At 36.5% G+C, this 72,089-nt stretch overlaps 1 long non-coding RNA gene across 2 annotated transcripts; it reads left to right on the forward strand.

The window, feature by feature from the left end:
- Nucleotides 1-13,832: 13,832 nt before the first annotated feature.
- Nucleotides 13,833-48,732, forward strand: LOC129927802 (uncharacterized). Of its 2 annotated transcripts, XR_008779484.1 has the most exons (8): nt 13,836-14,257; nt 14,361-14,436; nt 14,610-14,737; nt 14,840-14,934; nt 15,161-15,357; nt 16,879-17,007; nt 18,132-18,307; nt 48,711-48,732. It is a non-coding gene; the product is annotated as an uncharacterized LOC129927802 (long non-coding RNA). The 2 variants fall into 2 exon arrangements; XR_008779483.1 differs by lacking the exon at nt 48,711-48,732 and having other exon boundaries at nt 13,833-14,257; nt 18,132-18,647.
- Nucleotides 48,733-72,089: the final 23,357 nt, after the last annotated feature.

Consider the following 72,089-nt stretch of genomic DNA (forward strand, 5'->3'; position numbering starts at 1 on the left):
GTGTATGTGTTTTTCGTGTGTGAATGTTGTTCGTATGTGCATCTATATTGTGCATCTATATTGTGCATCTATATTGCTATTGTATAGTATTTACGTTGAGGTTGTCAATTGTAGTCAAATCGAATTTCCATTTGATTGGATCAATAAAAGTTATCTTATCTTATCTTATTATTATTATTAGCTATGGTGGCCCACGCTGCAGAAGTGACGATACAGTTTGGAAATAAGCAGACTATGGCAGTGTGTAACACTGAGTGCTGCCTGGTCGTGCGGTTTGCGCGCTGGACTGTCGCTCAGATTTATCGATGGTCCCGGGTTCAAACCCTGCCCGCTCCCATCCCCCGTCGTCCTGCGGGAGGTTTGGACTAGGAAGTAATTATCTTCAACTCTGAAGGAACATCAGAAACATGTAAAACATTTTACAAACAAACATTCTACAAACTTCCTAAAGGTCGCAAGATCCAGATTTTTTTCTTCAGGGTTAATTTTTGGGCAAAGCTGCAAGGCAGCAGTGGTTTGAATGAAGTACTTGCGTCCAATTCCATTGCCATTTCAGGCAATGACAACCTTACGGGAAATAGCGGCGGCGACAATAACAAGCATTACGACAACAACAACGTTACGGCAATAGCAACATTACGACAATAACAACGTTACGACATTAACAACATTACGACAACAACAACGTTACGACAATAGCAACATTACGACAACAACAACATTACGACAATAGCAACATTACGACAATAACAACGTTACGACATTAACAACATTACGACAACAACAACGTTACGACAATAGCAACATTACGGTACTCAATGTGCGGCGTCTTAAAAATTTTGAACTATGTCTATGTGTCAAGAAATTGTCGCAAAGTAGAAACTTCCCAGATACGGACTCTCTTACCTCCCTTGATGGTTAGAGAGTAGTGTCTCAAAGAAGGGCATTAAAAAGTTGTAATCTCAATGAAAGGACTATGTATCTATCTCTCTCTCTATATATATATTAAACCAAACTGCTGCACGTTTAAAAAAATAGTTTAAAGTGAAAAAAATAACAAACAAAAAACGGAGCATGCAAAATACCTTAAGCAATGGAGACAAGAGAAAAATTGTCCATCTAAAATGTATTAATTATTAAAAGCAAATAAATCGCTCTGTAAGCTGTATAAAGTATCTATTATCTATTGCAAAAAAAAAAGATTTACATTGCATTAAGACTTTTTGTTTTGACGTAATCTCAATTACATTCATCAGTCAATTATTAAATCATTTTATAGCAGGCTCCCAGAGAATACAACATTTGGAGGATTTACAGCAAGTGTGTATACACTGAATACAAACAGCCTCATCCCTAAATCAGGGGTGGCCAACCTATGACACATGCGCCAAAAGTGACGCGTTGTTCCCCCTGAGAAAAGAAAAACAAGACAAGGCAGGTCAGGTCGTAAAAATTTATATTAGCCGAGTTCTAGAAACAAATAAATGTAAATCAGGAATTTGACTCTCTAGCTATTACGACATTATTATTGTACTGACTAACCCAAAAGGCCAGAACACGATTGGTTGGTTTATTTTTAGTATCGGATATTTCCGTGTCTATGTAACACATTGTCTTTTCATTACTCTTGGACGAATCTGCTGACATTTGACGTGTTGCCCAGTTAAGCTTTGTTATAGAATGATAATTTGAGCATATTTGTAGAACTTATTGGGCGTGAGTCACTCCACGGAAAAAAACAGAGGGTCAGTGTGCTAATGGATCGGGTCAATTGCGAGAAAATGTTTAGGGCACATGAAAAGCATTAACACTTCTTTGTGTCGTCACTCAAGGAACTTCTCGGTGGCATGTGTCTTTGTGTCTTGTGTCTTTGTGTCTTGTGTCTTGTGACTTTTTGTTTCTGTGTCTTGTATCTTTGTGTCGTCACTCAAGGAACTTCTCTGTATCTTGTGTCTTTGTATATTTTGTCGTCACTCAAGGAACTTCTCAATGTCTTTGTGTCTTTTGTCGTTGTGTTTTTGTGTCGTTACTTGAGGAACTTCTCAATGTCTTTGTGTCTTTGTGTAATTGTGTCCTGTGTCTTTGTGTCTTGGTTTCATCATTCAAGGAACTTCTCGGTGTCTTTTGTCGTTGTGTTTTAGTGTCGTCACTTGAGGAACTTCTCAATGTCTTTGTGTAATTGTGTCCTGTGTCTTTGTGTCTTGGTTTCATCATTCAAGGAACTTTTCGGTGTCTTGTGTCATTATGTCTTTTAGTCTTTGTGTCCTTGTGTTTTTGTCGTCACTCAAGGAACTTCTCGATGTCTTTGTGTCTTGTGTCTTTGTGTCGTCACTCAAGGAACTTCTCGATGTCTTTGTGTCTTGTGTCTTTGTGTCGTCACTCAAGGAACTTCTCGATGTCTTTGTGTCTTGTGTCCTTGTGTCGTAATTCAAGGGACTTCTCGGTGTCTTGTGTCTTAGTGTCGTCACTCAAGGAACTTCTCGATGTCTTTGTGTCTTGTGTCTTTGTGTCGTCACTCAAGGAACTTCTCGGTGTCTTTGTGTCTTGTGTCTTTGTGTCGTCACTCAAGGAACTTCTCGATGTCTTTGTGTCTTGTGTCTTTGTGTCGTCACTCAAGGAACTTCTCGGTGTCTTTGTGTCCTGTGTCTTTGTATCGTTATTTATTAAGGAACTTCTCGGTGTCTTGTGTCTGTTCACTTTTGTAGAATGTTGATGCTGTTGTTGTGTATAAATGAAAGTAGAGTGCTTATAATCACAAAACTTCCAATAAGCATCAAACAAAGCAGACTTAGTCTTAGTCTTCTGAACTATCATAGCATTATACACCAAGAACAAATTGTACAGGTGCTCTTTCTTCCCTAATGCCTTTATTGCGTAATTTGGGAACCTTGTTTAAAAGCACCGCAACATTTACATCCACAACTGGTTCACTATTAGCATCTAGCAGACTTTTCACTGTATTTTTCACCTCAGAAAACAACGGGCAATCTAGAAACAAATGTTCCTCGTTCACTTCTATTAACCTGTTACATATTTAAATTATAAATTATAGTTTTTATATATAGCGCCACTTTCATGCTTATAGAATGCTCAGAGCGCTACTGTCTCCAATCTCATTTGTGTGTGTCTGTGTGTTTGTGTGTGGGGGGGGGGATCTGGGACAAGGTTTTTCGTTCTGCTTTTAGGCGTTTAGTAACCATGAATTTCGGGCCCCTTTTAGAGGTAGCCAAGTGTCACGAGTCGAGTCTGTGACCTATTTCGACCAGTTTCTAGAAGCTCGAGGTCAAGCCAGTGCTGTCCAGCGTAAACAAGTTAATTTTAGATATCCAATCAAAGAAAAGGGTTAAGGGGAAAAAAAAGCACGCGTCAGCTTCTAGAAGGTCAAAGTTACTAAAATAATTATCCGAGAAGGTTCCATGATTCTGGAACGTACGATCAAAGAAAGTATAAATTAGGGGAAAGTCAGTTAGACGGGGTCCTCGCATAGTAGTAGTTCTTGTAAAGGTTTAGTTAAGTTTTGTGATATTAGCCGGTCCATTTAATGAAAGTTTAGTTGAAGTTGAAGTTATACTAAGTGAAGTTTTATGTATCTTTAAGTTTTATTTAAGAAGTATGAAGTCAAGTTGTTATTGAATTGAGAAGTTAATTTGATGTGAAAGTTGCTGAAGTATTATTAAAGAAGTTTTAAGAAAGTACAGAGAGATGTTTCTTTCTTCATTTCATTGAATTGTCAAGTTTGATCATATAATCCCCGGCAAGTGTGATCGTCACACCAAGTTCAAGCGTATTATACTATAACACAGTGATGCCCAACCTAACTCTATCTGCGGGCCAATTTAATTTCCAACACTAGTATCGCGGGCCACATGATGAAAAAGATACAAAAACTTAATGAAATTGACCTGAAACTATTTTATTTCAAACCCGAGGATCTAGTACTTACATTGAATTATTGGGAGATTTGAGCTTTCTCTTTACACTTCAAAAAAAATGGCGTAAGTTCTGTTTATATTTTGTTGTTCTTGTTATTTAAAAACAGCCTCAGACTTTCTTTATAGAAACAAACACGTTCTCTAGCAATGGTATCATGCTCTACAAAAAATAAAGAACCGTTCACTTTTCCTAGTAGATTCCATAGTCCTATTTCATGAAAGCACAAATGTTAAATGTCTTGGTAGTAACCCATTAGAAAAATGTGAGGTCTCTAACGTAGGTAAAGATACATTATGAACATTTTTTGGGGCGGTGGGAGGGGGAATTTTCTATCTTTTGTGCCGACGTTGCGGCGGGCCGGATGGAAGCGCGTCGCGGGCCGGATCTGGCCCGAGGGCCGTATTTTGGGCATCACTGCTATAACAGATGAGAAATTCGTTAAGTTGGTAGTAGTACTAATGGGTGTCATGCCAAAAATGAGCTTTTAAGCCTTGGGCGCAGTGTGCTTATTATGAAGATTTATAAACGAATGCCTAAACTCTGTTATCACTCTTGCCTGCCCTGATTCGAATGGTTTGAATGAGGATAATTAATCCTCATTAACATTTAGTTTGAAAACCTAAAGATCCTTATAATCCACAAATATAAATTTGAATAGTTTAAAATTCTCAAATGTTTGTTATAAAATTGGTTGGATCCAGATTGGTTAGTTCTAAATTAAGAATAAACTTGCAACTCTTGTCTATCTGTTGGAAAGTATGTACTCTTTATTCTCCCACACCCATTCTCGGATCAAGTTGAATTTCGCACAATTATTCATTGGCATAGACCAGGGGTCGTCAACCGCGGGGACCGGAAGTGCCAAAAAAATAGAATTTACAAAATGGCCAGGGGGATCTTGAATTAACTCGGTGTCATTGAACCAGTATCTGGAAATTTAGGCACAGGATACTTTTTGACAAGGCGGAAAATTAGGCACTCTTTAATTAGCGACCTTAATTTTGAAAGTAGTTTTAAAATGTTAACGTATATTTCATCCTTAGGCTATGGGCTATCGGTGACGTTATGAAAAAAATAGCAACTATAACGATTCTTACTGAATTTTCATGATATAAAAGAAAACCTGACAAAACGAGGGGAAAAAAATGACAATCGTGAGAATGTGAGGAAAAAATGACTCCGGATTAATAGTCATTATAAAATATAGACCTCACAGGATTCAGGGGAGGGGAGGTAGAGTTCTCTTCTCATTGCTTCACCTCCTTCGCCCTTCCCCCTCTACGCACTCCCACCAAAGGGAGAGGATTTGTCGCGGGTAGATGTTGAACTAGGTCGTGAAAATGACGTAATGAGTCTCAAGGCTACACACTGGAGTACAGGGCAGGGTACAGCTTTGTACATCGCTGCTAAAATGAAAGTCTGGAGAAAATTGTCTTCTTATAGTGGGAATAGAAATGAGCAGGAGGGATTTGCGCGCGTTACTTAAGGGAATTAAATATGTTGATAAACTAAAGTAGTATTCATATTTTATAATAGCATTAATATCTATTATCAACACTCCTTCTTTTATATTGTTAATGGGTAAACTCTTTAGAAAGATCTATTGTGTGAGTGTATAGGTGTGTTACGTCCTTCAAATGTGGTCATTAACTTTTATTGAATATAGATATAAATTTATGTAATATAATATTTATATAAACTGCAATGGAAATCGCAAAACGGCTAGAAATAACGATAAAATATAATGTTTTGAAAATTTAAAAAAAAAGTTTATGGAAAAGACAGATGAGTTAAACATTTAAATATCATTTTCTTTTCTGGAATATAGGTCTCTTATAGATACTTATTCTGCTTATAGAAGATTGTTGACGTTCCAATTTAACCCCGCCTTCTCTACCATAAACCAAATATATTTACTACAATTTTCGAGAAGGTATGATTCCTTTTGTGTACAGTACCATATGCAATTTTTTTCCCTTCAGAATGAAAAAAAAAAGAAAAAAGACAAAAAAAAGGTTTCATACACACATTATTAAACACACACACACACATATATGATTAAAAAAACAACAACAAAAAAAACACTCATTTCCCTAACTTTCAACACTGCCCAATGAAATTTATCTACGTTTATTTCCCTTATATGTATTATTATTTTTATTACTGTTACTATTATTATGATGGTTTTAACAGAAATGTGTCTACCAAAGTTTTTGGAAGGCCTCTAAAATACAATCCCCAGACTTCCATTTGAACACCTTTGTGTTTCCATGCCCTTTAGTCCAGTGTGTAGCCTTCAGAGTCACTACGTAACTTTTACGACCAAGTTTACACCTACCTGCGAGAAATCCTCTCCTTTAAGTGAGAGTGTGTTCGCCCCCCCCCCCCCCGCCCATCCCATTTTAAAAGTACGACCCCTCCCTTTCCCACAAGCAGAAGGCGATCGCGATTATTATATTTATCGCCAACACTCACCGACATAATAAAAAATATTTTATGATGCTTTTTAATCCTAAGTATTTACATTAGTAACTAAATATTTACACAAATTGCATAATCATCAATTAAAAAAAAAAACTTACCAGTCAACCTTATAGGGGTTGGTGATGGAGGGAAGCAATGAGCGGAGAATCATCTCTACCTCCCCTCCCCTGAATCCTGTGATTTCTATATTATATAATTTATTATAACGTCACCGATAGCCCATAGCCTAAGGATAAAATATAGGTTAACATTTTAAAAATTATTTTCAAAATAAAGATCGCTTATTAAAAAGTGCCTAATTTCCGGTGCCTAATTTTCTGCCTTGTCAAAAAGTGCCTAAATTTCCGGGTGCCTAAATATCCGTAAATACGCGGTGCCTAAATTTCCTAAATTCCATTAAATCAGCTGTCTGTGCACCGTGTGTCGTGGCGCCTTTATAGACCTCCACCTATCCCTTGGTCTGTTAGCCCGTCGGGGCACCACTCATGATCGGTCAACCGTCTTCCTGCATCCCCCTCTGTTCTTTGCTTTGAATAAAATCTCTTCCAAAAACAGGCACGTCCATTCTTTATGTTGTTTTCTAATCGCTGTCTCTGCCTCTTCTGTTTTCCTTTGTACTGTTCTCTGAAGGAAACACTTTGCAAGTAGGCCTACTGTGTAGATCAGCCGTTCTCAGCCTTTTAAGTTCGGCGACCCCTTTTTACAATCCCCCACTCAGCCGCGACCCCCCCCCCACACACACACACATACAGCAATACACAATACAGAATAGGCAATAACAATCCATATTTTCGATGGTCTTAGGCGACCCCTGGCAAATGGTCAATCGACCCCCAAGGGGATCGCGACCCACAGGTTGAAAACCCTTGGTGTAGATGGTGGTATTGCCATATACATTTTTTTTTACAATGGTCAGCAAGGCTTCATTAACCTATTATAATGTCTTGAATTACTTCCCTTATTTCCGACCCAATGTTGACATGATTTTGACGAGAAACTCGTGCGCTAATGGACACGCGATGGCTGTGTTGAAGCACGGAGATGCTATTGGGCTGTATGACACGCTGCGTGGTCGACTGCAGACTCTTGGTACTAGATTGACACATGATAGGCCTATGCGTAGGACGTAATTATCTTACTTTTTGAAATAACGTTTGTAATATATAAGAAGTTAAGTGTACGCAACAAGATCCACTTTATATACAATCTTATAATGGCAAGCGAGGAAGATCGTTTTATGTGTTAAGTTATGGACCTAGATTTAGTCTAGAATCTAGACTTGGGGGGGGGGGGGGGGGGATATTATAGATCTAATTGTTAAATCAATAGGCTACATGTTAGAATTTTAGATTTTGAGTTTGTCATCACCAGAAAATATTTCATTTTTTTTTTTTTTTACAATTTATTGTAGTAGCGGTATCGTAATATTATTGGGTTGGAAAGTATATTCAATGTCTCTTGCAAAGCAACACCAAGCATGCAACGAGATCTCCAACCATCAATAACCTTGACCTTGTGCCAGTACAAGCAGGGAAATAAAAAAAAGGTCACCAGACGTCTGCCCATCCATGTAGACAACTCCTGTTACCTGTCAAGTTTGAGTGTCGTCGCTAAGGGTGGGGGAGTTAGAATATCCAATCAGGTACAAGATAACAAGTTTATAATAAATGTCTTTAAAAAGATAAAAATAATAATCGGCACACAATTTATAGCTGTGTACCAATCAATGGTTTGGAACTCACTCCCGGTAGTCGCGAGATTGTACTTTAAATCCTAATTATTTCAAATAAAAATGTCTCCAGGGCTACTAACTCTGATCAAACTTCAATTTTGTATTGTTTATATTTCTCTCTATTTGATGACGAGTTTGCCGACCATTGGTTAGTAGGATGTGTGTATGTGTATTGAGGGGTCACGGGTCAGAAGCGATCTATTGTTTCATAGCAACTAAACGTCAGTGTGTACAACTAGGCGTAGGTCTATCTAGTTCCGGATGTAACAAATGCACATGTCTCGGATAAAATGGACCAATCCCGTTGCCTATTAGATCTAATCTCGACCAAGCTTTGACACAGAAGCTTATTGGTCTCTTGCGCTCGAAGTGAACAAAGCTCACTGTGATGAGTGTGTTGCCAGCATTCAAATGGTAGACTCCTATCTATTATCTATCTCGTAAATGTCCCTTGTGTCTCATCTTCGGTTCCAGGTCTGTTTCAGTTTGCAGTGTCTTTGAACTAGTCTAGATCTGATTTAAATTTAGTAATACCATCTTATTATCTAGTCAATATTTATTTGCTTTGGCAACTAGATCTAACTCATACTCTGATCTTTATCATTTATGTCTTTATTATGGCATGGTGGTAATTCTGTCAAAAGATTAAAAAACTTGTACTACACTTGTAGATCTTATAACTTGATAAATTAATGTCTAGACAGTCTAGATTTAGAATCTAGATCTAGATTACTAGATGTAAGTCTACGATGTACAGCCAGTATATGCTATAATAGTAGGCCTATACCAAGATACTATAGACTATTTACTCTATAACTATAGGCCTTTACCCTTTTTAAAGTAAATTTGCTTACCTCACGATAACCAGCTCATCTGTATCTATTAATCTAGAGGAGGCTCTTATAGTTTGAACACCCCATCGGATTCTCCTTTCTAAATGGGTCGCTTTTTTTTGTTTGTAACTCATTTGTTTTTATGTTTGGAGCTAAAATCGACGATTCGGGACTGAGCATGTCCAATTTTAGATAAGTTCTGGTAATTTTGTTCCGTTTTTCCAAAGCAGATGGCAGTTATTTAGATTGTCGGTAACCATGTATGTTAAGCTGTTGTTTTAACCTCCCCCGGCAATTCATACCCATATAAGGGATGAAGGCTATATCATGAACCTGTTTGATCGTAGGCTGATGGGCATATCAAAATAAGCTTCCAAACATCTTTAGAAAGACATTCCAATCACATTTATACCGTTAGCTGTTAAATAAAATTAAAAAAGGGGGTGTCCAAACAAATAATAATGAATTCAGCTCATTCTCCTTTTTGAACACAGCAAAATCGTATTAAGAAATATTATTGGGATTAATAAATCTATGATTTTTTCAATGAATAAACATGACCTAGATAGAGATATCTAGAATATATAACTTATGAATGAAAGAAAAAGTGTGGGCTGCTAATTTGAAGCCAGAGACCATGCCCACTGCATGTGATCACGCAAGATAAGCTGGCGGTAAGGAGAGGTATACACTCAGCGAGTAGTGTCACAAACTATCCAACAGGCAGTGGAGGGAAGGGGGAGAGAGTCATGAAAAGAATTATAAGCATCTATGGGAGGGAGGGGATGTTAAGGTGTCACAAAACGAACATCCAAATTATGAAAACAAGAAGAGGGTCCTTGGATGGGAGTTAAAAGAAAGACAGAGAGAAAATACAAGTAGCTAGTAGAAAATATAATGTTTATTAAATTAAAATAATTAATTTATAGCTCTATAATCTATATAAATTTATTTCTGTCTGTTTCTACACATAGATTATATAGGTATTTAAATAAATAAACTATACACGATATATATATATATATATAATATATATATATATATATTTATAATATATATATATATATATATATATATATATATATATTTATATATATATATATATATATATATATATATATATATATATATATATATATATATATATATAAAGAGAGAAATAGAGAGAGTATATGAGGAAATAGACTATAAATACATATTGCAAAATTGAATCTACTTCTTTTACTACAATCTAAATAATTTTTAAGTAACACCGATATAATTTATTAGCAATTACATAGTGGTGTTCAACACCGTGCTCACTGTTCAACTAAAGGAGAAAGCCCAAAAACTGCGTTCAAAATAGGAGCATGAAGTGACCTAATTTATTTTAAAATAAAATCTTGACTATGGGTGGTAATACAAAGGAACACAGCTATTTTTATAGTCCTTTAGTTGCAGAATAAGAATCTGCTTTCAGTTTTTTTGTAAGTTAAACCTTCACGAAATAAAAAAATAAAATAAAAAATTGACCTAGTTCCCGAAAGTCGGTGTTCAGTTATAAGAATCTACCATAGAATCTAGAGGTCTAGATAGATCTAATTTAGATTGAGATTCTAGTGCTCTATAAGCCTAGATCTACATATTACTATATTATGTCTAGGCTAAAGATCTATATAATAATAATATATATATAAAATTCTAGATCTAGTAAACATCTAACTACTGACACTACTGTTGTGTTATTGTTACCTGTATCAAGTGTATCCTAGGCCTAGTTCTACTTTGTATTATCAATATCATATTTGCGAAAAGAAAATGCTGCCTTAATAACATAGCTAGTTACTTAGTTTAGATTTTAAGTCTTAAGTTGTTAATTTGTGTCGAAATATGCATTGACAACTTGGTCTGCATAGTCATGTGAAATACTGCAGGCCTACTCATCCATAATCTTTGTATTAAAGATGGTGTCACTCATCCATAATCTTTGTATTAAAGATGGTGTCACTCATCCATAATCTTTGTATTAAAGATGGAGTCACTCATCCATAATCTTTGTATTAAAGATGGTGTCACTCATCCATAATCTTTATATTAAAGACTGTGTGCTTATCCATAACCTTCAGTCCTTTGTATTAAAGATGATGCCTTGTTATGCTAGAAATATAACTTAGATCTAGTGTTTAAAAAAAATTATTATATTTTAAACAGGAGTTTTGTAATAAATAGTTTTTAACTTTGCAAATTTTTTTTTTCAGATTAAACACAGACTTCTTCTTTATAATATAAAATGGGAACAATAACGAACATCATACAGATTGCTAGAAATTATTACCTCTAAGAAGCAGACAATAAATAAAAACGCTAAAAAATTGGTGTATCAAGGATGCCGGCATTCTTTAAGGCAAGTAGTCATTGACAAAGGTAGAATTTAACAATTTTGAATTTAATGTCATTGTGTCATAAAATTTTCTTAATAAGCAAGGGCAAGCTATTAAACCACTGATCTAGCAAAGCAAGTATCTGTAAGTTTCATACTTTTTTTGTGTGTTGCTTTATCTTTTGTGTTATTGCATGCAAATTGAGCATGTTTTTAATTGAAATTATTTAAAGAATAATTATGTTAATTAATACCTCATTTTGCTTCATATAGTTTTTATAGATCTAGTTTTAATAGTTAAGATGAAATTTTATCTTCAAAAAAACTTAACAACTCTGATTTCATTGACCAATGTTTTATATATTCCTTATCATAATTAAATTTTGTAACATTTTCAGATCAATGTCTAGTTAAACCATCACTTGTGAGGAACTGGTCAGACGTTGAAACATGTGTAAAGTGTTATGCTACAAAGTGTTAATTTAAGGCAAGTAATCTATTCAATGTGATTTAGGCATTTTTTATTTAATTTCATTCTTTCATTTGAAGTATGCTAATTAAGAACAGGAAAGCTGTGGAACTACTGATCTAGTAAGTTTTTTTTTTAATGTTTCAGTTATATTCTGTTGTTTTTTTTTTGCATGCAATTGGAGAATATATTTTCAATGTTTATATAACATTTAAAGAATAAGTTTCTGATTTTATAGAACATTTTGTAATTAAATTTATGCATAACAATGGTTGAATTTCATAATGCTTGATGTGCATCTCGAAATAATGAATTCAACCTTTTTTTGTTAGCAGCCAAAGTTTCAACACAAGCTTCATATCACATTAAAAATGTTCAGAACAAGATTGTGTACAGCCTTGTGAATGAAGTGAAGGAAAGTTGACAGATTGTGTGTGGTGCCCCAACAGTCCAACAAAGGAACAGGTGAGGGTGTTGTGATGGAAAGTAGTGAAGATAAGATGTTTTTTTTTCCACAGACATTGCTTCAAATGCTATAATTTATGTAATTAAGATTTAAGTTTCTTTTGATGCTTGCTTAATAAAGAATAGGCAGGCAATTGGTATATATAGATATTGAGCAGCACAGTAAGTAAGCTCTCAATAGTATAGTTTTTTTTGACTTTGTATTGTTACTGCATGCTAATTAAACCTGTTTTTAATATTAACATAACACTTTGTATTTTTTTTTCTGTTATCTTAGTTTTTGGAAACTAGTTTTAAAGATATGAATATTAGAAAAGCCTCATGATTGATGTATTATTTATAAGATGAGGTAAACTAAGGTTTAGCCTTACTAATTTGGTAATAAAGTCAATATCTTCAAAATAAACTCTTTTTCTTTGAAGTCATAACATCCATATTCTCATATTTTATAAAATTTTCAGTTCCAAATGCAGTTTACAGCCAAGTGATCTAGATTATGAGAACTATGACTAAGAGACATCTGAGAAATAAAAAGCACATATCAAATTGTAGCAAGCTTGTACCAAATTTTTCTTAAGGCAAGTGGTCCTTTCCAATGTTACATTTAACTACTTTAAATTTAATTCATTTCTTTTCATGTATGTTAAATAAGAACCAGTTTCTTACTACAGATCTATCAAAGCAAGTATATTTATTTCTTTGTATTTGTATATTTTAATTGCATTTTTTTTTTTTTTGCTTTTTTTATTGCATGCTAATTGAAAATGTTTTAAATATTTTCCTAACAATTTAAGAATACATGTTTTCTGTTATCTCTTAGCCTTATGGTAATTAGTTTCAAATGTATACATAACAACTTCAATAACTTTAATAAATTTTCTTCACTTTATATTTAGAGAGCCTGATCCAAATGGGGATTATCTCATTATGAAGTTTAGTCAAAATCTCACTTAACTAAGACTTGTATTTGACTTATCAGCCTGTACACATTTTATTACAACTTTCAGGTTAAGATGCTGAGTAGAGCTTAGTTCTCCTCAGATGTAGGTAATGAAAAGAACTGCAAGTTATGGGGAACAGGAAAAATCAGTGCAGCAAGCATATCCAAAAGTTTTTTTAGTCATGCCAATTCCATTCTTGTGGTTCTCTAGCCATCAAGAATTCTGGACCTGTTTAAACATACTTTTCCATTCATCTGTCTATTGAGCTTATAAGGCAAGTAGTTGATCTAAATGTTTTACCTTTTTTTTTTTTAAAAAATAAAATGTCATTGTTTTATTTTTTATGTATACTAAAGCAACTGGCAAATTATGAATATTCTAATTTTTAAATGCTAAATGATGGAAATAATTTTTATTATGTAAAAAATTTTGAAACTATAAAACTACAGATATTGCCTTACAAGTATAGTGGATACTTTTAAGCGATTTTTTTATTAGATGCCATTTATTTGTTTAAATGCTCAGCTACTTGATATCTGGTTGAATTCAAATGATAATAATTGCATCTTAATGTGTAATTATTTATTTAGCATGTAGTTGTTTTTTTTAAATCAGTTCAAGATGTTGAGTATTGATTACTAATCAACTACTAGCCTGGAGGATAAAAGCCAAAGCTGTAAACAGACAGGTCAGGTAAATATATGAATGAAGAAATTGAAACTAGAAGTAAACATCATGGGAAGCCTAATTGTAGGGCAAGTATTTTTCCTTCATATCTTATTTAACATAGTCAAACTATGCAATACTTATAGGCTTAACTATTGTTTTCATAGAAACAATGTTATTTTAAATATCATGAGATAGTGTATTTAAGAGATATTCTAATTCAAGTTTCCATATTTAATCAGCTTAACAAATGCACATTCTCTGCTGCCAACAGTGCCAATTTGTCATCCAAGCAACAAATATTCCTTGGTAATCTGCTATCAGATGACAGTTTTCTCTTTGGCATTTTTATGAATTAAAGCTTTCAAGGCCAAAGTAAGACTTAATTTTTTCTTTTCTTTAACTGCTAATTCTAAAATAATTTATCATTGCATGTTAAAAATAACTTGTTATACATTTTTCTGTGTTTTTGGTCAAGCTTCAGATTTGCTTAGCATATTCCTGTTTGATGGTTTGTCTGGTTCATCTCTTAACACTATCAAGATGGCTACACTGTGAGTACAAAGTTTTAATTTCATTCAAAACAAACATTTTACAAAAAAGATAATGGAAGGCACATGAAATATATTATTTTGACTATTATTATATCACAATGTTCTTTTAATATCATGAGAGAGTGTATTTTAAGAGATATTCTTATTCAGTATATGATGTTTCCATATTTCAGAAGTTTAACAAGCAAACTTTCTGTTGCCAACTACCAATTTGTCATTCTATCCAAGCAACTAATATTCCTTGGTAATCTATCAGATGATTACAGTTTTCTCTTTGGCATTTTTATGAATTAAAACCAAAGTAAGACATTTTTTTTTCTTCAACAGTTAATTCTGAAACAATTTATTAATATTAATATTTTTTAAACATTATTCTCAACCATTTTTCTATGTTTTGGTCAAGCCTTAGATTTGGTTAGCATAACCCTGAACTGCTTATCAACAAATGTCTGATGGTCTGTCTGGTTCATTTCTCAACACTATGAAGATGGCTACACGGTGAGTACAAAGTTTTATTTTCATTCACCACACAATTTTACAAAAGAAGAAAATATTAAAAGCTATAGGTATTAAGTTTGTTAGACAACTTTCTTAGTTATTTGATGCATTACTTAGCCTTGGACAGTGCATCATCATAACTAATATAATGTTAAAAGGCATTTATAATATTAATGTAAAATTTAGGTCAATCAAATAAGATTATGTGATCACAAACTGTTTTCAGGGTATCAGCTATCAGCAGGCACCCCTATGATATACAAGTCTTCATTGCCAAGTCACTCTGCCAAACAGTGTGTATACCTTTCTTGCATAGGTAGTGACCCACTTTACTGTACTTCAATGTCAGGAGTCTGGATATGTCTGGCCAAGGAGATCAAATTTGTGTCCAAGGTTACTTAGGTAATTCTCTAAGAACAATAGGTGAGTTGAATTCTAGTGTACCAATCAAATATCTTAAAGCAAAGTAAAAAAAAATTGTTAATTTTAAAAGCATATAAAAATCTGTTATAAAAACATAAAATGTTAGTTTTAGAGTACTAGTTTTAGAGTACTCGTTTCAGACCAAGTGATCATGGGTCAGATAGTGTCAAGCTCAACTGTTTCTATGGCCATTGGTTAACCATGGGTTGTTTGGCCAGCAAATTTTCAAACATTGCTCTAGTTTAGGTTTATAAGCTACATGTTTTCTTCTAAAGTTAACAAATTAGGACCAAAATATGAACTTTTAATAAGGTGGTGTAGTTGCAACCACACAAGAGCTGCTTCACATTTACTGTTTGAATGGTGCATACATTTTTATAATAACTTACCTTCTGATTTGTAAGGTTGATATTTTATTATATATATATATATATTATATAAAGCAGAATGTTTGGCGTATGTATGTATGTATGTTCCAGTATAGAAATAAAAACTTGATAAAACTTGGCAGAAATGTTCCTTGGGTACCAACTTAGACCGTAGTGTATGTATTGTGGCCCTAAAACAAACTTAAGACCATCAAAAAAAAAAAAAAAAAAGACCAGCTCTATTACAGCTATAGTATTTTATGGATCTAGGCGATGTTTACAATGTTGACATGAGAAAAGATCGAAAGGATTTAGATCTAGATCTAATTTTTAGAACTAAACTTTGCACTTATTTTTTTTTTTTGACACATGAAAATACAAAATATAGTTTATTTATTTCATTATTTAATAAAATTAACCTTCAAATTTGTGTTACAAAATCATTTTTACATTAGTTCGTTATAGTCTATGCTTAGGTCTAAAACTCTTATTGAACTCTAAGATGATAAAACTTTTTTTTGCAAAGATAGTTTTATGCTTTAACACATGAACATACTAATTATAGTCCATTCATTTCATATTTTAATCAAAGTAACATTTAAATTTTTTTAATACATTCGTTCGCTGTTCGCTAAAGCTGCGTAGCCGTGTTGAGATAGGCCTATATTCATTCATGAAAAAAGTTCACGCATGCGCAGCACAGAATGAACTCTATAAAAGCCAATTTTTAACTCTAGATTAGTCTAGATCTAGATCTATGTCTACCTCAAGATCTACTTTATACTTTAACACATGAACATACAAAATTAAGTCTATTCATTTCAAATTTTAATCAAATATATGTAGGCCTACAAGCAAATGTTTTAATTTGAAAAAATGGATTTAAGTAGATTAGCTATTTTGATTTGATGGCTTCATTCATACTATTTTTACATTTACACATTCGCTTTATTTATTACATTATTATTTCGTTTAAATGTTTTAAAAACACTTTATCGACAGTAATAAGCAAATAAAGACCCGCGGGTCGCGGGTAAAATATATCTAGTATATATATATATTAATACACTTGGGCAAGGGCTATTACTGTTTCCTTTTTTTTTTCTTTCAATTTGTAAATTTGCTTCAACATTCAAGTTTTTTTTTTTTAAAGACAGACTCTACATGCTACTGATCTGGAGGTTAGTGGCTCAATCATTGTGCACTGATTCTTCACTGATGCCTTGATTCCCCACTGTCAACTTTATTGTCATAAAGTTTATCTAGTGATCTACATATCAAGGTAATAAATATTTTTTTACACTATAACCCAAGAGCTTTTGCTTTAAGATGCATTGTTTTTACAATAGGAGCCTAATTCTGATGTATTTTTTTAGGACCCTAGCAATAGTTTCTTAAACTTTCAGACAATAAGAGCTAGTTTAGAACCAAAACACAAAACTGAAGCCAGATCTGTATAGTCTTTTGTTTTTCTAAAAGTATTTTAAATAAAAGTCTAGATAGGGTAGCTTATAAGGCCTACTTGTGAAATTAGATATTTTTAAAATGTGTACTTATACGTTTGATATTTGAAGTATTTTAAAACTAGCTATATTTTTCTATTTATGTAATTTATTTATTTTGTTTGTATTATTTACTTATTTATTTATTTATTTAATTATTATTTTAAAAACAAATTAGTTACCTCCCTTTGTTTAATTGGATAGCATTTCAAAACCTAAAAGATGGAGCTGTTGGGTTAAAAACACAAATTAATGAACTCACATTAGACTGCATTACTTCCTAAAAATTTAAAATAAGCAATTTGCTTCATTCTTCGTGGCACATTTATGTATATAGCCAAATGAAAAGTTGAATGTGATTTTCTTATTTAAAAAAATGTTCCCCTTTCAGACCTTGCGATCTATAGGAAGGATGATGTAAAGGTCATGTTTTGTGGCCCACAGTTAACCAGGGTGTCATGTGGCCAGCTCAACAACCAACCGCCTTAACTTTCCCCAACTAATGTCAGGTACCCATTAGAGTTGGGTAGAATCTTGACGTACCCAAAGGTCCCAAAATTTAAAATATCAGGATTCAAACCTGGGACTTCAACTTTATAAGCTAAGTGTGTTACCGCTCAGCCACTATACCTCCTATCAAAGAGAGATACATAAAAAAATTGACATTAAAATACCATGAAGTCTCATAAACCTTTTCTATTTTTCCATCACACAGTGAGATAGTATGACTATTATTTGAAAACAAAATGACCATCACTAAAAAACATTCTTTTTAAACATTAGGTCTGAGACAGAAAAAGCTCTTCTTGAATGAAAAGAAATTTTATCAATATTGCATTTAAAGGTTATGCATTTAAATGTGATGTATTTGTTAAACAGTGCATTTTTCTTAACTCACTTATAGACTAAATGGTCAATTAAACATGAGGTCAAGGAAAAAGGATGAACATTTCAAGGCTACAGAAGGAACATTAAACGTCTCTCTCACTGTGAAAAGATTCTACCGATCTACAAATGATCAACATGTTTTATCTTAAGTTCGTCTGCCATTTCTTCAAATGGAGCCATATTAAGAATAAGGTAAGAAATATTCTTATACTTCACAGCATTTATTTTTTTGTAAAGTGATGATCCTGCATTAGTTGTATGTTGTTTGTGTATGTTACTTTAAATATCCTGCATTAGTTTTATGTTGTATGTGCATGATAATTTAAATATCCTGCATTAGTTGTATGTTGTATGTGCATGATACTTTAAATATCCTGCATTAGTTGTATATGTATGCATGGTTCCTGTATTTGTTTTGTATATTATGATGTCAGTAATTACTTCACAAACACTTCACACACAACTTGTAAGTTCACCTGTCTAGTTAAAGAAATCTGTATTGTATTTGTTTTAGTAGTGTCTAGTTATGAAAGTAAACTAACTGAATTTTCATTTGTTAAACTTAGTGATATACCATTTTAATTTCAGTTAAAATATGTGGATGTCCCTATTAAATTTTTCAGAAAAACTGCATTGCTCTGAAATTATTCCAACTGTATAAATGTAAATATATTTCAACAAATAATGGAATTGGATTCTTTGTCATTTGGATTAATTCAATAGTAATGTATTCTAAATATGGAATTCAAACACAAAAATGAAAAGTTGTGAATCACCATCAACTTTCACTTTGCCACTTGGAGATTGGGATGATTCAATTTACTGGAGATTGGGATGATTCAAGTTACTATTGTAGCAACTATGTGTTAATGTGCATGGTCTTAACACCCCAGTACTTAATTGGACAAAAAAAAAAGGATCTCCAATTCACAGTGATATGATGTACTATTGCATAAACAAGTTGACTTGACTTCATGTAGATCTTTAACTAAATAAACTTTTTCAATTCTTCAGTGTGTGATAGTGTGACAAAAAACATTTATGGTTTCTTGTGATTATGTGCAATATAATGACATATTAAGTTGACTTGAATACTGTTTCATTTCTAAGGTGTGGAAAAATGTGCATTATATTTTCATGTTGGGAGTTAATGTGAAAACAGAAATCTACTATTTTATGTGATATGATATACAATTGCATGCAAAAAATCCTAACCCTAACCCATTCAATGAACAATCAGTATGAACGTTTCCACCAAAGGAAATGTTGCCGCTCATGATGCATCTATTTATTTGGCTCCAGATATTCAACTGATGCACATTCGCAAAACAAATGTAAAAAAAAAAGATTTAATCCATTACATGTATATAATTGTGCAGGAACATTTGGGATTGTCATTTGTATCACACTCATATCTCATTCATTGAGACTCTACACTTAATCTGGTGATCTAAATGTATTTGCAATTCACAGTGAAATCATTCTTTAAGTGCTTAAAAAAGAAATTCATACGGATGTATAACTGTGTTAGACGTCTTCATTTATATTCCAATTGAACGTTTGTAACAATAAATATAACAAAAAATGTGTGATAATTAGCAGGTCTTTGACCTCTGCACTTAATGTGGTGATCAAAATGTATTTGCAATTGCCAGTGAAATCATTCTTTGAGTGCTTAAAAAAGAAATTCATACGGATGTATAACTGTGTTAGACGTCTTCATTTATATTCCAATTGAACGTTTGTAACAATAAATATAACAAAAAATGTGTGATAATTAGCAGGTCTTTGACCTCTGCACTTAATGTGGTGATCAAAATGTATTTGCAATTGCCAGTGAAATCATTCTTTGAGTGCTTAAAAAAATTCATACGGATGTATAACTGTGTTAGACGTCTTCATTTATATTCCGATTGAACATTTGTAACAATAATTAAGTCACACTCAAGGAACATATGAACGTGTCCATCAAAGGAAATATCGCCGCTCGTGATGCAACGCACACTAATCAACATTTGCACTTGCAGACCAACTAAATAGTTGTGGAGAAAACACATTTAATTGATGACATTACTATGTTTAGCTTAGGACTTTTCAAAAGTGAAGACTGGACTCTTTAGTCATCTTCGTGTTTATAGGAATGATTAATGGACTTTTAAAAGCGAAGACTGGACTCCTTAGCCATCTTCGTGTTCATAGGAATGATTAATGGAGGAATTTTAAAAATGAAGACTGGGTTCTTTAGCCATCTTCGTGTTCATAGTAATGATTAATGGAGGAATTTTAAAAGTGAAGACTGGGCTCTTTAGCCATCTTCATGTTTAAAGGATGTAGTTGAGGATTTTTGTTTCAAAGAAGATCGGCCTCGGTGGCCATCTTTGTACTTATAGGAAAGGATATTGTATTATTTTTTGAAAAATTGAGGATTTTTAGCTGAGGACTAGATGTAGTAATATAGTCATCAATTGAATTGTTGATCCAAGACGAAATTGTTGGTTATGTCTGTGCATTTGTAGACAACCCAACAGTGCACATCCTTTTTCTTGTTTTGCTTTTTTTGCACGTGCTACAATGCCTTGGACAAAGCATCATCATAACTTGGAATGTTAAGAGGCATTCAAAAAAAATCATAGAAGAATGAGTTTGTAAAATAACCGGCTAGTTCAGTTGAATAATAGTTGGGACATAATTAGTTGAGTGCAAGCTTTGACGCTGATTCAATCATTTCAACATTAGTTGAAGTGCGAAGTTTGTGAGGCTGATTCAGCCCTCAAACCGGATGCTTGTAGACCACCTTCAATAGCTTGAACACGACGTCATCACAAATTTTGTTACAGTCAGTTCATCAAAATGAAGCTGTAGGTCAACAAGCTCAAAACAGGAGTCAGCGAAAAAAGTAAGCCTGAAACTTTTTATTGGGCTCCAACTATTCAACTGATGCACGTTTGCAAAACAAGAGTTAAAAAAAAAGGATGAAAATATAAGCCATCAGATATATGATGATTGTGCAGGAACAGTTGAGATTGTCGTTTGTATCACGCTCATTTCTTATCCATTGAGACACTGTGAAGTGATGTAACCAGTGAGGTTTTGTAACAACTTTAATGAATTGTAATGAGGATATCTACAAACATTTGTGTACAAATGTGTGATAATTAGCAGGTCTTTGACCTCTGCACTTAATGTGGTGATCAAAATGTATTTGCAATTCCCAGTGAAATTATTCTTTGAGTGCTTAAAAAAGAAATTCATAAGGATGTATAACTGTGTTAGACGTCTTCATTTATATTCCGATGGAAGGTTTGTAACAATAATTAAGTCACACTCAAGGAACATAAGAACCTGTCCATCAAAGGAAATATCGCCGCTCGTGATGCAACGCACACTAATCAACATTTGTACTTGCAGACCAACTAAATAGTTGCGGAGAAAACACATTTAATTGATGACTTTACTATGTTTAGCTTAGGACTTTTCAAAAGCGAAGACCGGACTCTTTAGCCATCTTCGTGTTCATAGGAATGATTAATGGAGGACTTTTAAAATCGAAGACTGGACTCCTTAGCCATCTTCGTGTTTATAGGAATGATTAATGGAGGAATTTTAAAAGCGAAGACTGGACTCCTTAGCCATCTTCGTGTTCATAGGAATGATTAACGTAGGAATTTTAAAAGTGAAGACTGGGCTCTTTAGCCATCTTCATGTAAAAAGGATGTAGTTGAGGACTTTTTCAAAGAAGATCGGCCTCGGTGGCCATCTTTGTACTTATAGGAAAGGATATTGTATTATGTTTTAAACATGAGGATTTTTAGCTGAGGACTAGATGTATTAATAGTCATCAATTGAATTGTTGATCCAAGACAAAATAGTTGGTTATGTCTGTGTGCATTTGTAGACAACCCAGCAGTGCACATCCTTTTTCTTGTTTTGCTTTTTTCACGTGCTACAATGCCTTGGACAAAGCATCATCATAACTTGGAATGTTTAAAGGCATTATAAAAATATCATAGAAGAATGAGTTTGTGAAATAACCGGTTATTTCAGTTCAGTTGAATAATAGTTGGGACATAATTAGTTGAGTGCAAGCTTTGAGGCTGATTCAACTCACTCGACATTAGTTGAGTGCGAAGTTTGTGAGGCTGATTCAGCCCTCAAACCGGATGCTTGTAGACCACCTTCAATAGATTTAACACGACGCCATCGTAAAAATTCGTTGCAGTCAGTTTATCAAAATGAAGTTGTCGGTCGACAAGCTCAAAACAGGAGTCAGCCGAAAATGCAAGCCTGAAACTTTTTATTGGGCTCCAGCTATTCAACTGATGCACGTTTGCAAAACAAATGTTAAAAAAAAAAAAAGGATGAAAATAGAAGCCATCAGATGTATATGATTGTGCAGGAACAGTTGGGATTTGTGTCGTTTGTATCACGCTCATCTCTCATCCACTGAGACATTGTGAAGCGATGTAACCAGTGATGTTTCGAAACATCTCTATTTAATTGTGATGAGGATATCTACAAACGTTTGTGTACAAATGTGTGATAATTCGCAGATTTTTCATCTCTGCACTTAATGTGGTGATCAAAATGTATTTGCAATTCCCAGTGAAATCATTCTTTGAGTGCTTAAAAAAGAAATTCATAAGGATGTATAACTGTGTTAGACGTCTTCATTTATATTCCGATGGAAGGTTTGTAACAATAATTAAGTCACACTCAAGGAACATAAGAACCTGTCCATCAAAGGAAATATCGCCGCTCGTGATGCAACGCACACTAATCAACATTTGTACTTGCAGACCAACTAAATAGTTGCGGAGAAAACACATTTAATTGATGACTTTACTATGGTTAGCTTAGGACTTTTCAAAAGCGAAGACCGGACTCTTTAGCCATCTTCGTGTTCATAGGAATGATTAATGGAGGACTTTTAAAATCGAAGACTGGACTCCTTAGCCATCTTCGTGTTCATAGGAATGATTAATGGAGGACTTTTAAAATCGAAGACTGGACTCCTTAGCCATCTTCGTGTTTATAGGAATGATTAATGGAGGACTTTTAAAATCGAAGACTGGACTCCTTAGCCATCTTCGTGTTTATAGGAATGATTAATGGAGGAATTTTAAAAGCGAAAACTGGACTCTTTAGCCATCTTCGTGTTCATAGGAATGATTAACGTAGGAATTTTAAAAGTGAAGACTGGGCTCTTTAGCCATCTTCATGTAAAAAGGATGTAGTTGAGGACTTTTTCAAAGAAGATCGGCCTCGGTGGCCATCTTTGTACTTATAGGAAAGGATATTGTATTATGTTTTAAACATGAGGATTTTTAGCTGAGGACTAGATGTATTAATAGTCATCAATTGAATTGTTGATCCAAGACAAAATAGTTGGTTATGTCTGTGTGCATTTGTAGACAACCCAGCAGTGCACATCCTTTTTCTTGTTTTGCTTTTTTCACGTGCTACAATGCCTTGGACAAAGCATCATCATAACTTGGAATGTTTAAAGGCATTATAAAAATATCATAGAAGAATGAGTTTGTGAAATAACCGGTTATTTCAGTTCAGTTGAATAATAGTTGGGACATAATTAGTTGAGTGCAAGCTTTGAGGCTGATTCAACTCACTCGACATTAGTTGAGTGCGAAGTTTGTGAGGCTGATTCAGCCCTCAAACCGGATGCTTGTAGACCACCTTCAATAGATTTAACACGACGCCATCGTAAAAATTCGTTGCAGTCAGTTTATCAAAATGAAGTTGTCGGTCGACAAGCTCAAAACAGGAGTCAGCCGAAAATGCAAGCCTGAAACTTTTTATTGGGCTCCAGCTATTCAACTGATGCACGTTTGCAAAACAAATGTTAAAAAAAAAAAAGGATGAAAATAGAAGCCATCAGATGTATATGATTGTGCTGGAACAGTTGGGATTTGTGTCGTTTGTATCACGCTCATCTCTCATCCACTGAGACATTGTGAAGCGATGTAACCAGTGATGTTTCGAAACATCTCTATTTAATTGTGATGAGGATATCTACAAACGTTTGTGTACAAATGTGTGATAATTCGCAGATTTTTCATCTCTGCACTTAATGTGGTGATCAAAATGTATTTGCAATTCCCAGTGAAATCATTCTTTGAGTGCTTAAAAAAGAAATTCATAAGGATGTATAACTGTGTTAGACGTCTTCATTTATATTCCGATGGAAGGTTTGTAACAATAATTAAGTCACACTCAAGGAACATAAGAACCTGTCCATCAAAGGAAATATCGCCGCTCGTGATGCAACGCACACTAATCAACATTTGTACTTGCAGACCAACTAAATAGTTGCGGAGAAAACACATTTAATTGATGACTTTACTATGTTTAGCTTAGGACTTTTTAAAATCGAAGACTGGACTCCTTAGCCATCTTCGTGTTCATAGGAATGATTATTGGAGGACTTTTAAAATCGAAGACTGGACTCCTTAGCCATCTTCGTGTTTATATAGGAATGATTAATGGAGGAATTTTAAAAGCGAAGACTGGACTCCTTAGCCATCTTCGTGTTCATAGGAATGATTAACGTAGGAATTTTAAAAGTGAAGACTGGGCTCTTTAGCCATCTTCATGTAAAAAGGATGTAGTTGAGGACTTTTTCAAAGAAGATCGGTCTCGGTGGCCATCTTTGTACTTATAGGAAAGGATATTGTATTATGTTTTAAACATGAGGATTTTTAGCTGAGGACTAGATGTATTAATAGTCATCAATTGAATTGTTGATCCAAGACAAAATAGTTGGTTATGTCTGTGTGCATTTGTAGACAACCCAGCAGTGCACATCCTTTTTCTTGTTTTGCTTTTTTCACGTGCTACAATGCCTTGGACAAAGCATCATCATAACTTGGAATGTTTAAAGGCATTATAAAAATATCATAGAAGAATGAGTTTGTGAAATAACCGGTTATTTCAGTTCAGTTGAATAATAGTTGGGACATAATTAGTTGAGTGCAAGCTTTGAGGCTGATTCAACTCACTCGACATTAGTTGAGTGCGAAGTTTGTGAGGCTGATTCAGCCCTCAAACCGGATGCTTGTAGACCACCTTCAATAGATTTAACACGACGCCATCGTAAAAATTCGTTGCAGTCAGTTTATCAAAATGAAGTTGTCGGTCGACAAGCTCAAAACAGGAGTCAGCCGAAAATGCAAGCCTGAAACTTTTTATTGGGCTCCAGCTATTCAACTGATGCACGTTTGCAAAACAAATGTTAAAAAAAAAAAAGGATGAAAATAGAAGCCATCAGATGTATATGATTGTGCAGGAACAGTTGGGATTTGTGTCGTTTGTATCACGCTCATCTCTCATCCACTGAGACATTGTGAAGCGATGTAACCAGTGATGTTTCGAAACATCTCTATTTAATTGTGATGAGGATATCTACAAACGTTTGTGTACAAATGTGTGATAATTCGCAGATTTTTCATCTCTGCACTTAATGTGGTGATCAAAATGTATTTGCAATTCCCAGTGAAATCATTCTTTAAGTGCTTAAAAAAGAAATTCATAAGGATGTATAACTGTGTTAGACGTCTTCATTTATATTCCGATGGAAGGTTTGTAACAATAATTAAGTCACACTCAAGGAACATAAGAACCTGTCCATCAAAGGAAATATCGCCGCTCGTGATGCAACGCACACTAATCAACATTTGTACTTGCAGACCAACTAAATAGTTGCGGAGAAAACACATTTAATTGATGACTTTACTATGTTTAGCTTAGGACTTTTCAAAAGCGAAGACCGGACTCTTTAGCCATCTTCGTGTTCATAGGAATGATTAATGGAGGACTTTTAAAATCGAAGACTGGACTCCTTAGCCATCTTCGTGTTCATAGGAATGATTAATGGAGGACTTTTAAAATCGAAGACTGGACTCCTTAGCCATCTTCGTGTTTATAGGAATGATTAATGGAGGAATTTTAAAAGCGAAGACTGGACTCCTTAGCCATCTTCGTGTTCATAGGAATGATTAACGTAGGAATTTTAAAAGTGAAGACTGGGCTCTTTAGCCATCTTCATGTAAAAAGGATGTAGTTGAGGACTTTTTCAAAGAAGATCGGCCTCGGTGGCCATCTTTGTACTTATAGGAAAGGATATTGTATTATGTTTTAAACATGAGGATTTTTAGCTGAGGACTAGATGTATTAATAGTCATCAATTGAATTGTTGATCTTAGACAAAATAGTTGGTTATGTCTGTGTGCATTTGTAGACAACCCAGCAGTGCACATCCTTTTTCTTGTTTTGCTTTTTTCACGTGCTACAATGCCTTGGACAAAGCATCATCATAACTTGGAATGTTTAAAGGCATTATAAAAATATCATAGAAGAATGAGTTTGTGAAATAACCGGTTATTTCAGTTCAGTTGAATAATAGTTGGGACATAATTAGTTGAGTGCAAGCTTTGAGGCTGATTCAACTCACTCGACATTAGTTGAGTGCGAAGTTTGTGAGGCTGATTCAGCCCTCAAACCGGATGCTTGTAGACCACCTTCAATAGATTTAACACGACGCCATCGTAAAAATTCGTTGCAGTCAGTTTATCAAAATGAAGTTGTCGGTCGACAAGCTCAAAACAGGAGTCAGCCGAAAATGCAAGCCTGAAACTTTTTATTGGGCTCCAGCTATTCAACTGATGCACGTTTGCAAAACAAATGTTAAAAAAAAAAAAGGATGAAAATAGAAGCCATCAGATGTATATGATTGTGCAGGAACAGTTGGGATTTGTGTCGTTTGTATCACGCTCATCTCTCATCCACTGAGACATTGTGAAGCGATGTAACCAGTGATGTTTCGAAACATCTCTATTTAATTGTGATGAGGATATCTACAAACGTTTGTGTACAAATGTGTGATAATTCGCAGATTTTTCATCTCTGCACTTAATGTGGTGATCAAAATGTATTTGCAATTCCCAGTGAAATCATTCTTTAAGTGCTTAAAAAAGAAATTCATAAGGATGTATAACTGTGTTAGACGTCTTCATTTATATTCCGATGGAAGGTTTGTAACAATAATTAAGTCACACTCAAGGAACATAAGAACCTGTCCATCAAAGGAAATATCGCCGCTCGTGATGCAACGCACACTAATCAACATTTGTACTTGCAGACCAACTAAATAGTTGCGGAGAAAACACATTTAATTGATGACTTTACTATGTTTAGCTTAGGACTTTTCAAAAGCGAAGACCGGACTCTTTAGCCATCTTCGTGTTCATAGGAATGATTAATGGAGGACTTTTAAAATCGAAGACTGGACTCCTTAGCCATCTTCGTGTTCATAGGAATGATTAATGGAGGACTTTTAAAATCGAAGACTGGACTCCTTAGCCATCTTCGTGTTTATAGGAATGATTAATGGAGGAATTTTAAAAGCGAAGACTGGACTCCTTAGCCATCTTCGTGTTCATAGGAATGATTAACGTAGGAATTTTAAAAGTGAAGACTGGGCTCTTTAGCCATCTTCATGTAAAAAGGATGTAGTTGAGGACTTTTTCAAAGAAGATCGGCCTCGGTGGCCATCTTTGTACTTATAGGAAAGGATATTGTATTATGTTTTAAACATGAGGATTTTTAGCTGAGGACTAGATGTATTAATAGTCATCAATTGAATTGTTGATCTTAGACAAAATAGTTGGTTATGTCTGTGTGCATTTGTAGACAACCCAGCAGTGCACATCCTTTTTCTTGTTTTGCTTTTTTCACGTGCTACAATGCCTTGGACAAAGCATCATCATAACTTGGAATGTTTAAAGGCATTATAAAAATATCATAGAAGAATGAGTTTGTGAAATAACCGGTTATTTCAGTTCAGTTGAATAATAGTTGGGACATAATTAGTTGAGTGCAAGCTTTGAGGCTGATTCAACTCACTCGACATTAGTTGAGTGCGAAGTTTGTGAGGCTGATTCAGCCCTCAAACCGGATGCTTGTAGACCACCTTCAATAGATTTAACACGACGCCATCGTAAAAATTCGTTGCAGTCAGTTTATCAAAATGAAGTTGTCGGTCGACAAGCTCAAAACAGGAGTCAGCCGAAAATGCAAGCCTGAAACTTTTTATTGGGCTCCAGCTATTCAACTGATGCACGTTTGCAAAACAAATGTTAAAAAAAAAAAAAGGATGAAAATAGAAGCCATCAGATGTATATGATTGTGCAGGAACAGTTGGGATTTGTGTCGTTTGTATCACGCTCATCTCTCATCCACTGAGACATTGTGAAGCGATGTAACCAGTGATGTTTCGAAACATCTCTATTTAATTGTGATGAGGATATCTACAAACGTTTGTGTACAAATGTGTGATAATTCGCAGATTTTTCATCTCTGCACTTAATGTGGTGATCAAAATGTATTTGCAATTCCCAGTGAAATCATTCTTTGAGTGCTTAAAAAAGAAATTCATAAGGATGTATAACTGTGTTAGACGTCTTCATTTATATTCCGATGGAAGGTTTGTAACAATAATTAAGTCACACTCAAGGAACATAAGAACCTGTCCATCAAAGGAAATATCGCCGCTCGTGATGCAACGCACACTAATCAACATTTGTACTTGCAGACCAACTAAATAGTTGCGGAGAAAACACATTTAATTGATGACTTTACTATGTTTAGCTTAGGACTTTTCAAAAGCGAAGACCGGACTCTTTAGCCATCTTCGTGTTCATAGGAATGATTAATGGAGGACTTTTAAAATCGAAGACTGGACTCCTTAGCCATCTTCGTGTTCATAGGAATGATTAATGGAGGACTTTTAAAATCGAAGACTGGACTCCTTAGCCATCTTCGTGTTTATAGGAATGATTAATGGAGGAATTTTAAAAGCGAAGACTGGACTCCTTAGCCATCTTCGTGTTCATAGGAATGATTAACGTAGGAATTTTAAAAGTGAAGACTGGGCTCTTTAGCCATCTTCATTTAAAAAGGATGTAGTTGAGGACTTTTTCAAAGAAGATCGGCCTCGGTGGCCATCTTTGTACTTATAGGAAAGGATATTGTATTATGTTTTAAACATGAGGATTTTTAGCTGAGGACTAGATGTATTAATAGTCATCAATTGAATTGTTGATCTTAGACAAAATAGTTGGTTATGTCTGTGTGCATTTGTAGACAACCCAGCAGTGCACATCCTTTTTCTTGTTTTGCTTTTTTCACGTGCTACAATGCCTTGGACAAAGCATCATCATAACTTGGAATGTTTAAAGGCATTATAAAAATATCATAGAAGAATGAGTTTGTGAAATAACCGGTTATTTCAGTTCAGTTGAATAATAGTTGGGACATAATTAGTTGAGTGCAAGCTTTGAGGCTGATTCAACTCACTCGACATTAGTTGAGTGCGAAGTTTGTGAGGCTGATTCAGCCCTCAAACCGGATGCTTGTAGACCACCTTCAATAGATTTAACACGACGCCATCGTAAAAATTCGTTGCAGTCAGTTTATCAAAATGAAGTTGTCGGTCGACAAGCTCAAAACAGGAGTCAGCCGAAAATGCAAGCCTGAAACTTTTTATTGGGCTCCAGCTATTCAACTGATGCACGTTTGCAAAACAAATGTTAAAAAAAAAAAAAGGATGAAAATAGAAGCCATCAGATGTATATGATTGTGCAGGAACAGTTGGGATTTGTGTCGTTTGTATCACGCTCATCTCTCATCCACTGAGACATTGTGAAGCGATGTAACCAGTGATGTTTCGAAACATCTCTATTTAATTGTGATGAGGATATCTACAAACGTTTGTGTACAAATGTGTGATAATTCGCAGATTTTTCATCTCTGCACTTAATGTGGTGATCAAAATGTATTTGCAATTCCCAGTGAAATCATTCTTTGAGTGCTTAAAAAAGAAATTCATAAGGATGTATAACTGTGTTAGACGTCTTCATTTATATTCCGATGGAAGGTTTGTAACAATAATTAAGTCACACTCAAGGAACATAAGAACCTGTCCATCAAAGGAAATATCGCCGCTCGTGATGCAACGCACACTAATCAACATTTGTACTTGCAGACCAACTAAATAGTTGCGGAGAAAACACATTTAATTGATGACTTTACTATGTTTAGCTTAGGACTTTTCAAAAGCGAAGACCGGACTCTTTAGCCATCTTCGTGTTCATAGGAATGATTAATGGAGGATTTTTAAAATCGAAGACTGGACTCCTTAGCCATCTTCGTGTTCATAGGAATGATTAATGGAGGACTTTTAAAATCGAAGACTGGACTCCTTAGCCATCTTCGTGTTTATAGGAATGATTAATGGAGGACTTTTAAAATCGAAGACTGGACTCCTTAGCCATCTTCGTGTTTATAGGAATGATTAATGGAGGAATTTTAAAAGCGAAAACTGGACTCCTTAGCCATCTTCGTGTTCATAGGAATGATTAACGTAGGAATTTTAAAAGTGAAGACTGGGCTCTTTAGCCATCTTCATGTAAAAAGGATGTAGTTGAGGACTTTTTCAAAGAAGATCGGCCTCGGTGGCCATCTTTGTACTTATAGGAAAGGATATTGTATTATGTTTTAAACATGAGGATTTTTAGCTGAGGACTAGATGTATTAATAGTCATCAATTGAATTGTTGATCCAAGACAAAATAGTTGGTTATGTCTGTGTGCATTTGTAGACAACCCAGCAGTGCACATCCTTTTTCTTGTTTTGCTTTTTTCACGTGCTACAATGCCTTGGACAAAGCATCATCATAACTTGGAATGTTTAAAGGCATTATAAAAATATCATAGAAGAATGAGTTTGTGAAATAACCGGTTATTTCAGTTCAGTTGAATAATAGTTGGGACATAATTAGTTGAGTGCAAGCTTTGAGGCTGATTCAACTCACTCGACATTAGTTGAGTGCGAAGTTTGTGAGGCTGATTCAGCCCTCAAACCGGATGCTTGTAGACCACCTTCAATAGATTTAACACGACGCCATCGTAAAAATTCGTTGCAGTCAGTTTATCAAAATGAAGTTGTCGGTCGACAAGCTCAAAACAGGAGTCAGCCGAAAATGCAAGCCTGAAACTTTTTATTGGGCTCCAGCTATTCAACTGATGCACGTTTGCAAAACAAATGTTAAAAAAAAAAAAGGATGAAAATAGAAGCCATCAGATGTATATGATTGTGCAGGAACAGTTGGGATTTGTGTCGTTTGTATCACGCTCATCTCTCATCCACTGAGACATTGTGAAGCGATGTAACCAGTGATGTTTTGAAACATCTCTATTTATATCTTATATAATTCAGACGTTACTTCAAAAAAGAAGATGATTACGTCCTAAGCGTCATGCATTTAGTCATGCATATTAACCAAATTAATTGTGATGAGGATATCTACAAACGTTTGTGTACAAATGTGTGATAATTCACAGATTTTTCATCTCTGCACTTAATGTGGTGATCAAAATGTATTTGCAATTCCCAGTGAAATCATTCTTTGAGTGCTTAAAAAAGAAATTCATAAGGATGTATAACTGTGTTAGATGTCTTCATTTATATTCCGATGGAAGGTTTGTAACAATAATTAAGTCACACTCAAGGAACATAAGAACCTGTCCATCAAAGGAAATATCGCCGCTCGTGATGCAACGCACACTAATCAACATTTGTACTTGCAGACCAACTAAATAGTTGCGGAGAAAACACATTTAATTGATGACTTTACTATGTTTAGCTTAGGACTTTTCAAAAGCGAAGACCGGACTCTTTAGCCATCTTCGTGTTCATAGGAATGATTAATGGAGGAATTTTAAAATCGAAGACTGGACTCCTTAGCCATCTTCGTGTTTATTGGAATGATTAATGGAGGAATTTTAAAAGCGAAGACTGGACTCCTTAGCCATCTTCGTGTTCATAGGAATGATTAACGTAGGAATTTTAAAAGTGAAGACTGGGCTCTTTAGCCATCTTCATGTTAAAAGGATGTAGTTGAGGACTTTTTCAAAGAAGATCGGTCTCGGTGGCCATCTTTGTACTTATAGGAAAGGATATTGTATTATGTTTTAAACATGAGGATTTTTAGCTGAGGACTAGATGTATTAATAGTCATCAATTGAATTGTTGATCCAAGACAAAATAGTTGGTTGTCTGTGTGCATTTGTAGACAACCCAGCAGTGCACATCCTTTTTCTTGTTTTGCTTTTTTCACGTGCTACAATGCCTTGGACAAAGCATCATCATAACATGGAATGTTTAAAGGCATTATAAAAATATCATAGAAGAATGAGTTTGTGAAATAACCGGTTATTTCAGTTCAGTTGAATAATAGTTGGGACATAATTAGTTGAGTGCAAGCTTTGAGGCTGATTCAACTCACTCGACATTAGTTGAGTGCGAAGTTTGTGAGGCTGATTCAGCCCTCAAACCGGATGCTTGTAGACCACCTTCAATAGATTTAACACGACGCCATCGTAAAAATTCGTTGCAGTCAGTTTATCAAAATGAAGTTGTCGGTCGACAAGCTCAAAACAGGAGTCAGCCGAAAATGCAAGCCTGAAACTTTTTATTGGGCTCCAGCTATTCAACTGATGCACGTTTGCAAAACAAATGTTAAAAAAAAAAAAGGATGAAAATAGAAGCCATCAGATGTATATGATTGTGCAGGAACAGTTGGGATTTGTGTCGTTTGTATCACGCTCATCTCTCATCCACTGAGACATTGTGAAGCGATGTAACCAGTGATGTTTCGAAACATCTCTATTTAATTGTGATGAGGATATCTACAAACGTTTGTGTACAAATGTGTGATAATTCGCAGATTTTTCATCTCTGTACTTAATGTGGTGATCAAAATGTATTTGCAATTCCCAGTGAAATCATTCTTTGAGTGCTTAAAAAAGAAATTCATAAGGATGTATAACTGTGTTAGACGTCTTCATTTATATTCCGATGGAAGGTTTGTAACAATAATTAAGTCACACTCAAGGAACATAAGAACCTGTCCATCAAAGGAAATATCGCCGCTCGTGATGCAATGCACACTAATCAACATTTGTACTTGCAATTAAGTAGTTGTGGAGAAACACATTTAATTGATAAATTTACTGTCATTAGCTTAGGACTTTTCCTTTGTGGGTGGTGAGTCCTTAATGTTTGGCTGCACACTTGGCAGGTTTTTCCTATCTGAGCTTGAGTTATTGCCATAAATGAGATAAGTGAAATTAATATGTTTTAGTTTTTTTGTTACTATAAATAACTGACATTTTTCTGGATTTAAAGACATGCTCCAATGTGATTCCCTTTTTTGTAATTCATCTAATTTTCTTTGTAAAATTTCTGTATCTTGAGTTGTTTTTATTGTTTTATATATTATTCAATTGTCTGGAAACAATCTGACTTTTGTTCCTGAACTTATGCAATTTGGTAAATTATTTATGTACATTAAAAATAGTACTAAACCTAAGACTGAACCACATTTCCATCTACATGAATATTGATCATATAATTGACTTTTTTTTTTTATAATTATAAAGTTCCATTTCATATTTTTTTTTTATAATTATAAAGTTCCATTTCAGATCTTTTAATTTTTCCAGTAATCCAACCACACAAAAACTTAATCTTCTATCAGCCTTCTCATGTTGCAGTGTTAACTTTTTATGTTCCTTTGTCTTCTTCATTGCTTATCTGAATTAGCTCTTGCTACTTTAGAAGTAAAATAACTGTTTTCTCTTACTTTGTTTACAAATTCAAATTCATTCTTTAATAACATATAGCCTCCAATTAACTTTTAAAAAAATATTGTTAAAGGACTCTTTGGATTGCATCCAATTATCAATTCAAATGGAGAGTAGCCAGGAGTAGTTCTATCATCAATTCAGTAGTTATCATAGCCTTTGTAAGTGACCTCTAGCGTTCTCACTCTGAAGCCGCATGCAACCATGTGCTCTCTTCTGTGTCTTATAAATAGAGAGACTTCTTTTGGTCTGACAGTTATGCTGGGCAGGGCATGTATTCCATATGGGTGATGAACGTATGCCAAAAGCAGTCTTTTTTGGTGAGGTGAGGTTATCCATGGGCAGTCAATAAATGCTATTGGACATGATATCTTGTTGTTTTGCCAGCATAATTTTCTTACTGTTACCCATCATATTTTCTTAGTTTTACCTGTCATATTTTCTTAGTTTTACCTGTCATATTTCCTTAGTTTTACATGTCATATTATCTTAGTTATACCTGTTATATTTTCTTAGTTATACCTGTCATAGTATCTTGTTTTAACATGTTTATCATTAGTGACTGTGGTATATTTCACTAGTACACCATTAACATATGCTGGAAAAAATTCTAGTTTTACTTCAATATTATATACTGTAGGTTGGAACTTCATTTGTATTAACATTATTGCTTTGTTACCTATTCTGATTTCCAATTCCTTATCTATTTCTTGGTACATTATATTTTTGGAGAATTAGATTCTTGTCTTTAATGTTGATAATAAATTTCTCTTTGGTGATCTAGATTCCAATAATATTGCTTTTAACAGGATGCATTTCTTTCTTTGTTCTCTCTATTAATGAGTTAATAACACTCAAAGTCTTGCCACTTAGTTTACAGATGAATATATTAGAACAAGTATCTTCATTGTAATTGCAAGTTTTACAGATAGTCTGAAAAATAACTATGTATTTCATGAGTTTCTTTAAGGTTCCTCATATTCTGCCTACAAATATTCTCTTTATGTTCACGCTTGGTAGTTTCTGTTTTGTCATTCTTGTTTTGACTTGCAGCTTTTATTTTTCAGTTTCTTTTTTTTTTTTTTTTAACTTCAAATTCTTTGTCTGGTTTTGCATCCTTTTAATTTCTTTCAGCATTTCTAGTTGCATTTCTCTTTTCTCTTTGTGCTCTCACTAACTCTTTCAATATTAGCTTTCTTTTCTTTCCATTTATGTCAAAACATCTTTCTTTTCTTCATCTTTAAGACCAAAACAAGTCAGCAACTTTCTTGAGTTCAGTATATCCAGCCATGTATCTATTAATACCTATCAAATGTACCAGTGTATCCTGTACTCTTTGATAGATAATAATGATATATATCATCTTTTATAGTTTACAATCACTGGCAATATTATCAAGCCAATACTGTTGTGATAAACATAACACACTCAAGGGTCAACAATCTAATAGTCAATGTCATAATCAATTATTATGTTTTTACAATATATTATCCTTTCATATAATTGTTCTAACAAGGAGAAAACAAAATTAATAAAATATTATAATGTAAAAAATGTAACAAAATTTATACCAAAATGTTACAATTATATTAATGATGATATGATGATGACTGAGTGTCCTTGCGCTGAAAACTTTGATTAAATTGAGGAGGATTCGAACAACACATTGACCTCACTCTCTTACCCTAAAGCACACCATGTTCCAAAAGCAAGATTTGGTCTATATATGAAAACAAACAAGCACAGCAGGAAAAAGACAAACAGAGAAACTTTTCAAGAAATACTACATATACTTACAAATATCAATAACAATGACTTAAAGACCTCAAGAAATTGTGCACAATATTTCAAGAAATACTACATATACTTACAAATATCAATAACAATGACTTAAAGACCCCAAGAAATTGTGCACAATATTTATACAATGTAAACATTAAACAAAGCAATAGTCTAAACACAAAAAAAAAAACTAGTAGTGTTAAATCTGCGACCTCTAAAACCTTATGTTCTGATCATATATATATAATACACATTGAAAAAAGACAAAATTTAACAAGGACACAATATCAGTGATACCAAATTTTGACAAGAACAATACTGTCACCAGCTTTCTAAATATAGAACATACAAAAATTAAAAATGAAAATCAAAATTATCAGTAATATATTTCAATACTGATTATCTTCCTGTAATGTCATTTACTACTAACACTGATCTAGCTCATCACTTTGAAGAGTTGCTTCTTAATCTTTTCCCTTTTCACTGTCTCAACTTCAATAGAATACTTGTACTGCACAAAGTTATCAGTAATATATTTCAATGCTGATTATCTTCCTGTAATGTCAGTCAATACTAACACTGATCTAGCTCATCACTTTGAAGAGTTGCTTCTTAATCTTTTCCCTTTTCACTGTTACACTTCAATAGAATACTTGTACTGCACAAAGTTATCAGTAATATATTTCAATGCTGATTATCTTCCTGTAATGTCAGTCAATACTAACACTGATCTAGCTCATCACTTTGAAGAGTTGCTTCTTAATCTTTTCCCTTTTCACTGTTAAACTTCAATAGAATACTTGTACTGCACAAAGTTATCAGTAATATATTTCAATGCTGATTATCTTCCTGTAATGTCAGTCAATTCTAACACTGATCTAGCTCATCACTTTGAAGAGTTGCTTCTTAATCTTTTCCCTTTTTACTGTCTCAACTTCTAGAATACTTGTACTGCACAAAGTTATCAGTAATATATTTCAATGCTGATTATCTTCCTGTAATGTCAGTCAATACTAACACTGATCTAGCTCATCACTTTGAAGAGTTGCTTCTTAATCTTTTCCCTTTTCACTGTCTCAACTTCAATAGAATACTTGTACTGCACAAAGTTATCAGTAATATATTTCAATGCTGATTATCTTCCTGTAATGTCAGTCAATACTAACACTGATCTAGCTCATCACTTTGAAGAGTTGCTTCTTAATCTTTTCCCTTTTCACTGTTAAACTTCAGTATATCATAGTACTTGTACTACACAAAGTTACTATTACTTGAGATATGTGGAAAGCGTGGCTGAGAGACCAAGTGCGCTTGAACTTGTCTTGGCTACCTAGAAGGGGGCTCAAGGTTCAACACCCGACTCGGGCAGAGTTGTTTTTACTGAGCGCCTAAAGGCAGCACGGAAACCAACTCCTAGATACCCCCTCCCCCCGCCCCACTGGTCCACAAATGAGATTGGACCAAAGTCGCTCTGAGCATGCTATAAGCATGAAAGAAGTGCTACATAAAAGCTATAATAATAATTTTAGAAAAGATATATAATATACATCAGCACAAATTTACTACCTGTGTCAAAATTTTCAATTATATTATATTATTATATTATATTATTATATATTATTATTATATTATATTATTATTATATTATTATATTATATATATTATATTATTTTCAATTATATAATATACATTGGCACAAATTTACTGTCTTCCTCAGTCAAGATTTACAGTTACTGTCCAACTTCAATACAATATATTGTTACGAATCTCACTATCCAGGCTCTCTGCAAACTGCACCATACACCACCAACTTAAAGAACTTGACAACTCAGGGCTCCAAAGTAACGTAACACTTTAATAGTTGAATAAGTAACAGCCAATACTGTACAATTGGCAACACGTACACTGTACAAATATCTCTCTTGTTAATAGCCGTTCCGCCATATCGACTCTTGCACTGGCCTCTCCGTCTCGTTCTGGGCTTGCACTGGGTTCAACAGTTCAGGACTGACTTCACACACTAGGCTCGTTGTGTCAGACTCGATCACAGACCAAGATCAAGACGCCAGCCGTCTCAACTGTACTTGACAGTACTCCGCACTGAACCGTCGTAATGCTCCGTACAGAACCACACCGCTGAACTGTGCTGTAGTGGACCTTCTGTCGTAAACCTCCTTTCTGAACCTTCTGTCGTGAACCTTGCTGTATTGAGCCCCTTTTCTCAACCGTCTTGACTGCGTCGCCTCCGCTCTTATATAGGGTCCCTACTGGCCTTCTCGAACCGGACAGAACGCCGCTCGACGTTTCTAGGTGGTCAGATGACTACAACTCTCGTGACGCTCCTGAACTCTGTTCACGACGTCGAACCTTCCCGGACCGCCGTCGATCCTTCCCGAACCGCCGTGTTGACACTTGTCTCGGCTGACCGTCGTAACTCGTCACGGTTGACCGCTCCTCTAGCGCTGGCCTAGGGCGATTTGCGTCGGCTGACTACACACACACCACTACCTCTCTCTGTGCCACCACCAAGTTTATAACACTGCCCTCTCCTTAGATCTGTCCGTCCCGGACAGAATCAACATCATGGCATTGGCTGTGAAGTTTCATCGCTGTAGGTGGGGGTCGATCGGTGGCAGTTGGCTTGCCTCTTGAGCTTGATGGAGCCATCCATGTTGCAGTGATCTTCCTTCTTCTCCTCCAGTTGGCCTTCACCTGTTTGCCTCGCCGTTGTGCTTTCATCGCCATCCACGTTGAATTCAGAAAATGTTTTCTTCTTCTCCTCCAGTTAGCCTTCATCTGGTTGCATCGACGTCGTTGTCGCATCGTCATCCATTTTGCACTCAACAAAAGTAGCCTTCTTCTTCTTCTCCGCCAGTTGGTCTTCATGTGGCTGCAGTTGATTCTTGGTAGCATCACCCTGCACGTTGGACTAAGCAAACGCCGCCTTCTTCTTTTCCTCCAGTTGATCGTCTTCTTGTTGCAGTGACGTTGTAGTTGCATCGCTCTCTTGTCGTTTGGTACTGAGGGCAGCCAATTGACACATGGAGAGGTATAGGATGTAAGGGCAGGGATTACCAAGATTGTTGGCAAAAGAGGTGGCTTCATAGGGCTTTGCGAAGAAGGACTGGGATGGGATTCAAATCCACAGGACAGGGAATTGTGGAACAGATCATCATCTTCAGCCTTGTCTGGAGTGCATGCTCGTGGGGCAGGTTGGCAACACTCCAGGTGCAAAGGTCCCTCGTCTTCGGCTTCAGGCTCCATTCGGCTTTCTTCACCACCATCAGGACCTCTCTCTCTCGTCTCAGTATCGGGCCAATCACTTGTTGGTTTCAGACCTTGTCGATTACTTTCGTCTTTCAAATGTCCATCAATGTCAACGTCAGACTGCCTTGGATTCTCTTTACCACCATCAGGACTTTCCTCTCCAGTCTTGGCAGCTGGACCAACGGCTGTTGGGTACGGACCCGGCTGGTATCTCTTAGCTTGCAAATGTCCCTCAACAGCTTCGTCAGATTTCATTGGGTTCTTATGGTCACCATCAGGGCTTCTCTCGCTGGTCTTAGAATCTGGGCAAGCGCCAGTAGGGTCCCACCTTCGTACGCCACTTGCAACTTGCAAACGTTCCTCAGCAAAATGCTTGGACGCGGAGCAAACATTCACTTGATATGTCTTGCTGTTTGAGGTGCTCATATCAGGTACAGCTGCATCACAAGCTTCGTTCGAACTATGGGCAGCTTCCATTGTCTCTTCATCTGTCTCTTTCGGCTCCACAGGTCTGTACTCCCTGTTTTCAGATTGACAGGCAGCACCACATTCATCAGCATTGCCGTTGTCACTGCATATTTCTTCAAAGCTTTGGGTGGCTAGTAGTTCATTGTTTAACGATGGCGCAGCTCATTTATCTTTCAAGTCTCTTTGGTCGTACAGGGTTTCTTCCACCACGTCCATCGTTTTCACCACGGGGCTCGTCACTTCCTTCACTGAGGTATACATCTTTTCAAGCTTGGTACAGGTCTCTTCGTTGGACTTCTTTTGGACTTCTTCCATGTCGTATTCATAGCCCGCAACTCTTCCTTCCAGTCATCTAGCTGTTGGTGCAAGAACTCTCTTAAAGTTGGTGCGACTTCAAACAGATACGTGTCTGGATCTTCCTCTTCTTCAACTATACATTCTCGGAGGCGTGCTTGTAAGGTTTCTTTATTTCCGCTCGTTTTCAGATCTCGATCACGGAGTTCTTCCTTCAGTTCTCTAAATTCAAGTTCGTAAAGCAGTTTCAGACGAGCCATAGTAGATCCGATCCAATCCGTTCCGATCCCACTTCTGACACCAGTGTTACGAATCTCACTATCCAGGCTCTCTGCAAACTGCACCATACACCACCAACTTAAAGAACTTGACAACTCAGGGCTCCAAAGTAACGTAACACTTTAATAGTTGAATAGTAACAGCCAATACTGTACAATTGGCAACACGTACACTGTACAAATATCTCTCTTGTTAATAGCCGTTCCGCCGTATCGACTCTTGCACTGGCCTCTCCGTCTCGTTCCGGGCTTGCACTGGGTTCAACAGTTCAGGACTGACTTCACACACTAGGCTCGTTGTGTCAGACTCGATCACAGACCAAGATCAAGACGCCAGCCGTCTCAACTGTACTTGACAGTACTCCGCACTGAACCGTCGTAATGCTCCGTACAGAACCACACCGCTGAACTGTGCTGTAGTCGACCGGACTGTAGTGGACCTTCTGTCGTAAACCTCCTTTCTGAACCTTCTGTCGTGAACCTTGCTGTATTGAGCCCCTTTTCTCAACCGTCTTGACTGCGTCGCCTCCGCTCTTATATAGGGTCCCTACTGGCCTTCTCGAACCGGACAGAACGCCGCTCGACGTTTCTAGGTGGTCAGATGACTACAACTCTCGTGACGCTCCTGAACTCTGTTCACGACGTCGAACCTTCCCGGACCGCCGTCGATCCTTCCCGAACCGCCGTGTTGACACTTGTCTCGGCTGACCGTCGTAACTCGTCACGGTTGACCGCTCCTCTAGCGCTGGCCTAGGGCGATTTGCGTCGGCTGACTACACACACACCACTACCTCTCTCTGTGCCACCACCAAGTTTATAACACTGCCCTCTCCTTAGATCTGTCCGTCCCGGACAGAATCAACATCATGGCATTGGCTGTGAAGTTTCATCGCTGTAGGTGGGGGTCGATCGGTGGCAGTTGGCTTGCCTCTTGAGCTTGATGGAGCCATCCATGTTGCAGTGATCTTCCTTCTTCTCCTCCAGTTGGCCTTCACCTGTTTGCCTCGCCGTTGTGCTTTCATCGCCATCCACGTTGAATTCAGAAAACGTTTTCTTCTTCTCCTCCAGTTAGCCTTCATCTGGTTGCATCGACGTCGTTGTCGCATCGTCATCCATTTTGCACTCAACAAAAGTAGCCTTCTTCTTCTTCTCCGCCAGTTGGTCTTCATGTGGCTGCAGTTGATTCTTGGTAGCATCACCCTGCACGTTGGACTAAGCAAACGCCGCCTTCTTCTTTTCCTCCAGTTGATCGTCTTCTTGTTGCAGTGACGTTGTAGTTGCATCGCTCTCTTGTCGTTTGGTACTGAGGGCAGCCAATTGACACATGGAGAGGTATAGGATGTAAGGGCAGGGATTACCAAGATTGTTGGCAAAAGAGGTGGCTTCATAGGGCTTTGCGAAGAAGGACTGGGATGGGATTCAAATCCACAGGACAGGGAATTGTGGAACAGATCATCATCTTCAGCCTTGTCTGGAGTGCATGCTCGTGGGGCAGGTTGGCAACACTCCAGGTGCAAAGGTCCCTCGTCTTCGGCTTCAGGCTCCATTCGGCTTTCTTCACCACCATCAGGACCTCTCTCTCTCGTCTCAGTATCGGGCCAATCACTTGTTGGTTTCAGACCTTGTCGATTACTTTCGTCTTTCAAATGTCCATCAATGTCAACGTCAGACTGCCTTGGATTCTCTTTACCACCATCAGGACTTTCCTCTCCAGTCTTGGCAGCTGGACCAACGGCTGTTGGGTACGGACCCGGCTGGTATCTCTTAGCTTGCAAATGTCCCTCAACAGCTTCGTCAGATTTCATTGGGTTCTTATGGTCACCATCAGGGCTTCTCTCGCTGGTCTTAGAATCTGGGCAAGCGCCAGTAGGGTCCCACCTTCGTACGCCACTTGCAACTTGCAAACGTTCCTCAGCAAAATGCTTGGACGCGGAGCAAACATTCACTTGATATGTCTTGCTGTTTGAGGTGCTCATATCAGGTACAGCTGCATCACAAGCTTCGTTCGAACTATGGGCAGCTTCCATTGTCTCTTCATCTGTCTCTTTCGGCTCCACAGGTCTGTACTCCCTGTTTTCAGATTGACAGGCAGCACCACATTCATCAGCATTGCCGTTGTCACTGCATATTTCTTCAAAGCTTTGGGTGGCTAGTAGTTCATTGTTTAACGATGGCGCAGCTCATTTATCTTTCAAGTCTCTTTGGTCGTACAGGGTTTCTTCCACCACGTCCATCGTTTTCACCACGGGGCTCGTCACTTCCTTCACTGAGGTATACATCTTTTCAAGCTTGGTACAGGTCTCTTCGTTGGACTTCTTTTGGACTTCTTCCATGTCGTATTCATAGCCCGCAACTCTTCCTTCCAGTCATCTAGCTGTTGGTGCAAGAACTCTCTTAAAGTTGGTGCGACTTCAAACAGATACGTGTCTGGATCTTCCTCTTCTTCAACTATACATTCTCGGAGGCGTGCTTGTAAGGTTTCTTTATTTCCGCTCGTTTTCAGATCTCGATCACGGAGTTCTTCCTTCAGTTCTCTAAATTCAAGTTCGTAAAGCAGTTTCAGACGAGCCATAGTAGATCCGATCCAATCCGTTCCGATCCCACTTCTGACACCAGTGTTACGAATCTCACTATCCAGGCTCTCTGCAAACTGCACCATACACCACCAACTTAAAGAACTTGACAACTCAGGGCTCCAAAGTAACGTAACACTTTAATAGTTGAATAGTAACAGCCAATACTGTACAATTGGCAACACGTACACTGTACAAATATCTCTCTTGTTAATAGCCGTTCCGCCGTATCGACTCTTGCACTGGCCTCTCCGTCTCGTTCCGGGCTTGCACTGGGTTCAACAGTTCAGGACTGACTTCACACACTAGGCTCGTTGTGTCAGACTCGATCACAGACCAAGATCAAGACGCCAGCCGTCTCAACTGTACTTGACAGTACTCCGCACTGAACCGTCGTAATGCTCCGTACAGAACCACACCGCTGAACTGTGCTGTAGTCGACCGGACTGTAGTGGACCTTCTGTCGTAAACCTCCTTTCTGAACCTTCTGTCGTGAACCTTGCTGTATTGAGCCCCTTTTCTCAACCGTCTTGACTGCGTCGCCTCCGCTCTTATATAGGGTCCCTACTGGCCTTCTCGAACCGGACAGAACGCCGCTCGACGTTTCTAGGTGGTCAGATGACTACAACTCTCGTGACGCTCCTGAACTCTGTTCACGACGTCGAACCTTCCCGGACCGCCGTCGATCCTTCCCGAACCGCCGTGTTGACACTTGTCTCGGCTGACCGTCGTAACTCGTCACGGTTGACCGCTCCTCTAGCGCTGGCCTAGGGCGATTTGCGTCGGCTGACTACACACACACCACTACCCCTCTCTGTGCCACCACCAAGTTTATAACAATATATATACTTGTACTGCACAAAATTACTGACTATTATTTGATGAGATATATAATATACATTGGCACAAATTTACTGTCTTCCTCAGTCAAGATTTAAGGTTACTGTCCAACTTCAATACAATATATATATACTTGTACTGCACAAAATTACTGACTATTATTTGATGAGATATATAATATACATTGGCACAAATTTACTGTCTTCCTCAGTCAAAATTGCAAAAATTACTGTCCAACTTCAATACAATATATATATACTTGTACTGCACAAAATTATTGACTTTACTTTATGAGAGCTATAATATATATTGACACAAATTTAATATTATCCTGTCTGAAAATGTACAATCACAGTTTTTATAGTTACAATTCTCTAACCTCTGGACAGAATACTATGGCTAAATCGAAAACTTGATAACTTGGGCACTTTAATGAGTGTAATCAATAATAAATAAACAATTAAAAATTTAACAATTTGCAGCAGTCAATGTCTGAATATCACAGCTTTACACAACTTGTAATTTTCTCGCTTTAACTCTACTGGTCCTCTACTGTGTCAGCCTGGCTTGACCCAACGGTGTTGAAAAACACAGTCCATACTCAGATAACCATATCATATATAACCATGATCTACATGGGGATTGTTTACATCAGTCATTTTAAAGTACACAAGCCATAGGGCTACAATGCAAAGCATTACAGTTCAGTTACATTATTTTCATAGTTTGAGTATACCTCTATCATACCAAGTGTTGTTCACCTCAAGTGTGTCCTATCAGCTGTTGGAGCACCAAAAGTGTCCTAATAACTGTTTAGGTTCCTCAAATGTCCTTTTAACTGTTGGGGCACAGTTGGTTGGATAGAAAATGTGCCTTACTAAATGATAGGACACCTGAGGTGCCCCAACAGTTGGTAGGAGAGAAAATGTGCCTTACTAAATGATAGGACACCTGATGTGCCCCTACAGTTGGTTGGAGAGAAAAGTTGCCTTACTAAATGATAGGACACCTGAGGTGCCCCAACAGTTGGTAGGAGAGAAAATGTGCCTTACTAAATGATAGGACACCTGAGGTGCCCCTACAGTTGGTTGGAGAGAAAAGGTGCCTTACTAAATGATAGGACACCTGAGGTGCCCCAACAGTTGGTAGGAGAGAAAATGTGCCTTACTAAATGATAGGACACCTGAGGTGCCCCTACAGTTGGTTGGAGAGAAAATGTGCCTTACTAAATGATAGGACACCTGAGGTGCCCCTACTCTTGGTTGGAGAGAAAAGCTGCCCTACTAAATGATAGGACACCTGAGGTGCCCCAACAGTTGGTAGGTTAGAAAATGTGCCTTACTAAATGATAGGACACCTGAAGTGCTCCTACCGTTGGTTGGAGAGAAAAGCTGCCCTACTAAATGATAGGACACCTGAGGTGTCCTGATTTAGTAAGGCACATTTTCTCTCCTACCAACTGTTGGGGCATCTCAAATGTCCTATCATTTAGATAGGCACATTTTCTCTCCAACCAACTGTTGGGGGACCTCAGGTGTCCTATCATTTTGTAAGGCACATTTTCTCTCCTACCAATGGTAGTGGCACTTCAGGTGTCCTATCATTAAGTCAGGCACATTTTCTTTCCTACCAACTGTTGGGGCACCTTAGGTGTCCTATCATTTAGTAAGGCACATTTTCTCTCCAACCAACTGTTGGGGCACCTCAGGTGTCCTATCATTTAGTAAGGCACATTTTCTCTCCTACCAACTGTTGGGGCACCTCAGGTGTCCTATCATTTTGTAAGGCACATTTTCTCTCCTACCAATGGTAGTGGCACTTCAGGTGTCCTATCATTAAGTCAGGCACATTTTCTTTCCTACCAACTGTTGGGGCACCTTAGGTGTCCTATCATTTAGTAAGGCACATTTTCTCTCCAACCAACTGTTGGGGCACCTCAGGTGTCCTATCATTTAGTAAGGCACATTTTCTCTCCTACCAACTGTTGGGGCACCTCAGGTGTCCTATCATTTAGTAAGGCACATTTTCTCTCCAACCAACTGTTGGGGCACCTCAGGTGTCCTATCATTTAGTAAGGCGCATTTTCTCTCCTACCAACTGTTGGGGCACCTAAGGTGTCCTATCATTTAGTAAGGCACATTTTCTCTCCAACCAAATGTTGGGGCACCTCAAGTGTCCTTTCATTTAGTAAGGAAATTTTTCTTTCCTACCAACTGTTGGGGCACCTCAGGTGTCCTATCATTTTGTAAGGCACATTTTCTCTCCAACCAAATGTTGGGGCACCTCAGGTGTCCTATCATTTAGTTAGGCAGCTTTTCTCTCCAACCAACTGTTGGGGCACCTCAGGTGTCCTATCATTTAGTAAGGCACATTTTCTCTCCTACCAACTGTTGGGGCACCTCAGGTGTCCTATCATTTAGTTAGGCAGCTTTTCTCTCCAACCAACTGTTGGGGCACCTCAGGTGTCCTATCATTTAGTAAGGCACATTTTCTCTCCAACCAAATGTTGGGGCACCTCAAGTGTCCTTTCATTTAGTAAGGAAATTTTTCTTTCCTACCAACTGTTGGGGCACCTCAGGTGTCCTATCATTTTGTAAGGCACATTTTCTCTCCAACCAAATGTTGGGGCACCTCAGGTGTCCTATCATTTAGTTAGGCAGCTTTTCTCTCCAACCAACTGTTGGGGCACCTCAGGTGTCCTATCATTTAGTAAGGCACATTTTCTCTCCTACCAACTGTTGGGGCACCTCAGGTGTCCTATCATTTAGTTAGGTAGCTTTTCTCTCCAACCAACTGTTGGGGCACCTCAGGTGTCCTATCATTTAGTAAGGCACATTTTCTCTCCTACTAACAATTTTTTAGGGTTCTTGTCAATATCTGCAATTTAAATCCATATATAAAGTTTTGTTAACTTGGACTTTTTTTTATACAACTTTATATTTCATTTTTTTTTCTTCCTGAGGTTCAAATGTATCTATTGTTTTTGTTGGCAGATATCAAGGTAGAGAAATAGGAATCTACTTAAGAGTATTTTAATGTTTGATTAGTCAAAATATTTGCTCTATTCCTATTTCCAATATCTGCCAAAGTATCTGCTAGTGTAACTGGTAAAGGTTAGAAAAATGGTGGTTGCAAAGTCCTACATATGGACAAGAAGAATGCTAAAGATTGGTCTCTTGGGGCTTGATTCAGTGAAAGAATGTTGGACCAGCAGAAGTGTTATCGAGTGTGTGTGTTTCTATGGAGACGTCGGGAAGAGGTTAGCGATTAGTTGTGAATGATGCAAAATATGTGGCTTTGTCATCACTTTGTCTTAGTTAAGATAGAAGACTCCACAACATGAAACTGAAAGGTTGTGTTATTGTAGTGAGTTAGATTTTGTTATGAAATGTTATTACTGAAGTCTACTTCAGTTATTTGACTTGATCACAAGTTGATTTTGTCTATGTTATAAATTTTATATTTAGTTTTGTTCACAGGGAAGTTATTCAAGTTATTTGGAGTTTCATTAGTTAAGATATATTACGCCTACAGTAGTTTAGTTGTCTACCAGCAGTTTGATGCTACAAGTCAATGACTGTCAACACCAAGAAGACTAAATTAAATAAAGCCATGTCTATTCTTACATCATTTTGTTGCTACTAACTTCTAACCTGGTGTTACTAACAACTAACGTGAAATGGGAGAAGTAAATTATTATATAATTTATACTCAACTATTCAAATTCCATATAATTGTAGAGAACTGACATAAAATAAAACATTATCAAAATATGTATTATTTTTGTAACTTTTCCTCCACTTTGCATTTTTTTCCTCCTAGATTTTCATAATTTTTTCCTAAAGTCATTTCAGTTATAAATTTTTTTGTGCGACAAGTTACTAGAAGAAAGTCAAGAGAGGTCACTGCAATAAGACTGTCTTCTCATAAGAAGAGATTGTTTTCTCAAAAGAATGGATGGCTGCCTGGTCATGTGATATGTGCGCTGGACTGTGTGTGGTCATCTTGATGCTCATATCTTGCCTGATGTCATTTATTCTGCTGGACATTTGATCAAGGAAGTAGATTCTCTTAACTCTCGAGGAACGTTCAAAACATGTCAAACATTTGACAATAATATCAAGCAAGTGTACGTGTAAGTAATGTTGAAACATTAGCTGATCTCATTTATGCATTCTTGAAGACAATCTGCAGCCCTAAACCAGTTACATCAGATCTGGATAAAGTGGTTGCCTCCTCGTCATTAAGGCTAGAACAGAAAGATTTTATAACTCTTTTACTCCACTCTCTGTCTGTGTGTTTCATGGTCATTTGTCACATCACAAAGAAACTTAGTTCATTAAGCACTGGCTGTGTAACACTGTGTGTTTGTATGTTTTATGTATTATATGTTGTTCCTGTTTGCATCTATATTATCATTGCTATAATGGTAATCCTAAGGATAATTGTAATCAAACTGAATTTTCATTTGTTTGGATCTTATCTCGTGGGAATTTTAAACTTGATAATTTGCTCTTTGCTTACATTTTGATTTTTAAGTACATTCTAAAAGAAATACAATAGATAAGGATAGAAAAAGAAGAGCAAACAATATAGAGATTGGCTGAGGCAATATAAAGAAAGTGAGATCAAATAAAAGAAAATACAAAAAGAATAAACCTACAGATTTTGAAACAATCTTAACAGTCTCTGCAGCTATTTGGAAACAATCTAAAAAAGTCTCTTCAGCTCTTTGGAAATAATCTAAAAAAGTCTCTTCAGCTCTTTGGAAACAATCTAAAAAAGTCTCTTCAGCTCTTTGGAAACAATCTAAAAAAGTCTCTTCAGCTCTTTGGAAACAATCTAAAAAAGTCTCTTCAGCTCTTTGGAAACAATCTAAAAAGTCTCTTCAGCTCTTTGGAAAGATTGCTATTGCCAACTAAAACAAAACAAATTAGTTTGGACTACAAGGAAAAGAACTTAGAAAGTTGTGATTTTATTTATCTAGAAATGCACAAACTTAATAGCATAATTTTCACTCTAAATATTAAAGCTTTCTGTATTCTGTACACCAGATACACTACATAGCTAGTTATTTATAGTTTTTTGGCATAATTGAAAATCTCCAATAAGTTCCTTAGACTTTAAAGGCTTAATAAACCTTTAACTTTTTTTCACTTAATTTGAGTAGTTATTCTTTGCTGCTGTAGTAGATGTCTTGGGTGTATTTTATTCTTTCTTAAATGTTTATTCAAAAAATACTAAGTTAAAACATAAAGTGAAAGTTGCATCACCAGAATAGTTTTATTGAACATGGGAAATAAAAGCAATAGAAGAATTTATTTTTTTCCTTTTCAAGGCAAAAGTTTTTCTTATTTATTTTCTTATTCTTATTTAGACCAACATGATGAAAAGGTAGACAACCACGAAGATGTAGACCAACATGAAGATGTAGACGAACATGAAGGTGTAGACAAGCTTGAAGATGTAGACCAACATGAAGATGTAGACCAACATGAAGATGTAGACCAACATGAAGATGTAGACCAACATGAAGATGTAGACCAACATGAAGATGTAGACCAACATGAAGATGTAGACCAACATGAAGGTGTAGACCAACATGAAGATGTAGACCAACATGAAGGTGTAGACAAGCTTGAAGATGTAGACCAACATGAAGATGTAGACCAACATGAAGATGTAGACCAACATGAAGATGTAGACAAGCTTGAAGATGTAGACCAACATGAAGATGTAGACCAACATGAAGATGTAGACCAACATGAAGATGTAGACAAGCTTGAAGATGTAGACCAACATGAAGATGTAGACCAACATGAAGATGTAGACCAACATGAAGATGTAGACCAACATGAAGATGTAGACAAGCTTGAAGATGTAGACAAGCTTGAAGATGTAGACCAACATGAAGATGTAGACCAACATGAAGGTGTAGACAAGCTTGAAGATGTAGACCAGCATGATGATGTTGACCAACATGAAGATGTAGACCAGCATGATGATGAAATGTAAACCAAAAAGAGATGTATGGAATAAAAAGGTAAGCAATGCTGTGTATATCAATTTATATTTTCTTTATACTAAACCCCTAAGAAAAGCTTTGCCAAGTTTTCTGTTTCATTGACTATGAAAATGTTTTGATCAATTTTTGTTCTCTTGTATTGACAGTGAACATCTTCTGAAGTAAAACAATTCCTAGAGGCAAAAACACAGACACAGTAGATACATTAGAGATTTTTTCCTTTTCTACCATCATTTAGAGCCTTCCTTGTGCTCTAAGGGAACCTGCCATTATCTTTTGATTGCTAATTGACATTGATGTTTTTACATACCTAGTGCGTCTGAAAGAAATGAACAATTCCTTAATGTTACTTCAAAACCAGACCTTCTCAAGACAATCTTAGTGACCAAGCTGCAATACAGGACCCAGTAGGAAACAAGAATCCTCCCAACCTCATGTTGAGTACCCATGCTCACCTACTAGAGTGGCGACACATACTTCTACACCCAGAGTTATACATCCTGAACCCTGTAACCCAACCTCACAACATGGTTACATTACCAGAAGTGGTTGTGAAGTCAGAAAACCTAACAGATACAATGAAAAGAACAATCATTTCTAATACAGGTACAACTAGTCAAGTGATGTACTTTGTAAGAACTAATTAGTTGGAATTACCATAATTGACTTGTATCCTGTTCTATATTTAGGTATATCTTGACAATCGGTCCAGTCATTTGTTCATTTTTTTCAAAAATATTCCTTTTTCCCTCAATCTTCTTGTTTCGGTTAAATGTTTATATATTTTTTGTTCTTGGAGGAGGGAAGTTCTATGGTATAGTACCATTATTATTATTGTATTAAGCAAACTTGTATATGTATGTTTATTCATGAATACTAGTGAAGAACATCACTTCTGGGTCATCTACCGAAAATGTTGTAAACACTATACATGTCTTCAGTTAACCTTAAATATTCTATAGAGTCACACACCAAAGCTACATTATGCTTAATTCAGTTTATTATCTCCCCTGCTTTTGTGTGCTATCATATTAATGTTCATTATTGTCACATCCCTGCACAATTTGTTCTATGATTTTTATAGTGTAAATAGTGACTTCAGATTGTTTAGCTCTGTTGAAATATTTTTATATTATTATATTTAAAATAAAACATTTACTATGCTGTTATTAATATGAAAGCTTTGCTGTGTTGGTATAAATGCAGTTTTGAGGTTTAGTCTAAGGACATATTTTTTTAGTCTAAGGGCATCATAGATGAGAAATGTAGTGACACTCACCTTCACAGTTACAAATAAAATGTTCCATAAACAAAGAGTCTATTTATATTTACTATTTGGTATTGACAGACTTCACTTAAGCATTGAGTTCATCCCCTTAGTCAATTTAAAACTTTCAAATACATGTCTAAGGACATATTTTTTTAGTCTAAGGGCATCATAGATGAGAAATGTAGTTACACTCACCTTCACAGTTACAAATAAAATGTTCCATAAACAAAGTCTATTCATATTTACTATTTGGTATTGACAGACTTCACTTACGGATTGAATTCATTCCCTTAGTCTATTTAAAAGGTTCAAATACTAATTCACTTTGTCTTATCTAATGGTGATCATCTCCATAGTCTCTGGTGTGAACACTCACTGTTCTGTTGGAGGTTAGGGCTAGGATGTAATCTCTATTTCTGAAGGAACACATGTAAAACCAACAGTAGACCTAGACTTTATTAACAGGTCATGCAAGCATTTTTTATAATTGTGAACTGGCGCTCCCAGAGCTATTTTTATGTATTGTTATTTTTACTACTTTTGTAGACTAGTGCTAAGTTGTATACATGTACTTCCCCCTATTATTAATATAGGTTAAGGTGGAGTACTTCAAATAGAGTAGTCAATTCTGTTTCCTGTACTGTTGACCAGGGGTCTGTGTGTCAGTTTTAATTATTCTATACCTGGAACTGCCAGTAAGTTTCAGAATTATTTTTTAAATTTTACTATGTGTAAATCTATTGTTTAATTTTTTAGCCATATATGTTACATTATTTTTCTAATTGGAGCAACTGTCAAAATAATTGGCAATATGTTTTGAAAATATGGCTAAGCCCCGCCCAGCATGATGGCCACTTCTAATGTTTATGTACTAGATCTTGTCCTTATGTTTTTTGTATTTTTTTACTGCAGTGTTTTGTAACTGCTGCTTTAGTCATTGAAATTAAAGTCTCATTTTTTTTAAATTTCTTCTCTATTACTTGATTTCTTTTAGTTTGCTAGATTAGTTGAGTTGTCTGGTTGCCTAAGTGACTCAAGCCCCTTGGCCACAGACTGAGGTGCACAGATACAACCCACTTAGTAGACCTTCTGGCAACTGTAACTTCTTGTTAGCCTAAGCTAGACATGACTTGGGCCCCCCACCATGCTAACATAATACTAATATTCTCTTGAATCATTCCAGACAGCATTGAGACCACCCCTGTCCCTAACAATACAGAATTATCTTTTGCTTTAGTTGTAGAATGAAAGTTGAGCGAACAGTGAAAAGCTTCTATAGAATTCACTTAAAGCTTGTGTTGGCTGAGCTGTAAAGTACTTGGCTTCCAACCATAGGTCCAGGGTTTGAAGACTAGGATTTTTAATTTTAGGGCTATTAGGCACCTTTGAGTTCACCCAGCTTTAAAGGGCTCCTGACATTTGCAAAAGGGAGTTGGTCATTGTGCTGGCCACCTGGCACACCATTGACTACAGGACACAGAAACAGATGAGCTATATATCATCTGCCCTTTATATCACCTGCCCTGCAGATTGCAAAGTCTGAAAAGGGAAATTTACTTTTTTTGTTTTGACTTTCTACAATCCACTCGAATAAGTTTTTTAACATTTTGCTCTACACCAAAAAGCTTCTCCCATTTTTTGTTTATCATTCACTTTGTCTTTGGAATGGTTTCTTTTTGATAATGATTGAATATTGTGGTCAAATTAGACTAGTTGACTAAGAGTTTGTATAGTGTAATCACTGACTAAATCTTTTTGGTAATTTTCCATTTCATGGCTGATTAAAATTCTTCATGTTCGTTGAAGTAACTACTGTACATTTCAAGGTGTATTGAGGCCATCACAATGGTCTGCTGTTACTTCCCTTTACCATTAAGTTTCAACTACATTAATAGTTGTATCAAAATATAAATTCAGACCGAACCTTGATGATAAATATATGCAAAAGACTTGTTTTATAAATATTAATTATCCAAGAGGTTGTTTAGTTTCTATTAATTTAGAGTTATGTCCTCTTGAATCAGTTATGATACCAATTTATTTACCTAAATATTTTTTAAACTCTCTTAACTACTTAAAAGACCTGATACCTAGAGGCAATCAAATCATTAAATAAGAACAATCTGATATAAACTTTGTCACATGTAGATTATGAGTGAGTCTGGTGTGAATGTACACTTTGGTTTCTTATAGTTATAATGTTTTTTTTTGTTTGGTGTAATGCACAAATTGTAAGACAAATTTCCATACGGACAATAAAGATTATTATTATTATTATTAAACTAAAACTTTGGGTTTGCTTAACGATCAAGATTCTTCATGTTGCAGTTTTTCATTCAAACAATAATTTTGTAAGCAGCTTATTATTGTATTAGGAAAAAGTTAAGATATTGTTACCATTCTCTATCAACCCTTGACAAAACAATGTGTCTAAGTCAAGAACCAGACAACTTGGGCTCTAATATAACGAGACACTTTAGTGGGTGTAATAAATTATGATGAGAAAACAATCAAATACTTGACAAATGGGCAGAAGTCAAAGTCTGAATAGAACAGCTATACACAACTTCTACTTGAATCTCGTTCTCGCCTTAACCTTCTTGGTCCTCTCCGAGTCAGACTGACTTGACTGAACAGCACACGGTTCATAGTCAGATAACCAAAACACCGTTGACCTACACTGAGAATGTTTACATCAGTACTTTTTAAGTACACATGCCTGTGTTGCATGTGTTGGTTGATTACACAGAGGGCTACACTGACCAGCATCACACTTCAGTTACAACAATATTAAAAGTTTTTCTTTATGAGGCTGCAGTCATGTAGCACTATAATACAGTCCATTTATCATATTGACTATATGTGTTAAGTTTAATAGACTTGGTTCCATAAAGTTGGTACGTATACCAGTGGTTCCAATGGAATACATTTCTGACAACCAGTCCAGCTCCTGGCCTTCACATGTGGCTCAGATATTGGGTACTGCAGAACTGTTTTTACTAATAGAAGAATGGGCAAATGTGAGTGACCAGTAAGCAAGAGGGTCTTGTTAGGGCTTGGCTGGCTACCCACCTAAGAGAAGGAAAGCCTCTGTTGCCATGCAGGTATAACCAACATAGGAAAGTCTCTGTTGCCATGCAGGTATAACCAACCTAGGAAAGCCTCTGTTGCCATGCAGGTATAACCAACCTAGGAAAGCCTCTGTTGCCATGCAGGTATAACCAACCTAGGAAAGTCTCTGTTGCCATGCAGGTATAACCAACATAGGAAAGTCTTTGTTGCCATGCAGGTATAACCAACCTAGGAAAGCCTCTGTTGCCATGCAGGTATAACCAACCTAGGAAAGTCTCTGTTGCCATGCAGGTATAACCAACATAGGAAAGTCTTTGTTGCCATGCAGGTATAACCAACCTAGGAAAGCCTCTGTTGCCATGCAGGTATAACCAACCTAGGAAAGCCTCTGTTGCCATGCAGGTATAACCAACCTAGGAAAGCCTCTGTTGCCATGCAGGTATAACCAACATAGGAAAGTCTCTGTTGCCATGCAGCTATAACCAACATAGGAAAGTCTCTGTTGCCATGCAGGTATAACCAACATAGTGAAGCCTTTGAGGAAAAGTCTGGAGGCAACCCTTTAGTTTGAAGCATACAGTGCTACTCCCTGGCAGAGCCTGTGATGCCTCAAACTGTAGGGGCACTTTCCAACCCTTCGAATATATAGCTGTGTGGGGAACATCATTGCAACCACAACTGATGTTAGGAAAATGAGATGATTTATAGCTAATGCCTGGGAAATGAGATGATCCATAGCTAATGTTTAGGAAATGAGATGATCCATAGCTAATGTTTGGGAAATGAGATGATCCATAGCTAATGTTTGGGAAATGAGATGATCCATAGCTAATGTTTGGGAAATGAGATGATTCATAGCTAATGTTTGGGAAATGAGATGATTCATAGCTAATGCCTGAGAAATGAGATGATCCATAGCTAATGTTTGGGAAATGAGATGATTCATAGCAGCTTTGTGACTGAAGGAGGCCATAGAATCAGATCAAAGTTTGAGATTTGCTAATAGTTTAGAAGAAACTTGCTCAAAAACAAATATTGTTACAAAGCAATTAGCTAAACAAACCTGTTTGTAAGAGCTTTTAAGTGACATATGGAAAAGCAAATGATCTCAAATTAGATCATATAAATCTCAAACAAGATAAGATAGATCTCAAACAAGAAAAGATCACAAATTAGATAGATAGATCTCAAATAACATAAGATAAAATGTGTAAATTAGGAAAATAAAGCATAAGAGCATTGATATCAAACAGTATTAATCAATTAGCCTATTTTCCCAGCTAATAAATTTCATCTTTGATTCCCAAAAAATTCTGTAATTTTTTTTTTAACAAAAGAGAACAAATAATTACAAAACTAAACAAAATAAATGTAAAGGCTTTCAGTGACTTTAGAACAGAACAAGTTTCCCTTAAACATTCTATCTCCTCAATGCTCCATCTCCTCAATACCCCATCTCCTCAATACTCCATCTCCTCAACACTCCATCTCTATACTCCATCTCCTCAACACTCCATCTCTATACTCCATCTCCTCAATACTCCATCTTCTCAATACTCCATCTCCTCAATACTCCATCTTCTCAATACTCCATCTCCTCAACACTCCATCTCCTCAATACTCCATCTTCTCAATACTCCATCTCCTCAACACTCCATCTCCTCAATACTCCATCTCCTCAATACTCCATCTTCTCAATACTCCATCTTCTCAACACTCCATCTCCTCAATACTCCATCTCCTCAACACTCCATCTCCTCAACACTCCATCTCCTCAACACCCCATCTCCTCAACACTCCATCTCCTCAACACCCCATCTCCTCAATACTCCATCTCCTCAACACTCCATCTCCTCAATACTCCATCTTCTCAATACTCCATCTCCTCAATACTCCATCTCCTCAATACTCCATCTTCTCAATACTCCATCTTCTCAACACTCCATCTCCTCAATACTCCATCTCCTCAACACTCCATCTCCTCAACACTCCATCTCCTCAACACCCCATCTCCTCAACACTCCATCTCCTCAACACCCCATCTCCTCAATACTCCATCTCCTCAACACTCCATCTCCTCAACACTCCATCGCCTCAACGCTCCATCTCCTCAATACTCCATCTCCTCAACACTCCATCTCCTCAACACTCCATCTCAATACTCCATCTCCTCAACACTCCATCTCCTCAACACTCCATCTCAATACTCCATCTCCTCAATACTCCATCTCCTCAACACTCCATCTCCTCAATACTCCATTTTAAAACTTGAGCTTCTAAACTGAGGGAGAGACACTTTGAGTCTAGAAACAAGTAAGAAAATAAAAAGCCAAAAACTGACAAGGCAAAGTCTAGATCTAAGTTTAGATGTCAACACTTTATTTCTCAGTCTATTTGTTTGTTTAGATTCTTGAGCGAGGATTTAGTTCAAACATGGTGTTAGAAGAAAGGAAACTAGGGAACAAGACAGTTACTGCTTTAGTTGCTAGAGAGTTGCATCTTGATTTATAGGCTAGTGCTTTAGTTGCTCAGAGAGTTGCATCTTGATTTATAGGCTAGTGCTTATTTGAAATAGGTTGAAACCATCTTCTAACTACAAACTTAGTTATGTTTATCTTTGTTTTGGTTATAAACACATTCACTATTACTTGCCTATCATTTTCCAGGATTGGATCGTGGTGGCTGAGTCATTAAGGTGCTAGGCTTCTGAACCTGGGGTCCTGGGTTCGGATCTCGGTGAAAACTGGGATTTTGAATTTCGGGATTTTTAGGGCGCCCCTGAGTCCAGCCAACTCTAATAAGTGCCTAACTTTAGTTGGGGGAAAGTAAAGGCGGTTGGTCGTTGTGCTGGTCATATAACACCTTCGTTAACTGTAGGCCACAGAAATAGATGACCTTTACATCATCTGCCCTATATAGGGCAATATAGAGCACAAGAGCTGAAAGCGGGGAACCTTCAATAAGTATTTAAATAACAACCAACACTATAAGCTTGAAGGGCAACCTTCATTGGCAGGCGAGACAAACTAAGAGCTCTAACAGACCCTAGTCTATAGCCTTCTTTTTGCATTATCATCTTATTCTTCTTATCCTAGATCAGGGGGTTCTCAGCCTGTGGGTCGCGACCCCTTTGGGGGTCGAATGACGATTTGCCAGGGGTCGCCTAAGACCATCGAAAATATGGATTGTTTTTGTCAATTCTTCTATTGTTCTATGTGTGTGTGTGTGTTGGGGGGTCGCGTCAGAGTGTTGGATTGTAAAAAGGAGTCGCCGATCATAAAAGGTTGAGAACCGCTGTCCTAGATGATTACATCCTACTCAGGTCCCTATGTCAAGCTAGTCATGCAAGTTAGTCAATGACTTAAACTCTGCCAAATCACTGGTTTCCTGGCTGACTCAGGCATCCCATTCCATGCTCTAATAGCATTAGGGAAGAAGGAGTATAAATTTGTCCTAGCATTTGGAATGAGGAATGTGCCTTTATCTTTGTCTAAGTATTTTTTAAAGCTTTGTTTTGTATTTGAAGTTTATAGTTTAATGTTTTATGCATAATTGCTACTTATTTTTTTTCAAGTAAACTAAACATTTAAGGGTACATTGGGAAATACTTTGTTTTGAGCCCAACACCCAAGAGAGTAACGTAACAAGAAAATGTGAATTTTACACAAGACTTATTTGTTAATTTTCATTTTCACTAATTACATTTGTCATCCTGGTAGCTATAGAAATGATGAAATAAGGATCGACCTTTCTATGCGCTTTGATGATGGGAAAAGTATCGACATTTATAGGCGCTTTGATGATGTGAAAAGTATCGACCTTTATATGCGCTTTGATGATGGAAAACTATCGACCTTTATAGGCGCTTTGATGATGTGAAAAGTATCGACCTTTATATGCGCTTTGATGATGGGAAAAGTATCGACCTTTATATGCGCTTTGATTATGTGAAAAGTATCGACCTTTATAGGCGCTTTGATGATGTGAAAAGTATCGACCTTTAAAGGCGCTTTGATGATGTGAAAAGTATCGACCTTTATATGCGCTTTGATGATGGGAAAAGTATCGACCTTTATAAGCGCTTTGATGATGTATTTAGTTTTTTTTCCTCCAATTAACAAGATAAAAGGTTTAGTCACAATGTCATCAGGTCGCCTGCCGTGCGGCGCTTGCAAGTGTACATGTACTTCGTACGACGCCGAATAAAACGTCGGAAAGCTTGTGGTGTTACAAAAAACAAAACAACGCGGGGTACTTTTTCCATTAATAATTTTAGAAAACCCGAGTGTGATGACTTTCTAATTGTTATTGAACAAGACTCATCAAATTAAAGTAAAAAACTGGTAAACCTCAATGAAATATCAACCAGCAACACTTCATTCACTACTAAGTCTCATATATATATATATATTGCATTGGGGGGGGGGGTAAAAAACACCCCCCGCACCGAAAAAATCCTGGCTACGCCCATGATATGACATGCTATTTGTAGGCCGGTTTTTTGTTTTGGTAATGTCCGGGCCGACTTTGACACCAAGTCCGCTCTTGCGTCAAGGCTAGCGAGATTAGCATTACTTGTACATTGCTTCTAACTTTGAGAAGATAATCACTTTTAACTTATTTACTTGAAACAACAAACTACACAGCACTACAGCAGCAAACTACACAGCACTACAGCAGCAAACTATAGGCTACAGCTAAAGAGAGGGGTGAAGAAAGACCGGCCCTAGCATTTGCGGGGCCCTATGCGAAATGGATCGCGCGGGGCCTAGTCTGGGTAGGGATAAGCATAATGTCAAAAAAAAATTTTTTGAATTACAAAATAAGCCTACTTTCATCTTTGCAATAAATTTTTATCAAATGAAAGCGCGCAATGCCTCTTTTTATTTATTGGCACCCCAAAACGTCAATTTCGTCTATTCTTCAGGAGATTTGAATAAATTCAAAAAAAGTTCAGGACTTTAACGTATATTTTGCCTTTTCATGAGATTTTCTTGAGGCCCTGGAAAATCAGGAGGTCGCGAAAACCCTGTTATTTTATATACGTTATAATGGTTTAATTTAATACTTAGAATTAATACTTTAATACTTAGAATTAGCGCGGGGCCTATGACAACGTGGGGCCCACTGCGACCGCATAGGCTGCAGTGGCCTAAGGCCGGCCCTGGGTGAAGACGCCAATGTCTTCTTGCGTAGAAAGCGAATTGAAGCCTACATAGAAACATCCGACAACCTCCGAAAGCTTCCAACTCGCTGACAACAGTGACGACGCGTGTAATTGGGGAGGGGTGCGGTGAAAAGCGAGTACAAGTGGCTGAGAGATAGAATGGGCGCCAAATCATCGTTAAACGATTCAGAACTATTTTTTTAAAAATGTTTCGATAAAATAAATATTATTTGCGTATGGAACTAAAGAGCCGCAGCTTCACATCCAAAGAGCAGCATGTGGCTCGCGATCCGCAGGTTGCCGACCCCGGTCATAGACAAGACATGAACCAATTAAAAAAGAGTAACCAAATAATTACTTTGTTTTATACAAAAAAGGGAACTAATCCTTAGTATTCACATAAACAGCTAAATTTGTTGGGTTTAGTCCCCTTAAATATTCGTTAGCGCTATTTCTCTCCACGCATTCCCCGATCAAGTTGGAACTCAAAACAATTATTTATTGCACCAAACAAAACATAAATAAAAAAAAAACAACAATCAGACATTTAATTATTGGTAATTTATTATTTTGTTTGAGATCGAATAAGAGAAATAACTTGTACATTGTTGTTAGATATAGTTTTAAGGACGGAGTTCTTCTCCCTTGTCATGGTGTGATCTTTTTTAAAAATAAAAAAAACCTTTAAATATTTTACTTCTATATTTCTATTTTGGTACTACAGAGCCTAAGTATTTTTTTTTATTCAGTACTGAAGAGATGACATTGCCAACAACACATAAGACACTAACGTAAGTTTACGGTTTACACAACAGTTCACGTTAAAATTGTTTATGAACTGTCCAAACTTGACAATCACGTGGTTGTCCATTGTCCTTTGTTGTAGACGAACGAAGTTAATGAGATTCTTTCGGAAGGATCTGTCATTATTTCCTATGGAAGCCCAAAGGTTCCAACAAGTATAAACAATACTTTTGCGCAGGTGGCTGATAAGTATCGGGGTGAGTATTTATAGTAATAGGAACATTGCTTGATTTTCGGAAGGTAATCAAAATTTACATGTACAAGTAAGTCAAGCAGAAAAAAAATTGTATGCAACCTTTTATTTGTTTTAACATCGTAATTCACTAACAGAGTTTAAAATCTAACCCTAAGAGATAATTATAGCCTATGACATAAGAGAGAATAAAGTTAAAAATATGACTATTTGTATTAAAATGCAAAACTAATATCACCTCAAAAACATCTTTTTTCTTCCTTTTATTTCTAGATTTAAAGTTAACATTTATTTAATAATCGCCGTTCTATAATTGAAGTTATTACTGTAGCCCAAACAAAGAGCTACATGCTTTTCAAAATCAGTAATGTTTAATCTGTGCGTACATCCAAATACAAGTGCAAGTACTATTTATTGTTTGCAAGAAAAAATCTTGTGGCTCTTTAAAAACGTTGAAATTGTGTAAATTGTAATTTTTGGCTCTTCCGACTCAAAAGGTTGCCGACCCTTGGTCTAGTCATCTGAATCAAACAACATAAAAATGAGAATAAAGAGGAAGAAGAAGAAAGACTATACCTGCCCTTTAGTTGCTGTCAGGTAACCATAATTTGGTCTAGTTATGTCTAGTTATGTCTGTTTTAGACTTAAACTCCTCTAAGACATTGATCTTCCTGTCTGATTCAAGCAGCCCGAAGACAGAACAACTATATGAATTCGGTCTTCTTAAGCCTTAATTCACATGTTCTCAGGAAAACAACAAAAAAAAAATAATAAAAAAAAAATCGCCACATGCCTACTAGATATGTAACCAATAAGAGCCCACAATAGCACATGTAAGAACAAAAAATATGTTGACATGTGCTTAAAAGTTGATATTTCTGGCATATCACCAAGTTTGTAAAATGTTTGTTAGTAAAATATATTGCATGTTTCGGATGTTTCTTGCATATCACCTAGTTTGTAAAATGTTTGTTAGTAAAATATGTTGCATGTTTCGGATGTTTCTTGCATATCACCTAGTTTGTAAAATGTTTGTTAGTAAAATATGTTGCATGTTTCGGATGTTTCTCAAAGTTGAAGTTAATTTACTTCCTAGTGCAAACCTGCCGCAGGACGACGGGGGATGGCAGCGGGCAGAGTTTAAACTGGAACCATCGAGAAGTTCAAACGACAGTTAAGCGCGCATATCGCACGACCAGGTAGGCAACTTTGTAAGAACTCTCTAAATGGAAGGAGATAATAACTGTACATCTCTTTGTTCACGACACTTACAAGTACAAATAAACAAAAAGGGAGATTAAAAAAGGGACTGCACTATAAAATATCCAACTTCGAGACTCAATCGGCTTGACTTCACTCATTGAATCAATTAAACATCGCTTCGTATAATCTCATGTTTACTGCAGAGCTAGAGTGGAGGAGCCTAGGAATGGAACTGAGATGCTACAAATGTATCACATTCAAAGACCGCATCACAAAGCAAGAGACTGGAGACAGGATTACTACAGCGATTGGACCCCATGATGAGCTGCTGACTGTAGCAAAAAATGCAAGCTTAAAATCTATGGCCATACTATGAGATCTTCGGGAGCTCGCATAGACCTTCCTTCAGGGAAAAGTACCAGGAAAAAGAAGAAGAGGCAGACAGAGAAAGCGATGGGAGGATCAAAAAAGACAGAGAGGAATGGAGAAAGATGGTCGACGAGTCATGTGTGGTGCCCCAACGGTCCAATAGGCTAAGGGAGAGGTAAAGGCAGACAAAATTGTCAACAAAATGATCTCATCACTTCAATGCTGCATATCTCTTCTCCCTAAAATGCAAATCGACTTTGCGCCTCCTTTGAGGCTGGATTGAGGCTCCCCTTGAGCATTACAGTTTATTTGACTCCCCCCCCCCCCCCCCCCCCCAGAATATCATGGTCAGATTCTCGTAACAGTTTTTTTTATCTTTTCTCGTTAATGTTTGAACAGCTTTTTTTTTTGTGGGGGGGGGGCGGCGGGGAGGTGGGATGAGTGGGGTGCTATATAATTTTCTGAAACGCTTTTTACACGCCTATCAAATAGGGCGCCTACAATGTGAAACGGGTGTGGCACAGTTGCCCAAAATCTTCGAATACTTCAGGGCCACTGTGAATAGAGAAGGGAAGTAACTCTTAAAGCGTGTCCTGATGCAGTCGGCTAGCATCGATAGCCTCCCTTTGATTCTCCGTTCTCCTTCATTCACATTTTTACATGTCGGAGATTTCCGATCAGTAATCCTAGATTTGAGATAAAGCTCGCAGTGGTCAGGCAGTTCTCAGTATAGTTTTTGTTCTACATATCGGACTACACTGAGATGCATTATTTGTCCTAGTAGCAATATGGCTTTTTCTTCGAGTCCGACCTGCGATCGCAGCTATGTATCAAGGATTGGCCTTTTTAGTCACACAAGAAGTTGCAAAGGGAAAAGATCGTCTCTCGAGACGTAAAATGCCACAGAGTAATATGGCTTTTTCTTCGAGTCCGAAGATTAAAGAGGAATGCAGTATGTCACTTGTCCCAGCTGTCTGACACATATATTTTTCACAGACTTAACCGTTGTCTGGGGGGTGGTCTATTGAGGTTCTCATTTAGCCGTCTATGTCCTCGGCAGTAGATTTTCTTTTTGTCAAATGTGTATCCCGCGGCTTTTGTAAGAATTCTCCAGCTGTCTCTTGTAGAGACACACTTTAGGTGACTGCCAGTGAACGCGCGATTGTGACAATAGAGACACACATATAGTTGAGGCAAAACTTTTATAATAATAATAATATTAGCTTTTATATAGCGCTGGTTTCATGATTATACAGCATGCACAGAGCGCTTTTGGTCCAATCTCATTTGTGGACCAGTTGGGGGGGGGGGGGAGGAGGGTGTATCTAGGAGAAAGTTTTCGTGCTTGCTTTAGGCGCTCATTAAACAAAACTCTTCTCGAGTCGGGTGTCGAACCTTGAGCCCCCTTCATAGGGACCCGAGATTAGCCAAGTTCAAGCGTACTTAGCCTCTCGACCACAAAATCTTTGTAATAAAGACTGAACTAGACCGTTCCTGAATTAAACATTCCTAATTGATCTACGCCTGTTGATTTACTTCACTGTGTGTGTCTCAATCTGGAAGTCTGCTAATAAGAACTGGTATTAATACGTGTAAGGAAACAGTCAATTAATCTTCTGATAAACACATACTCTACTCTACCCATAATACTCTCTTCCAGACGCCGTTTGTTGCCAGGTGCTTTCTTCCATGTCAGTTACAGAAAATCGAGGCCTACAGCTGTTCTTTAAAACCAATCACGTCTCGCCAGAAAAAGATTGCCTAACCCTAACCCGTACGGGATTTTTGTCCTGGTTATTGTCAAGGTTAAATGACGTCACTTAAGATGTGAATTTGAAAAACATTATTGCTAATTCCATGAGTTTAAATTTTGAAAACTTTCTACAGAGTGATTTTGACACATTCTCTTGTGAGTTTGCTCTAGAACCTAATCTGCACAATCATTACCATCATCACAATTATCACAACACAATCATCACACCACGGTCACAATAATTATCACAATCATTACCACCATCACAATCATTACGATCATTACACCACAATCACCACACCACGATCATCACACCACGATCATCACAATCACCACACCACAATCATCTCCAGAATCACAACCATTGTCAATCACCACAATCATCACACCACAATTATCACAATTATCATAATCATTGCTATCGTCACAATCCCAACAATTATCATATCACGATCACCACAATCATCACACAACGACCATCAAATCACAATCACCACAATCATCACACCACGATCATCAAACCACTATCATTTCATCACAATTACCACGATCATCACACTATGATCATCACAACACAATCACCACAATCATCAAAATACGATCATTACAACACATTAATCAAACCAGTATCATCACAATCATCACACCACGACCATCACAATTACTACAACACAATCATCACGGCGCAGTCATTATATCTAGATAATCACACCACAATCATCACAATCACCACACCACAATCATCCAGGCACGATAATTAAACCACGATAATCACACCACGACCATCACAATCATCACGCCACAGTCATTACACCACGATAATCACGCCACAGTCATTACACCACGATAATCACGCCACAGTCATTACACCGCGATAATCACGCCACAGTCATTACACCACGATAATCACGCCACAGTCATTACACCACGATAATCACACCACAGTCATTACACCACGATAATCACGCCACAGTCATTACACCACGATAATCACGCCACAGTCATTACACCACGATAATCACGCCACAGTCAATACACCACGATAATCACGCCACAGTCATTACACCACGATAATCACGCCACAGTCATTACACCACGATAATCAGCCACAGTCATTACACCACGATAATCAGCCACAGTCATTACACCACGATAATCACGCCACAGTCATTACACCACGATAATCAGCCACAGTCATTACACCACGATAATCAGCCACAGTCATTACACCACGATAATCACGCCACAGTCATTACACCACGATAATCACGCCACAGTCATTACAAAACGATAATCACGCCACAGTCATTACATCACGATAATCAGCCACAGTCATTACACCACGATAATCACGCCACAGTCATTACACCACGATAATCAGCCACAGTCATTACACCACGATAATCACGCCACAGTCATTACACCACGATAATCAGCCACAGTCATTACACCACGATAATCAGCCACAGTCATTACACCACGATAATCACGCCACAGTCATTACACCACGATAATCAGCCACAGTCATTACACCACGATAATCAGCCACAGTCATTACACCACGATAATCAGCCACAGTCATTACACCACGATAATCACGCCACCACGATAATCACGCCACAGTCATTACAAAACGATAATCACGCCACAGTCATTACATCACGATAATCACGCCACAGTCATTACACCGCGATAATCACATCACAGTCATCACAATTACCACACCTCAATAACCATAGTCATCACGCCACGATCATCACACCACAACCGACACAATCACCTAACGCAGAGGTGGAGCTGCAATCATTTACCCCTCCAAGAAAAAAGGCGGCGTCTAGTTTTTAATTCATTTTCTAGTTTCCTCCGTTGTCACTTGCCCCCAAATCATTAGAGGCATCATCCCTTTCCTGGTCTTTCGGTGCTGTCACGTGATTCTCTGCAATACGAGCAACAATCAAACACGACATCTTCATTTTCATGCTGGCCTAGACTCTCGTTGGGTGAACATTTTTCGCCAACCTATAGTTTAAAAGATATTTAACAAGAAACAAAGGTCATCTAAGGGAAGTAACTGTATATTTGTAACCATATACATCAGTCCTCTGATATTGATTTCGAATAATGAACATGACACTAAATTAATTAATTACCACTAATTAATAATTTAATTGGTACATGTGTTAGGAATTCTATTAGGAACAATGAATGATTGTTCAAAGGTTTAGAAATTGGAGAAATAACAGGTTCAAAAATTGTACCAAATCGACAGACGGACAGACAGACCTAGCTGATGTAAGCTTTTCTAAAATTCTTGTTTTTGAAATATATTTAAATGCATTTAATCTCGCTTTCTATTATCAGAATGACGAGAATTTTGGTCCCAATAAGCAAACGTCATTAAACAAAGATAATACTTTAAAATTCATTCCGAATAAGCGGCAGGTCCGATTAAGCAGAGGTCTGCTAAACCTTTCTTATTCGACTGTAGTTTTGTCTTTAAGCGAAGACATCTAAATGAAGTTTTGTAATTTAAGACTATGTTGTTTAACAATTTCTAATAACTTATTCCTATATGATAAATAATTACAAAGCTATTCACCTAATTCAAACAACGAAAAAAAAGTTAATATTTAAATGAAATTCACAGTTTTTTTTGCTAAAACAATATTACCTTTTCCAACCATAAAGGAATTCACACAGTTTACCTAATCCTTGCTTCTAAAGTATGATTACTAATTAGTATCATTGATATTATTATTACTATTTCGAAGAGTAAGGAAATATATCACTTGCGCTGCATGATATTGATTTATATTTTAAATTGAGTTTTGTGTGTATGAATTAAGGTTAGAGAGGCAAGTGGAGCTTTGTTTGATATTGAACTATTTTTATATATATATATATATAAAGTATTACTCAAAGATACTATATTTTATCTGTTCGGTCTGTGGCGATTCTAACAGAACTCCAGGACCCCTCGGTGTCAACTGGTTAAGATTAGTTGTCCCAGGGACTTCATTGGGGAAAAAAATTTATCACCAGATCAGTCAAACTGGAAAGAATAATAAATCTTAGATTATATATATAGCCCTCTAAACTCCTCATCAGCTCACTGAATTGCTGTTTGGCCTCAGTCCTGAGTTGACGACGAGTTAACATCTGGAAACCGTACCGGTCTGTCCAGGAACATTGTTGATTGGCCCAGCTTTAAGTGTTGGACATAAAACATCAGATCAATAGGACTTCGGGCTGATCTGTCAGCTGGTAATCGATCCAGCAACATCTCAACTAGTTATAGTTTCAAGGTATTAATTGCGTTACCTTAATTAAAAAAAAATGACAAAGATTAACTAGAAAAGGAACATTTAAACTATTAATTACATTAGATATTCAAAACATGGAACCAAAGTTTATCAACAGACAACCAAGTCCGGAGACTAATCGTCACAAGACAGATCAAGTTTTGCTTCTTTTCTTTGATCTTGGACTTTCTATCTACTATTGATGTAGAGTCACTATTTTATTTACTACTTAAGTATAAGGTTATTATATTTCAAATTTTCATTTTAATTCTTTATAATATTATATTCTCTAAATGTGAGAACTAATAAATATGATGACAAAGATACAATTGAATAGCGCAAATTCTGAGGTTTCCTAAAGAAATTTAAAAAAATCACAAAATTGTATTCATAACTTTGGATCAGTCTTTTAATCACGTTAGTAATAGATCAAGACCAACAACAATAAATCTGAGAGATTAATAATATTGTTACCCATTGTTTTGTTTAGTGCCATTTCAGGCTTTTAGCTTTCTCAATACGCTATGATCCTAAGACTTGTCTTGGGAAAAATTTGGGGGCCGCGGTGGGGGAGGAGGGAGGGGGGGGGAAGAATGAAAGGGTTATCTGGGTGGATTTTATCATAATTAGTTTTTACAAGCATTTGCAACAACAAACAAACAAACAAACATTAAGGAACGTTTACAGTCCAGTGATGCCCAAAATACGGCCCGCGGGTCAGATCCGGCCCGCGACGTGGTCGGCACAAAGTGTAGAAAATCCGCTTACCTAAAGGGAAGGTTGAAAAATGTCTCTACCTAGGGCCCTCAATTTTTCTCCGATTGATTGGTATCATGACTAACATTTGAGATTATGAGATTGGACTCTTAATGTAGAATTTAAAAAAAAAACAAAAAAAAAACCTTTACTTTTTGGCAGAACATGATAATAAGCCAATATATAGGAGTTGTAAATAAAGCGTGGCTGTTTTTTTTTTTTTTTTTTTTAAACGCCATTATAAAACAAATTTGACACATTTGAATACAAAATTGTTAAACTCCGTCTAGAGATTGGAAGATTAATGTGAATATTTACCAAAAAGAGACAAGAATATGAGTCGTTGGTAAAGCTAGCTTACACTGTTGATCATATTTTTAGTAGAGAAATGAAGCCGTTTTCAGACGCATGAAGAAAAAAAAAAAAAAGACAATATTATCCCATTAATGAATGTAGCTACTAGATCCGCGGGTTTCTAATCAAATAGTTTCAGGTCAATTTCATTTTGTTTTTGTACCTTTCCTTTATGTGGCCCGCAACACAAGTGTCGGGAATTAAAATGGCCCGCAGGTCGATTTATGTTGGGCATCACTGGTTTACACTATTCTACCTACGCATCAGAGTTTAACATTACAAGGATTCCAATAAGAATATATTGTCATAAACTGGGGTACAGATCAACGGGCGTAGCCAGTGTGTAACGCATCTTTACCTATCCCTTAGTCTGTTGGACCGTTGGGGCACCATGTAAGAACTGTCAACCGTCTTTCTCCATCCCTCTCTGTCCTTTGCCTTGGATAGAATTTCATTCAATGACAGGCCTGTCCATTCTTTAATGTTGTCTTCCATCACTTTCTCTGTCTTCTTCTTCTTCTTTCTGGTACTGTTCCATGAAGGAAGGTCTTAACAAGCCCTGAGGATCTTGTGATGTTTAACGCGAGAAGAGACTAAAAAAACAGGCTCGTAGAATAATTGTAGATTTGTAAATGATGGCTGATTGTTAAAAACATCGAAATCCTTAAGTTACTGTAAATTAGAGGTCACTTCACTATTCATACAGTAATACTGATGAAGCCAATAGCGTAATGTTATTTATTGTATGGTTTACGCACCTTGCGTCATCCCTTTGTGCGTCACGTGACCATTTCTGCCATCGCTGTTGAAAGAGCGCAATTCTATATTAAAATGATCATGTTCTGTGCACTCTCTACAATGGGATCTTCATCTTTACACTTTTACGATGGGATATTTATTTTTACACCTTTTCGACGGGATATTTATCTTTACACTTATACTATGGGATCTTTATCTTTACACTTTTACGACGGGATCTCTATCTTTACACTTGTACGATGGGATCTTTACCTTTACACTTTTACGTTGGATCTTTATCTTTACACTTTTACGTTGAATCTTTACTTTTACACTTTTACGTTGGATCTTTATCTTTACACTTTTACGTTGGATCTTTACCTTTACACTTTTACGTTGAATCTTTATCTTTACACTTTTACGTTGAATCTTTATCTTTACACTTTTACGTTGAATCTTTACCTTTACACTTTTACGCTTTACACTTTTACAATGGATCTTTATCTTTACACCTTTAAGATGGGATCTTTACCTTTACACTTTTACGTTGGATCTTTCTCTTTACACTTTTACGTTGGATCTTTATCTTTACACTTTTACGTTGAATCTTTATCTTTACACTTTTACGTTGGATCTTTATCTTTACACTTTTACGTTGAATCTTTATCTTTACACTTTTACGTTGGATCTTTATCTTTACACTTTTACGTTGAATCTTTATCTTTACACTTTTACGTTGGATCTTTATCTTTACACTTTTACGTTGGATCTTTATCTTTACACTTTTACGTTGGATCTTTATCTTTACACTTTTACGTTGGATCTTTATCTTTACACTTTTACGTTGGATCTTTATCTTTACACCTTTACGACGGGATCTTTATCTTTACACTTTTACGTTGGATCTTTATCTTTACACTTTTACGTTGGATCTTTATCTTTACACCTTTACGACGGGATCTTTATCTTTACACTTGTACGATGGGATCTTTATCTTTACACTTGTACTATGGGATCTTTATCTTTACACTTGTACTATGGGATCTTTATTTTACACCTTTACGAAGGGATCTTTATCTTTACACTTTTACGTTGGATCTTTACCTTTACACTTTTACGTTGGATCTTTATCTTTACAACTTTAGGATCGGATGTTTATCTTTACACCTTTCTGATGAGATCAAATATATATTGCCATAATCACCCGTCTTTTGTTAGCTAAGGAGGTGAGACGTCCCAGGTTCAAATCCTGGAGAAGACTGGAATTTTTTATTTCGGGATCTTTAGGGCGCCACTGAGTCCACCCAACTCTAAGAGGTACTTGACATTAGTTGAGTAAAAGTAAGGGTGGTTGTTCGTTGTGCTGGCCACATGACACCCTCGTTAACCGTGGCCCACAGAAATGGATGACCTTTGCATCACCTGTCCTATAAATCGCAAGGTCTGAAAGGGAAACTTTTGTAGACTAATGTCCATTTTACCTTTGTACCATATTTTAATCCACACAAATATTATTGTGCCCTTTTTATTTTTTTTTTTTAAATTGTATCAAAGGCTGGATGAACTATTTTTTAAAACAAAACGTTAGCTAAGGGGAAGAACTGTACATTTATATTCAAGTCTATCAATACTGTGAGATTTATTTCCCACTATCAAGCTAAATTAATCAATTATCACTCAGAAATGTTTTTTTAAATAATATTAATTATGTTTTTTTAGGGGCAATGAATAATTATGTTAGGTTTACGACAGTGGTATGTAGGAGAGCCAATGTACACAATAATGTGAGTAAAAATTATGGGATGGAATTTGTTTTGTAAAAAGGAAAACAGTAAAATATACATAAGTTTATACAGACGATAGACCTACACTTTGGTATAATAAAATATTTTTACAAATTAATAAAAAGAAATTGTGTTTCAAAACGGGTATTGAACTCGTGAACGTAATGCGTAAACAAATCAGCCAGCAGGCAATACATAGTTTAGCGATTAGATTATTTATTGATATTAGCAATATATGAACATCTAGATTAAACACTAGGCTTTAGACTTCTGATATAGAATTCTTAAGAAGTGGTCTAGATCTATATTTACTTCTACTTGTAGGCCTAATCTAAATTAGATTTACGTATATAATTTGTAATACGGCTGACATATACTTTCCGTAAACTTTAAATTTACTAAGTTATCGGATAATCGGTACAGTAGGCTACAGCTCACTATCCAATGATAGGTCTTTAACTCTTTCTCTCCTAACTAACGATACCAACGTTGATTCCACCAGAATGTGGTAAATAATTACGGAGAGAAAGAGTTAAATCTAGACTTAGAAGACGATGAGCAGAATTTCCCAGAGCATTAATTTATGAAACTTTTGAATCAATAATGCCTTACATTCGGAAATGCCCGAACGCTATAGTCCTTTCTAGAACGCTATAGTCCTTTCAAAACCGATGCTGGATTTAGACCTAGATTTAGTCTCTAGCCAAATTTACATTTATTTTTTTTCTACTTTGAAAAATTATAACGGTCAAACTAGAGTTTTCCATATGTGGCCAACGAGCTAGTAATTCTTTTCTCAGCGATATACATCAACTGTTTAAATTCTAGGAAAAATCGCTAGAAGCTTCTTTGAGATCAGCTGTCCAGGTTCCTGGATCCACATTTCTGCATTCAGGTTCCATGAATTTCTGACTTGAATAGAGGTATTGTAAGTATATAAATAAAAAAAGAGAAAGAGCATTAGTTCAATATGGCAGGATAAAATGAGACTACCTACTCTTGTTGACTACTATAAAATCTCATTTCAGTAATTTACCAAAAAAAGCTGCGAAAAGATTAATATATCCTCTGTAATCATTCCATTCATTAACTTACATTCCTAATTGACGATACAATCGTCGATTTCGGCTCATAAATTGACATAAATACAATTATTTTTTGGTTTTATAAACTTTAATTTGTGTTATATAAAAAGAGCATGCATTGTCCTGTGATTCTATACCAAAAGTTATGTTTCCTGATTACAAACAAAAATGTTATTGAAGTGTAAGCATAACAGGGTAGAATGTACAAATGTGAAAAAATCTGTCTGAACATGGGAAATAATTACGAGATTTTTTTTTTCCGTTTGTCTCCCTTGGACATTTGATGCTTTTTATGCATTGATTTACTATAGGGAATAAATCTTTTCTTTAAATTGTTAAGCCTTGGTCTAAGAATAGAGTTTCGATCTCATGGCTGAATGCTAGATGTCTATCTTTGATCTAATATTCGCCTTTTTTCGTAGATATCCTGATGTTGCTTAACGAGTTAGATTCATGAATATATTTATACATGTAATTACTTATTCATGAGATACTCCTGTATAATCTCTATTCAGAAAACACTTCACCTGAAAAAGATTGCATAATTAATAAATCACTCACTCTCTTATTTCACTAGTAGTAGAGGCAAATATGATACAATGTGACCTGGGTCATTCATTGTCCTGGTAATATTAAAGTTACACGTTCAAACATTGCGATCAACAGTGCAGTTTCTACAGCCTACGATTATTGTCTTTAACCTAACCGTCTTTACTTTGCCCAACTGAAGTCGGAAGCCCTTATCTTGCATGTACTAGTATCTTGTATTGAAAACTTCAAAGAGTGTTATATTTAGAAACAATACTTTCAATACATCTTGCCTGCATTCCGGCCATGCTACCCCGCCTCATGGTAGGGCCCGGGTGGAAACGATCGTAGGA

This window comes from Biomphalaria glabrata, chromosome 8 (assembly GCF_947242115.1).
Source record: "Biomphalaria glabrata chromosome 8, xgBioGlab47.1, whole genome shotgun sequence".
Lineage (NCBI taxonomy): Eukaryota > Metazoa > Mollusca > Gastropoda > Planorbidae > Biomphalaria > Biomphalaria glabrata.